The sequence below is a fragment of the Delphinapterus leucas genome, chromosome 14, assembly GCF_059928025.1.
Source record: "Delphinapterus leucas isolate spDelLeu-1000000601 "Yukka" chromosome 14, BTC_Dleu_Yukka2, whole genome shotgun sequence".
NCBI lineage: Eukaryota > Metazoa > Chordata > Mammalia > Artiodactyla > Monodontidae > Delphinapterus > Delphinapterus leucas.
The window spans coordinates 27335360-27385957 of record NC_143142.1 but is presented as its reverse complement, the minus strand read 5'-3'; the positions used below and the strand labels follow the sequence as shown (position 1 = coordinate 27385957).

Genomic DNA, 50598 nt, shown 5'->3' with positions numbered 1-50598 from the left:
CTTCCTTCCAACATCATGCTAGGTCTGCTGTCCCAGCCCCAGATTTCACCTCCTGGGAGGAACATGTCTTGACCACCCTCCCCATCACTCCCCCTCCCCACACCTGCATCTCCTCAGGATGTTCCTGCACACCGACGGGTGCTGGGTCTGACTGTGTGTGGCAGCCTCACGCCATACTTTGCCCACCTGTTTCACCTGGTTCTCTGGGTGCTCCATGCATCTTGGTGCATTGGACACCCTGACCTGTTTGGCACTTGGGACTGAATAATTGTGCATTGAAGGATGTTTATCAGCATCCCAGGCTTCTACCTGCCAGATGGCAGTAGAACCCCTCCCCCAGACCTTGCTCATGTCTCCTGGGGGATACCATCACCACGCCCTATATTGAGGGAGGCTTCTTGACATTGTCATGGGCCTCTTGCCCCCCTGCCCCCTATTGGAGTTGAAGAGGAAGAGGGAGAGACACGGGGCAGGTGAGTCAAGGCCCAGGGACAGGAACTTGGGGGTCCCTCCAGCAGCTCAGAAACTTAGCTCCCCAAGAGTAGGCCAGCCTTGACAGCTGGCCATGGCCACCAGACTCTCCCATTTTCCTGTCATGGATAAACTTCCCTCCTCCTGAAAACCCTTCAGGGACTCCCCGCTGCCATCTGGACAAGGCTGCTGGTTCAGCCTGGCTCATCGGGCCCTCAGTGGCCAGGCCCTGCCTACACCCACCTTACCTCTCACCGTGCTAGTCAATCTGCTGGCCCCTCCTCTGAGCTCCAGGTCATTTGCACACTGCTCGCTGCTCTGGGGCACCTGTCCCTCCCCTTGCACCCCAGCCCCCACCCTCCTCCTCCTCCTCAGGGTCGGCTTGGTGGGCACATTCCCAGCTGGGCACCAGCTTGACCACAGCTCCCTCTTCTTGCACTTGACTCCCAGCCACCTGCTGTGTCCCTCCCCAACTGCCTCTTGATGTGTCTTTATTGAATGAAGAAAGGAAGGAACACATTTGATGTGGGAAGTTTGATGCCAAGCTCTAGGCTGGTGACGGGGTTGGAGACGTCCTCCAGGCCCCGCCCTGAATCCTGAGTCGCCCTGGACCACACCCAGCCCTTGCCTAGCACCCTGGCTCCTGCTTTACAGGCAGACACCCCGCTGGTGCCATGTCTCTCCTCTGCTGGGCACACAAAGCTGGCCTGGGTTGTGTTCCCCCAAGAGCGCCTGTACCTGGTTACCAGGATCGGACCCAGGTCCCCAGCCCTCAGCATCATGTGTCAGGACAAAGTGCAGTTCTGTGGGCACCTGGTGACACACACACCAATCGGTGTTGGTACTTAGTCCCAGCTGACACACAGCGCTGGAGCTGACCCTAACCCCAACCCTTCCCACCAGCAGCCAGTACTGCGCTTGGCCCATCTTCAGGATAATCTTGTTGATCTCATCTGCCCCTGCCAGTGATCTCCCTCTAATGCACTCATATAAGGGGCCAGGGTGGGGGGGGTACCACAGCAGCCCCAGCTGTGCCACGGCTCACTGCACTGATAGTGAAGAATGCTGGTAATCATCCACGTCACACACACTTTTGGCAAAATGATTGTGCATGTGAAATGCCAGGTCAGCTCGTGGGCTGACCTTCCCACGCACCTGTCCTCCGACATCTCCAGCCCTGCTCTGACTCAGGGAATAGAGGGTAGAGTCTAAGCCAAAACACAGCTGACAAGGTCAAGGCAAGGTCCAGGCAAATCTCACAGACCAAGCAGCACAGTCGTGGTCAGTGCTGGGCCCAGCCTGGTACCGCACCCCAGCCAGGGACAGTCCCCAGGGGCATGTTCAGCTCTGCCTCCTGTGTGGGAGGTCACACTGGGTTCCTTGCCTCACATCAGCACTGGATTCCTGTCCTTCAGCTCAGGAGACTGAGACAGATCTGAGAAGGCCAGACCTCTGGGGTCTTTGCCATGTGGCAGTCACCTGCTGGTCACACCTGGATGAGGGCGAGTCAGCAAGGGCTCCGAGGAGGAAGCAGCTGAGCGGCAGACCCTAGTGGACGGGTCTGTCCCACTCAGTGGACTGACCCATCTCAGAACAGTCACTGACCCACTTTTGCCACAGTCGTGTGGCCCGGTTCTTCCCAGAGAGCACACCCTCTGAGTTCCCCCTGCACCTCGTCTCCTACGGATACCCAGTAAAATGTTTGTTTTCACCTCATTGGTGAGCATGACATTGGAACTCTGTCAAAGTTGTTATTTTGCCATGGGCCTCTTACCCGTATTTCCTGAAATATTTGTCTGCCCGAATCGTGGCTCCCTGTCAGAACACATTCTAATTTATTACAGTTTGCTGCTTGCTCTATACCCATTTTCACTGATATATTTGCTCTGTCTGCACACAGAGGAATTCATTCACATTTGTTTAATTTGGGGATTGTCTTCCTGTTATCAGCCTGCACCAAACACAGGCCAGTATTTGCCCCCCCGGAGCGTAAATTCCCTCATGGGCACATCATCCCCTTATCCACTCCCTGCCAGTGTTCATAGACTCTGCCCGAGCTCTGTTTAACTCTGTGATTTTAGTCATTGTTTTTCAGAGCTAGTAAAATATGATTGCATTCCCTGACATTAAGGTTGTCTGCTCGATCTCAGAACACGCTGCTGTGTTTACGTGGATGCCATCACTCTTCACCACACAGGCCGCTTTGTCTGGTGACTTTCAATACATGTGAGGAAAGGCATTCAGATTTCCCCCCCAATTCTTTCTCTGTAAAATCAAAGTGTCCTCTGTGTGCTGACAAGCATGGCTGTCACAACCTTCCCCCTCGGGAGCTATGATTGCTGACCCGGTTTATGCAGCAGAAACTGAGGCCCAGAGGGGAGGAACAACCTGCCCAGGGCCCACTACAGGATTGGAAGCCTGGGTCACTGTCCCCAGAGCTTTCTTCCACCTTTTCTGGTTGTCAGGCGTGCACTAGGTCTGCGGAGCACACGACCCCCGGTGACGCACGTGGCCGGCACCGGGCTGGGGACCTGCAGGCCAAGGAGGCAGGAATGTGGGGACCCCAGCCTGGGCTCAGGCCTTGAAAAGGGGCCAAGCCCAAGGGACCCGCAGCCCCTGGTGACAGAAGGGAGGGCATGACAGCAGAGTCGAGGCTAAATAAGCCTGTGCATCTGAGGTTAGTGGAGTGGAATCCTGCCCACGAAGAGGGCAGTTGGCTGGGGGCTCCAGACGCCTTTAACGGGACGGAGCAGGCACATGTCATGTGAAGGCCGGAATGACACAACAACAGGAACAGCAGCCCACGGCAACCCAGTTCAGGTTGTGTCCTAGGCACACCCACACCTGGAGTGCAGGGACTGCAGAGGGAGGCCACAGACTGTGGCTCTGGGCCAGAGAGAGTTTGGGACCTCTTCCATGGGGAGATGAGAGAAACAGTAATCCCCCCCAGGGGTTACTGCCAACAATCAATGGGCACCGAAGGCGTTTAGCACAAGCCCTGGCACCAACCAAACTCCTGACAAACCAGAGCTCTGCTCTCGCCAGCTGCGCGGGGCACCTGAGAGGTGCGGGGAAGCCTCAGGAGACCAGGTCTCCCACAGGCTGGAAGGGGGCCCCAGGGGACCGCAGGACTTGACAATGAGCAGGTTGCAGGCAAGGATCCCGTGTGGAAGCGGATACCCTGCTGGCATCTGTCCTGGGGACACAGACATGGCAGTCCCCTCACACAGAGCTTCCTGCATGATGGTTGTTCCCTCGGGGGGCGGCAGCAGGTCACCAGGGCCCTGGACATTGAGGATGGCCAACGGGTCCTGGGCCAAGTCTCAGAAGCAAGGCCATCCTGGGAAGCTGTGACTTTGGTCCTCCTGCCCGCAGCCCTCCCTGGGTGACCCACACACACCCTGTGAGTCTGGGTGGGATGTGAGAGACATGCCACCCATGGTCCTCTGCAGTCAACTAGAAGCCAGGACTCTTGGTGACACTGGGCCAGCCATACCCTCTCTGCTCCAGCCTGGTGATGGTGGCACCCCAGCCCAGGTGGAAACCTCCCCGGGGAGCAGGAGCCAGCTGCCCCATGTGGCTCCTTTGGGGCATCCAGCTGGCTTCTCCCTAAGGCCATGGGGCATGATGTAGGGTGATGCCTGTGGTCTCTGCACGTGCCATGGGCCCAGCAGGGCCTCCCGGGAGAGTGCAGTGGGATAGACACAGTCACTCGTTCCTTTACACACCTGTCTACTTTGAGCTTTTTAATCCCAACAAGCAGGTGTGACTTCTGTAATTAAAAAAAATATTTTTAAAGTGTGTAAATAATAGCCATAGAAAGAAAAGGCAAAGCAGGGACTCTGGCTGAAGTCCTGGATGTTCGTGAGGAGCTGGCTCAAGGCAGGGTTACACGACCGGCCTTTCATGCCTTTGGACACAGGTGGAAATGGTCCTGGCCCTGCCAGGTGCCTCACACACGTGGGACTTGCACAGCTCCCTGTCCCTGGCGGTCTCTCTCCCAAGGTGGGAGGCCCTGGTATGCAGGGGTGAGCTTGTCCAGAGTCCCCAGGGCTTGGCCTGGCTACGTGTGCCAACCCGGCCACCAGCAACGGCCTCAGCACTGGCCATGCTTCCTGGGCACCCACGCAATGACTGGTTGGCTTCCTGGAAGAGGTGACAGCTGAGTTGGAACAAGGAGGACCCTGGACTGGTAAGGGAGAGCTGGGGGCTTCAGGGGGTCACAGTGAGACTTGGCCCGAGATGCGGAGGCTTGCAGTCCTCCTCTACCAGCTGGACGCACCCTGAGCATCCTCCAGCCTGCGGGGCTCCTGGGGTCGGCTTGTAGCCTTTGCTTCTGACTTCTGACCCTTCACCACGGGTGCCCCCACGCCCCTTTGTCTGCCTTCAGCAGTACTGGGATGAGCCCTCGCCACCAGCTCCCATCAGTCCCAGCTCCCGAATTAGTGCCAAACCACAGCCTCTCCTGGGGGTCTCAGCATGGGGGGAGGTCAGGGGTTCCCTGCCCTGCCCCTCCCCCAATAGTAGCTACATCAGAACTTGCACCGGGGTCCCCAAGATGGGTTCCCTTCGGTAGGGGTCGGGGACAGATGGGGGCTTCACAAAGCATGACTGAGGGCCCCAGTTCCTCCTGCTGCCCCAGCACCTCTCGGGGACTTCAGGCCTCCTGCAGAGCCATCTCCTTGGGCTGCATGGAGGCATTTCGGCCCAAGGTCTTGCTGGGGGTTGCTTGGCGGCAGGGGCAGGGCCGGCCTGGCACGCTGGGTCCTGGATGAGGTCTTGGGCTGGGATTTCTCACAGAGCCCCCTGATAAAGAAGGTTTGGGACATCCTTAAATGTCACCACAGGGGTTGAAGGGCTGGGAGCACCTTGGGGCATCCACATGATGATAAATGAGTGTCTTCTGTGTGTTGGCCACAGTGACACATGTGCCTAGTACACGGGGGTGAGGAAGGCCTGCACAGGTGAGGCTGCGTGCCCACAAAGGCTGCAGAAGGGGGTGGGAGTGGGACAAGAACAGGTGAGTCGAGGAGGCCAGGACTCAGTGACTCTTGTCTTTTACAGTAATGTTTTTGTATCAACTGCTCTTTTATAAAGAGTTGCCATCATTCTTTTTCAAAAGTTATAACGTCGTAAAATAACCTTACAGCTTACTTTGTAACGTGTAATAATCAGGGCCGGTCAGAGATGGAGACGAAGCCCCCAGGCTGACCCCTCACCAGTGTCCTTCACCCAGTCCAGGCTTGCCGGGACTTTTTGGAGATTGGTTCAGCTGGTGTGGCTGGAGCTGGCCTAGGGCGTCTCTGGATCTCTGTTCAAGGCCCTCGGCTTCTCTCCAGATCCGCCCCAGTGCGTGGTCAGCAGTTCTGCTCCAGCTGGGCCAAGAGCCCGACCACCCCCAGGGGATATCCAGGGCCCAGGTGGACGGGCTCCCGGAGTGCTGTTCACCTGGCCGCCCCTTCCCTGGGTTCCCATGGGAAGTGGAAAGGCGCAGGGGCCTGTGGAGCCGGGGTGGAGCCGGCGCCCCCAGCCCTACCCCCAACCCTGTCCCCACTCCGCCCCCACCCCCATCCCTGCAGCTGCAAATAGTCCCTCAACCCAGCATTGATTTTCCTTCCTTGCTCCGGCCACACTTTGAAGTTGGTACGAGCTGTACCTCCAGGTGCTCAGCGATGCTGACCTTGGCCTCCCTGCCCCTCAGCAGAGCATGCTGACCTTGGCCTGCCCCTCAGCAGAGCACGCTGCTTTGTGCATCCTGCCGTCCTCCTGGAGAGGCAAGGCACGGACCACCCGGCCCCCTGGCAGTCCACGTTAGACCCCGTATTGCAGAGAGCAGCGCAGACGGGCCTCCCCCTCCTCTGATTAATGTTTAAACACACGTGTGGGGGAATGTGGTGCGGGGCAGGGGGCCAAGGGGGAGAAGAGCTGTGTCCTCTGTCCACTCAGATGCTGCTGCCTGCTGAGGCTGAAGGGGAAGCAGGAGGCCGTGGGCATTGGGGGTTACATGCCTTCTCTGGGGACTGAGCCTGGGGAACGAGGGTGTCCACCCCAGGCGAGCCCCAGCAAGTTCCCTGAGGGCCAGGGGTGGGTCTGGAAGGACTAGGTTGGGCGCCCTGGGGCAGAGCAGACTGTGGGGCACAGTGGGAAGGCCCCACCTCCAGGCCATAAAGGACATCAGCCAGGCGGGCCTGGTGAGCACAGGGCCTAGAGGTGCAGGGTGGCTGGTGAGAAATGCAGCACACAGGGCTTCCCTGGTGGCACAGTGGTTAAACTCTGCCTGCCGATGCAGGGAACACGGGTTTGAGCCCCAGTCCGGGAAGATCCCACATGCCGCGGAGCAACTAAGCCCATGTGCCACAGCTACTGAGCCTGTGCTCTAGAGCCCGCGAGCCTAGAGCCTGTGCTCCACAACAAGAGAAGCCACCGCAATGAGAAGCCCATGCACTGCAACAAAGAGTAAGTAGCCCCTGCTTGCCGCAACCAGAGAAAAGCCTGCGTGCAGCAATAAAGACCCAACGCAGCCAAAAATACATACATAAATAAATAAATAAAAAATAGAAAGAAATGCAACCCCCCCACACACAAACACACACACACATAAACGATACTAAAACAGAGCCCTGTGGGTCCCCCGAGTCCCAGTGCAGCCCCACTTCTGCCTTAGCTGCCCTGCCAGGTTCCTGGAGCCTCTCTCTGGACCACCTGACCTAACCCTTAGCCTCTCAGAGAACTTCATGTGCTTTGAACACTGCCTGATGTTTTGAAAAAGCTGGTTTCCTTTCTGATTATAGAGCTAGCCTGTGCTTTCTGTAGACATCTTGATAAACACATGGAAGGTCAACAGACAGAACAGCACTGTCTGAGACCCCAAACCCAGGGCTGGAAGCCAGGGCTGAAATTCAGGCGTGTCTCTCTCCAATCTCTTCTTTGCAGGTGTGACACGTGTGCACACGTGCACCTGTACCCAAGGCACACTGGCCCCACCCCACGCATGTGTTCATGTGTGCACACCCACCCTCCCTTCTGGAACTTCCTGTCCCACAAGGCTCACTCTGCCACGTTCAGGGTGATGTTGGGGGCAGAAGGGGTGGATCCCCTGCCCTTAGCCTCTCCTTAGATCTCCCACCAAGGGCCCAGATGGGGAGCCACAGTGCCAGGTGCTTGGGGTGGGGCTTCTGGTCCTCCTCCTGGTGGCAGGGCACCTGTCAAGCTGGCCCCTGCTGTCCTGAGACCTTGGGTGGCAGCCCAGCCTTTCTGAGCCCTTTCCTCTCGAGCCACTGTGGGACAGTGGTGGCGGACCCCAGGCTGTCCCATGGAGTCCCCCAGGACATCCTGCCCCAGATGACGCTGGGCACAGGGGTCGGCACAGGCTCCCAGCCCCCTCAGACCTCAGCAAGTCAACCCCGTGCCTGCCCCTGGCACCGCCTGGCCTGGTCTCTTGGGGTCCATGCCCTTGGGGGTGTTGGGGAGCTGAGGGGCTAGGCCCGCAGTGACAGAGCTGGCCAGCAGAGGGCAGCAGAGGGCCATGGAGCCCCCTCTATAGAGCACCCCACCCCCACAAGGGGCCTTATCCCACCTCTAGGACACCCAGACCCTGACCCTCATCTGCAGAGGGAGATCAGGCCTCACCTCTCCCCCACCCCAGGCCACCTCTCCTTCAGGCCTCTATCCTGCCGCCTGCCCCCAGCACAGAGCTCTCCCCCACTGCTCTCACCAGCCCCCACGCACGGGTCACCCCCAGAAACTGTCCTGGCCCATCTCAGAGCCCAGCACAGGGTTTGCCTCCTGTACCCCTGGGCCCCCAAGGACCGGGTGAGGCTCCAGAACATTCCAGGCGGCAGCCCAGGGGCCATAAAGCACGTTTGTGTTGCCTCTGCACCACGCATCCTGAAAAACCCACCTCTCAGCAGCTCAGAGACCCCACGTGCACCCAGCTGCTGAGGCCACAGCTAGGGAGCACCTCCAGGGAGCGAGACTGGGCCTCCAGGGTCTGGCCAAGCATCCTCAGGGGCCAACTTCTCCCAGTGGGGGTCCCGACAGGGGTGGCTGTACCCTGCGGCAATGTGAGGCTCCCTGGACCCAGCATCTTGAAGGCTGCAGAGCCTTGTTGCCTCAGTGGGTGGTCAGTCTCTTTGTGTCCTCCAGTGACAGGGAGCTCACCCCTTCATGGCTGCTGGTTCCAGAACCTCCACAGCTCCTTCCCATAAGCTCAGGTTTGGTGGTATCAACACCCTCGGCCCCATGGGTGGTGTTCTGAATTTGCCATCAAGCCCTCCTCCTCCCGCTGCTAGATCCGGCCTCTGGCCTGGGACCCTCCCTTCACTGTCCACCTTCTTTCTCAGGTGAATGCATTGGTGTCTTGGCTGTAACTACAGTCCGCAATGGTCCTCCCACCAGCCCAGCCACTCCCAGGACCCACCCATGGGCCCAGGCTCCCACTGTAGGCTCCACACAACTGACCCTCCTCAAACAAGCCCCGACCCCAACCCCCCAGCCACCACATGGCACCACTGGCCCTAGGACATCACCCCCCCCATTCTTCTTCACTCACCCCAACTTCTGTCTCCCTCTCCCTCCTTCCCCAGCCCACTTGCTTGGCCCCATCTTGGACAGAAGCTCCTAACTGCCCTCCTGCCCCCAGCCATGCCTGAGAAACCTCCCACGGCTGTTCCATGCACTCAGAACCAGTCCGGGCTACCCTCCACCCCCACCCCTCCACAGCCACACTGGCAAGAATCCCACCCCACCCCTGGCAGCTGTGACCTGGCTGGGCCTGGCCCATTCCCACTGTGAAGACTGGGGCCTGGCTGGCTCAGGTTGTCAGCACAGACTTGTACCTGCCACAGAGGCTGATCTGGACCAGGCTGTGGCCTGCCCTGGGCATGGAAATGGGGCAATGAGGGTGGAGCCGAGGGTGGCTGCTGGACAGCTGAGGTGAGAAGTGCACTGTGGGCTTCCAGGAAGGTAAGCAGGCACACAGGGCAGCATGGCCGAGGGAACCTCTAGGAGCAGAGTGAGCCTTGATCAAGCGGCACCTGAAGCTTACATTGCTGCAAATCTTCTCAGTTACACAAGCCCATGAGTTCCCTTCACAATCCAGCCCAGTTTGCAGTGTGTTTTCTGTTCTTTGAAGCCAAAGGCTCACTGTGGGTGTATCACCACTGTCTACCCCACCTCGCCCCCACTGCAGCCCAGAGTTTCTCCCCACAGTCTTCCAGGTATGTGTGGCCGGCTCGCCTGGGGATGATTGGGTCCCCACAGCAGCCCTTCTTCAGGCCCTCCACCTCCAGAGGAAGCCGGCAAGGAGCAGGCTGGGTGGTATCTACCGCAGAGTAGTCACGCTGGCCCACAGTGAGCCCCAGAGACAGAGACACCCGGTGGCCCCCAAGGGCCCAGGGCCAGCCAACCAGGATGCCCATCTGGAGGGGCAGATGGAGGTGGAGGGCATGCTCCCTGGAGGTCACTGTGCCAAGGAGGAGAGTGCCCCCAACCAGGACACTCTGGTCTGGACTCTGGGGGGCTGTCTCCCCAACCCACCCCATCACCGCTAGGCCTGCAGCCTCTCCAAACCCCACACCATCTCCTGCCCCAGCCCTGCCCACTGCCCCACACGGTTCCACACCCTCACCCTCTGGGGCCTGCAGCCCCCCAGTGCCCGCAGCCCCACGGTGCCCTTTGTCCAGCCTCCCGAGCCCACACTGAAAGTCACAGCCTCCTACCTGACACAGAGGCACCAGGAAGATGGGCTAGGTCTGACGTGCCCTATGTGCAGAGCCGGGTGTGCGGCCGTGGTCTTGGCCGGGCGAGAAGCTGGTGAGACCTACAAGCTCCCGCTGGGAACGGGCCCAGACTCCAAAGCTCGTCTCCCTCTTCAGAGTGTCGGGACAGACACCTGCCCAGGGTACCAGCTCGGGTGCTGAGCGAGTGACAGCCTGAACCAGCGAATGAGCCTTGAGCTGCCCCTCATGGGGGCTCAGCCTGGAGCCCTGGGCCTGGTGACCGCAGACCCCGTGTCAGCCAGGGGGCGGCCCAATTCTGGGCACCGTTTTCAAGGAGCAGCCCCAGGGGCTGAGGGCTGGCAGGGTGGGTGTCTTAGGCCCACTCCACCGAGAACAGACTTGAACCTGCCTCACGTTTCTCCTCCCAAAGCACATTGTCTTCGAGGATGGGGCATTTTGTAACGAAAGGGTTCGATGATCAATGGGAGCAACTTCCCCCTTACAAAATATTGAATGGATTGTCACAGCGTTGTTAATTGTCTATACTCCAATATAAAATAAAAAGTTAAAAAAAAAATTGAGGGACTTCCCTGGTGATACAGTGGTTAAGAATCTGCCTGCCAGTACAGGGGACACGGGTTCAAGCCCTGGTCCGGGAAGATCCCACATGCCACGGAGCAACAAAGCCCGCACACCACAACTACTAAGCCTGCATTCTAGAGCCCGCAAGCCACAACTACTGAGCCCACGTGCTGCAACTACTGAAGCCCACACGCCTAGAGCCCATGCTCCACAACAAGAGAAGCCACTTCAATGCACCGCAATGAAGAGTAGCCCCCACTCGACGCAACCAGAGAAAAACCCGCGCACAGCAACGAAGACCCAACGTAGCCAAAAATAAATAAATAAATAAATATTTTAAAAAAACATTGAATAGAGCCACTTCCCCAGGCCACAGCCCCTAGCTCCTTCCCATTCAGAGCAGAGGCCTCCTACCTGGCCCAGCTCTCTGGCAGGGGTAACCCTGCCATTGCCCCATCCGGCTATGTGTCCCCCTATACCACCAGTGCCAGCCTGGGATCTCCCATCCTGTGACTGGGTTTCCTCGATGTCTTCACCTCCAGTGTCCCCGGGAGTGGCTCCCGCTGTGCCCTGCTCCATGGCACCCACTGATTCAGGCTGCCAAGGGGGCACTGGGGTCTCCAGCAGCCTTGTGCCCTTTCTCATCAAGGTGTAGGACAGGGGCCACTACTCCCAGCCTCTGAGGGAGGAAAAGAAGCATGTGGGGGCCTGAGGCTGTGTCCGGGGAGAGTCTGGCCACACAAAGGCCGGCGGGGGTGTGGCAGGCCCTGAGTGGCCTGGCCTGAGCTCCGTCTCCCCCCGCCCAAACTTCACTTTGCTGCCCCTCATCTCTGCAGGGGAGCTGATGTGGATGAAATGGGAGCGTGAGACACGTCTGGGGAGAGGACGTCCCCAGTGGGGTCGGAGAGGGTCGATGGGGATGGGGGGAGCAGGTGGCAGCCCCCAGCCCTTTTTCTGAGCATCAGGAGGAGCTGGGGCTTGTCTGGGCTGGAGCCCCACAGCGGTGGGCAGTGGCCGCAGCAGAACATGCCATTTGTTGCCCCTGACAACGTGGTCTTGGAGGGGGTGGTGGTTTGAGGAACAAGCTCATCCGGGCTCCCTGAGCTGGAGGGTCATCTTTGGAATGGGGGGTCCGGGGCTGTTCCAGACATGGTTCCCCTGGGGAGAATGAGCTCTGAGCCGGCCACCTGCTCCCCCCGGGCCCCCTTCCTCCCACTGTGTGTGGCTCTGTGCTGGTCCAGCCCTTATCCCCTCCCTTCACCCTCAGTCCTACCTGGTTCCCTGGAGCCCTCACTCTCCTGTCTCTGGGCTCAGAACCCAAAGTTGAACTTGAGGGAGACAAAACTGAGCCAGACCCCACCAGGAGAGAGACAGCCTGGCTCGGGGCAGAGGTGGCTGTGGCGGGGTGTTGTCTTAAGATGCAATGGGAGGAAACAGCACCAACTACCCTAAATTGCCCTGAGGCTTGAGCACGGGGCGCCAGGAGCTGTGGGAACGTGCAGGGGACGAAAACGCAGACGCACAGTGTGGGTCTCGGGACGGGCCCCAGGCTCCTGGGGACAGAGGGCTTACAGCTTCCCAGGCAGGCCCGCCCAGGTCTCGGGTGGAGGGAACGCGGCATTTCCCACAAGCCCCCTCAGCCCGCGGTTTGACTGCTCGTTAACATCTGAGGACTGCGGTTGTGGGCACTCCAGCATCCCTCCCTTGCCTCAGAGGACATGCGGGTGACTCGTTGAACATGCTGGGTTTGAATTTCCAGTTCGGTTCTCCCAGTTTCATAAAATATTGACCCAATCTCAACATTTACAAGGAAAGGGCGTGTTGCTGGGAGGCACGACGGGCTGTTGTGGGATGGGTCTGGGGGAAGTAACCGCAGGGCTCTGACACTCACGCCCGTCTCTCTCTCTCTTCAATCTGGCTCAGATATTTTAAAAAGGGAAATAAAATCTCTGCTTCACGATGGTGGTTTCTGCACTGCTTCCAGGTCTCTGGGGTCAGAGTCCCCCTCGTGCACCCTGGGTGCAGTTCCCTGCATTTGGGGGCTCAAGGAACAGGGTGTCAGCACTGAGGGGAGGAGCTCGGGAGAGACGGGGCTGGTGGCTGGAAGCCAGGAGTGGACAGTGGCGGCACCGGAAGCAGGCAGGACGTATGCCTGGTGGCCCCAGCCAGCGTCAGAGGCCTGGCGCCCATGGCCAGGTGGGTGGGGGGAGAGGCTGCAGGGGGCCGGTCTGCCCCCTCAGGCTCCTGGCTTCCTGCCTACCCTTAGATTCCCGCAGGTCTGTCTTGCCCCAGGGCCTTCGCACTGATGGTTCTTTCTGCACATGCCTGGCTCTTTCTGGTCTCCTCTTCTGAGAGGACCTTTGGTAGCACCTGAGTTCGGCCACATTTCCTCACTGCCTGCACCTGCCCTAGCACCTGGCATGCACCTGTCCTAGCAATTGTGCCCTACAGACTGGGGTGCAGGGGAAGGAGGAGGCTCCCTCACCCCTGGGGGCCTCTGGGGTTGCTTCTCAGGCTGGATGTGTGCTGGACTCTCTCCAGCCTTGCCCTCGATTTGCCCACGCTCCATCCTCCCAGACTGACCACGTTGCTCGGGGGTGCCGGGCAGGTGCTGGCTCAGGGGCCCTGGCTATGGGGCAGAGGGCAGAGGCCTCAACACCTCGGTCTGGCCACAGGCATGGGCGCAGCCCAGCTCCCCTACGCCCTGTCCCCACAAATAAAAGATTCCCTTCCTCCTCCCAGCCTTGCACAGCCGCCTGCAGCCTGCTCAGGCCCGGCCCTTTGTGCCCACACGTTGCCATGGAGACGGCGATTCAAAGGCCTGGCACTTCAAGGCTTCCCTCCTCTCTTGGCGGGCTGGGCGGGGGTAGCTGGGACGGTTGGTGGCAGGTGCTGCCTCCTCTCTCCGTCCAACTAAACGCCAGGCTCAGCCAGGACTGGCACCCACTCCCTCTCACCCAGGGACAGGTGCACTTTTACTGGGATCTTATTTGAAGTTGTATATAATGAGGGAAACTGAGGCCTGGTGGCCCCTGGCTCCTTTGGTCTCTCTGCAGCCCAGCGTGGTGCCGGGTACATGAGGGCTGCAGCGCACTACGCGGCGGCCACAAGACTCTGCATGTGCCTTCTCCACTCCCCGGCCAAAATCACCATCTGTGCAGGGGGCTGCTCTCAGCCTGAGTGCCCGCAGGGTGTCTGAGCCTCTGGGACCCAGGCCCAGGCAGATGCTGCCCCTCCCTCCATACCCACAGCACCTGATGGCCCTTGGACTGACAGGCAGGGGGTGCTGCAGGGGGCTCCTGATCCAGTACTAGTCCATCCTCTCCTTGTCTCCACATCCGCCGTCTGGTGTCTGTCTCTGAGTCACCCCACTGGGGGTGTCGCGGGGTTTTTGAGGCTCTTGCGCTTTCTCTATGCCCTGTGCACTACTCACACTTTTTATCTCCCCATAGTCCACCCTTTAATCATCTCAGACTCATGCAACTAAAAAAGTCTACAGCAGAATTTTCTGGTTGCAGCCACTGCCCTCCCACCCCCATGGTGTGGCGGAGGAGAGATGACCATTTGGGGTGTCACCCACTCACTGTGGCACGTGGGGGCATGTGGAACAACTTTGAGCCTCAGTTTCCTCTCCTGCCTAATGGAAGCAGCCACCTGCTCTTTAACATATGTCCCCAGATGTCTGGGGGGCTGGGCTCTTTGGGGGCCTCATTTCTTTGGGGGAGACCCTTTGTTCCAATCCGGGAACTCTGGTGAGGGCAGCCCATCCAGACCTCACTCCCCTGCCCACGTTTCAGAGCAGGCCGGGCCAGTGAGGAACTTCCTGGGAGTTTCCTGATGGAAGGATGGAAGCCAGGGAGAGGCAGCAGGGCTGGCTGCACCCCAGGCTGGCTCCATGAGGCCCAGGCTTTGCGCCTGCCTTCCTTGGCCTGGACCCCTTCTCACTTGAGCACCTTGGCCAGGGCAGCCCTCACCCTCACGGGCTGTGCCCACGGAGCCATGGTCCTGGTTTCTGGAGCAGGCAAGTGTTGTGAACACAGAGAAAGAGTACACGGGCCAGGGCCCCGTGACAGGGCACAGCAGGAGCCAGACGGCTTCACTAGGTGCCGCCGCAGCACAGCATCCAGGTGACCCTCTATGTTTTACGTTAAACTCCTGGGAGCGGGTACTCCCTTCTGGAAAGATGCTGGCGATGGTCTGGTGTCCCTTTTCAGTAGAGAGGTTCCCATGACCAGTCAGCGTCCTCACACCCCATTAGAAGCTATGAGACACAAGTTTGCGGGATCTAGTGACATACCTGGACCCAATCTTAGCAGAGGAGGGGTCATGGCCACCCCTAGGTGCTGCCCCTTAGTGTCCCCAAATGGGAGGTTTTAGTGGATGTGTGTGCCTTGGGGCTGGGTCAGGGCTCCAGGCTCCCAGATGAGCCCCGGGTGAGTCCTTGGGCTGTGTAAGGAGAAGGAGGAGCAGAGGCTGGGACTGATGGAGCCTCTGGCGTGGTGGGTGCAGGGCCTGGCACACAGAGGTCAGTAACAGAGCTGGGCCCTCCACCCCATCCCCAACCCCTCGTCGCTCCTGGAGATGAGCACGTGGACATCACCTAATTTGGACTAATCTGGGCTCCCCAGCCCAGTAGAGGAAACACCTGCCACAGGCAGAGCCCTGCTTGGCCCCTCGTTGGGTGGGCACAGTTAGCTGAGGACCGCTGCCCGTGTGCCACCTCCCCGGAGCTTAGCGGGAGCTAACTGGTCCCTGTTCTATCACAGGAGCCCCAGCCTGGCAATGAGGTCACTCAGCTAGGGAGGGATAGGGCTACGGGGGTTGGGGTTGAAACCCACCCGTCTGACCCTCAGGCCTGGGCATCACCCACCACACTCTTTTCTGCAGAAGAAACTGAAGGGGGCCACAGCCTCACGGGAAAGGGCCAGCTGGGCCCCAGCGCATGGCCCCCACACCCTGTGAGCTCAGATGGGGCCACCCCCTCGTCCCACCTGGAAGGGTGGCCGGGCCAGGTCCTAAGTGCAGGGATACTCTCTGCAGAGTAAGAGCCTGCCTAACTCAGAACCCACTGCCACGTCCAACCGTGTGGGGTTCATGGATTACACCCATCAGGCTTCGCACGGCCAGGAAGAGGGGTTCAGAGGGTGTCCCAGGCGGCGGCAGGCATCAGTGAGGGGAGAGCAGGGAAGGGCAGCACAAGACTGGCCCGACGGGGTGAAATGGGCACGCACGGCCTGGGTTGTCACTGGAGGCAGGGTGTCCTCCTGCTCCATTCTGTATATCCCAGACTTCTGCTGACAAATCCATCTCATCTTCTCCTTTTTTTTTTTTTTAATAAACTTTAAATTTTTAGAACAGTTTTATATTTACAGAAAAATTGAGAGGATAACCTAGGGAGCTCCCACCCCAGTTTCCCCTATTGTTAACATTTTACTTAGTATGTGTAATTGATGAACCAATATTGATACATTATTATTATCAACTAAAGCACATACTTTACTCCTCTTTCCTTCGTTTTTACCTGATGTCCTTTTTCTGTTGTAGGATCTGCTTTTTAGTCATTGAAACTTCCCAAGAACAAAGGGACACAGAGGTGTGGTTTGGCACCTGGGACCCAGCCCACCGGGCATCCAGGGGACTACCCAGGAGTCAGGCCTGGACAAGGTGGTGACAGTGACCCACCACATATCTGGCTGTGGCCCTTGCCCACTCCTTACTTCCTGTACCACAGAGACCCACCTAGACTTCAGTCTCCTAATCTGTGACATGGGCCCAAGCTGCTGCCACGTCCACACCATGCTCCACACCCGACAAGCACATGGAAGAGCCTTTTCCCCAACTGTGGCCAGATGCTCTCGGGGCTGGACTCCCCCCTCTCAGGAGCCTGGGTCCCCCAGACGGGGTCTCCCTGTCCTAAGACCTGGGTGGGACAGGGGCAGCATAGCCTGCTCCCTGAGGGGCACACAGGAGGCGTTCCTGACCTGGCAGGCAGAGTGGCTGCTGGAGGTGCCTCCCCCCAGTTCTCACCCCCCAAGTCTCACTCCTCCGCACCCGGCCCTGCTGCCATCCTCCCACCTCCAGTCAGCCTCAGCTGAAAAGATGACCTTTTCCCCAGAAAGCTCTGCCAGGACAAGACAAGCTGGTGAGTTATGGGGCAGGAGAGACCCATGCTCTGCTTCAGTGAAAGCAGCTTCCGCCTCACTCTGGTCCTTGAAGCCCAGCCCCGGGGGCTGCCCAGGGCCCAGGCTGGTCAAGCATCCCCTCCTTGGTCCAGGTGGGGGGCAGGGAGGCAAAACTAGGCAAGTGGGTCCCTAAGGAGTGGACAGTCAGCCTTGGTTGCCCTGGCCCAGCACTCAGGGACCAGCTATCTGCCTCTTCCAGGGAACCCTCCTGGATTACCCACCTCTCCTCCAAATGACTGTTGTCTTTGCACCTCCCAGATGGACATGCCTAGGCAGGACCTGCAAACTCAGGGACCCCCAACCCACTTTGGGACCCTGGGAGGGATGCTCCTCCCATGTCCCACCACTCCTGCCTTCCCTATTCTTGTTAATTCTACCTCCTAAGAAGTAGGTCTTACCCATTTCACCAACAGGGAAACTGAGGCTGGGAGGGGAAGGGACTGCCCAGGGACATGTGGCCAGTCTGTGAGAGGCCAAGGATCTGCTAGCAACCTGTGACAAGTGGGGATAGCTGGGGTATGATAAAGCAATGTGGGTGAAGCTGACTGGACCCATGAGGAGGAGCAGTGAAGCTTCTGGTGACAGGCTGCAGTGGGAGCCGGGGAGCAGGGCCCCTGTGCACCCCTGTTAATCTGGCACTGCTGCCGAGAAGCAGGACAGCTGGACGACAGACTAATTAAAGCAGGTCTTGCTAGCACAGCGTCAGTGAAAACGAGGGTGGGGGGAGGCTCTTCCGGGTGCCTGGTGGCAGCTCCGCACAGGTGGGCACCAGGAGAGTCCCTGCCTGCCACCTTGTCAGTGGTGGCAGCCAGGAGGGGATGGGGTCATTTGTTTTCTTTGTAAATAATGCTTTATTTCCTGTTTTGAGTGGATCCCCAACCTGTAATGTAGATAAAAGGGGCACAAGAGTGTGTCTCACTCTCACCCCATCTCCAGCCATCTGACAATACAGCCCTACCTGCAGGTGCCCTCCCTCACTCCCCATCCCTTCCTACAGGTGTCCCCCCACCCCCCATCCCTGCCTGCAGGTGTCCCCCCACCCTCCATCCCTACCTGCAGGTGTCCCCCCATCCTCTATCCCTACCTTCAGGTGTTCCCCTACCCCCATCGCTACCTGTGGGCCCCCCCAGCCCCCATCACTACCTGCAGCTGTCCCCCCACCCTCCATCCCTACCTGCAGGTGTCCCCCCATCCTCTATCCCTACCTTCAGGTGTTCCCCTACCCCCATCGTTACCTGTGGGCCCCCCCCAGCCCCCATCACTACCTGCAGGTGTCCCCCCACCCTCCATCCCTACCTGCAGGTGTCCCCCCATCCTCTATCCCTACCTTCAGGTGTTCCCCTACCCCCATCGCTACCTGTGGGCCCCCCCCAGCCCCCATCACTACCTGCAGCTGTCCCCTCTCTCGCAGAGTGAGTCCCCCAACCTTAATGAAATCTGTTACCCTGTCAGGGGGTGGGGGTATTGCATCTTACAGCAATTTAAATTTGCATCTTTCTTATTTTGAGTGAAGTTGAGCCTGTTTTGATGGGTTCATTTCATATCTTGGTCATTTTTCTCTTGGTTTGTTGGTCTTTTTCTCACTGATTCGTAAGAATTTGTTATATGTAACAAGAAGTGGCCTTTTGTGAAATGTCTCCGATACTCCCACAGTATGTTGTTTATCTTTTTATTTTGTGCCCCCCTCTCACTGCCATGCATCTGCCTTTTATTTTTATGAGGTTGAATATATCCATCTTGTACTTTATGGCTTCTGGTTTTTGTATAATTCTTAGAATGATTCAAGTTTACAGTTTTTTTCTTCTTCTTCTAGTAGTTTTATGGTATTTTACTTTTTAAAGCTTTAGTCCATTTGGAACTTATTTTAGTATCAGGAGTGAGGTAGGGAATCCAAAAATTTCCCCCAAACGTCTGTTTAGCTGTCCTAAGATGATGTATTTGCTATATATTTTGAATTATTTGTTGAATAATCCATTTTTCCTCCTGGATTTCACCTGCTCCCTTCTCATATTCCCATTGGAGTCTCTTTCTGGGTTTTCCTTCCCATCATCTGACTGCCCATGGGCTGTGTTAATTATTGTGGTTCTAGAATATATTTTAGGATCCCACATGGCCTGTCTCCCTCGGTATGCTTATTTTAAAATTTTGCCTGGGTTTCTTTGCTTGCTCAGAATTACTTTGGCAAGGCCTCTTGATTTAGTCAGAGAACCACCACTCAGAACTCCAGCGAGGCCCAGGACGCGCCCCAGGGCCCAGCGCCCGGACCACCTCCTCTGACCTGCGCCCGCGGCCCCGCCCCATCCCGGCCCCGCCCTTGCTGCAGAGTGCGCAGGCGCGGCGCTGTCCAGCGTGCTGAACAGTGGTTCTGCCCCCTGGCCTTGGAAAGGGAGTGTGCCAAGGGAGTGGCCCAAGCGGAGGACATTCTTTCTGGGTGTCCTCACTTGTCTATGGGAAAGGAAGTGGTCCTGGCCGAGCCGGGATGCTCTGCAGGCCCAGCTGTGGGCCCTTCTGCTCATATGCAGAGCCAGCCCACCCTGTAGGACAGGCTGGAGACACCCAGTGGCCAGAGCAGGTGGAGAGCACTGGGCAGGGATGGCCGGGAGAGGAGCTAGGCCAGGGGCAGGTGGCTATGGCCACTCTGCTGACCAGTCATTCCAGAGGAGGCCTGCAGGCAGGTGGGAAGCAGCAGCCAGTGGGGCCCTCAGGCCGAACTTACACATGCTTAGCCCAGACCCTGGAGCCCAGACCCTGGGCATTGATTGGAGACTCCCAGAAACCCAGCTCTCAGGCCGGTCAAGAGTGGTGGCCGGGAGCCCAAGATTCAGCACATAGGCAGCCGATGGCTCTGCTCGCAGTCTCCCTTCACCAGTTCTCAGCTGCACCCTCAGGGCCCAGGCTCAGTTCCCAGAATGCCTGACCTGGGAGAGCCTCCCCTGGGAGAAACTAGCCACCTGACTGGGAAGGGCTGCAGCTGGATGGGCTGGTGGGGCGGGGGCCCTGAGCCGGGCTGGACTTGGGTGGCAGACCCTGAATGTCCTGACGCAGGCTGGGAGAATTGCCTCTGTGGCTGGCAGCAAACCTCGGCCAGCCTGGCCTGTCAGCAGGAATCCTGGCTAAAAATACCCCAGTCTCAGAGGCCTGCCTGCTGCTGCAGCCGCCTCAGAGCCCCCTCCTCACGCCAGGCATTGCAAACGTGCCCTTCAACCCCTGTGAAAGAGGCTGGTGATAGGCCCATTGAACAGATGAGAAAACTCAGAACCTGCACCTGGTGAGTCCCAGCCCAGGACACTAGTCCCCAGGACTGGCCACAGAGACCTCTGTCTCACTCGAAGGGCAGGTTTGGCACCTGTCCTGCACCCTGCTTGGGACCCTGGACAGGGGTCAGGGTGAGGCTCAGTCCAGGATAAGCTGGGGAATGGGGCATGGCTCTCTGTCCCATGGCTCTTGGGGTGCAGAGCCACTTGCTGGGGGGTGGGGGAAGAACCTCAAGACCTTGGACTGAGCCACCCCAGAAGAATGTGGGGCACCAGGTGAGTGCCAAGCCATCTCTGTCCCAATTGCCTGCCCCACTGTATCAGTCCTTGTGGGCTTCTGGGGGACCACTTGGCATGGGCACACCCTTTGTTTTGGGTTCATTAGCTGACTGACCCCAGGACAAGGCTGTCTTCCCTGGGGCTAAATTTCCCCATTTGTACCCTGTGAGGGTGAGAGGAGTCGAGTCCATATAAGCGTATCTGGAAGCAGTCTTCCAATGTGTTTGTTGAATGATTAAGTGACTGAGCAAGAGAGCAGATGAAGGCATTGAGGGGAGGATGGCCAGGGGGTTCTCCACAGTACACTTTGGGTGGGATTTCTGAGCTCCAAGTTGGACTGGCCCTTCTCTGCCCTCAGCCTCTCCATCTGAAAAATGGAGCAAATCTTCATGCCCCGTGGATCATGGCAGGCCAGAGAGGGTCTCAGGGGCCCAGGGAGCCCTGGGAAAAGCAAGACTGGGCATTAAGCCTGAGTTGGCCCAGCAGGAGCCTCTCACTGTGACTTCGGAATGGGTTTGCAATGCCCACCCTGCCCTCCACTCCAATCTACTCCAGCTGGCAGCCATGGCCACGCCTAGGCCTGCCTTCCCCACCCCGCTGGGTGCTTGTGGGTCCTCTAACCAGGTGGCCCCCTCTCCCGACCCGGTTTTGACCGCTCGCTGGGCTCCTGCTGTGAACAGTGGCTCCCAATTTAGCTGTCACTGGCGGGTGGGTGGCTCTGGAAGGATCCGCATTCCCTGCAGGGGTGGGGGAGGGGCATGAATCAAGTGCTGATGCCTTGGGCACAGCCTAGGGACCCTGCCTTCCAGACTTTTGGCCCTCAAGGACCAGGAACGTCCTACTCAGCCCTAGGCCCTCAGGGACCAGGAACGTCCTACTCAGCCCTAGCCCCGGTCTCAGCCAGTGCCCAGAGAGAGGCCACCAACCTACACTCACTGAGACAGGACCCTGAGCCCACCCCCCAGTGACAACTAGGGAGCCCTGGGGACTCACCGCATCTTCTGGGAGTCAGCAGAAGGGGCAGATCCAGCTTTGGGTGCCATGTGCCAGTGCTGTGGGTCCCACTCAGCCTGAGTCCCCTACCCTCTCCAGGCTTAGGTTCCCATCCTGGAGACCGGCCACTAGAAGCGGGGATGGGATGTGCAGTGAGGGCCACCACTGTGTAATGCACACACTTCCTCGACCATGCCCGGCAGCCTCCCAGAGGTGGGAGGTGCTGGCAAAAAGAGCATCCAGCATAGCAGAATCCAGGATGCCATCCTGTGGGAGGAAGCCTCTAGTTGGTGTGGGGATCGGAGGCATTTGGAGATGGGCAGGCCCAGTGGGATTCTTGGGGATGCTGCCAGGGATTGGGCTGTCAGCCCCTTCCCTGCATTGGCCCCCATTGCTGCTGTGTGTGGCTTTGATGAATAAGAGAGGAAGAAGCAGATTAATTATGGCCTAATATGCACCAAAGGTGGGCAGAGGGACTCCTCAGAGGCACTCCTCAGGCAGGCCTAGGCGTGGCCATGGCTGCCAGCTGGAGTAGATTGGAGTGGAGGGCAGGGTGGGCATTGCAGACCCATTCTGAAGTCACAGTGAGAGGCTCCTGCTGGGCCAACTCAGGCTTAGTAGTGTATGTGGCTTTACTGGATGGGTGTAGTGGGTGTCCTCAGGGGCACAGGGCTGATGACAGAAGGCCAAGACACCCTCTGCAGCCCTGAGGTTGGGGTGATGGGGGTTTCTGGGTGAAGTAGTGGCTGTGGGCAAAGGTCATCCTGGGAGGGGCTGCCAGGATGTGGGTCTACCTAAGTTCCCCTGACCTCCATTTTCTTGTCTGTAAAATGGGTAGTGGTGGTACTGTCTACACCATAGGACAGAATGGGGTGATGCACTTAGCAGGCCTGGCACAGAGTTCTTTTGGGCCTTGGGCAGATAGCTGCCCTGTGCAGAGAGAGCAGATGGCAGGCCAGCGCCCCCCAGCTCCCTGGAACTGCGACCACATTCCCAGCCACCCGCTCAGAGTGCTGGGAAAGGTCACATTGGAGCAGCACCTGGGTGGAAGCAGGTTTGCTGCATGCCCTTGGAGCTAACAGGTCCTTTCTTGCACTGCCTTGGGGTGACCCAAAATGTGTGCAGCAGAGGCCATGCCCCTTATTCCCCCATCCCTCCCTGGGAGGGTGTCAATGGACCACATGCACATGGGTACCACATCAGCTGCCCAAGCAAAGCCAGCACAGGCCTTTCTGTCCAAGACGGAAACAAGCCTCTGGGAGCATCTGAGCAGGTTGACTCCTGTCCCTGTCACCCAGCACCAGCCACAGTGGAAGGGTCCCCTTGTCCAAGCTGGATTCTACCTCCAGTGGACCTGGAGGTTTGAGTGAGAATCCACGTGCCCCCTCAGGGCCTTGTACAGGCCTCTCAGGGAATAGGATAGGTTGGGCAAAGGAGGGACAGCGGCCAGTTGATCCATCCCAGGAGGTGTTAGTGTCGGCCTCATCCACATGCTGCCCCGAGCTCAGAGAGGGCAAGGGGCTGGACTGAGGTCACACAGCTGGGAGGGCCCGCTCATGCCTGACAGGCTGAACTTGGAGGCTGGTCCTCAGGGAGGAGGAGGGGGGTGAGGCAGCCCTGTATGTGGCTTTACTGGATGGGTGTAGTGGGTGAGCTGACAGAAGGCCATTGTGGTGGGTCTGAGGGGGACAATTCAGGCAGAAGCCCAGGCCAGGCAGGGGTGACAGGATTGTTCAGCCCCAAGAGCAGAGCTGTCTGCAGTCTCCAGGCCAAACCCACTCCTGATCCCCAGAGCTATGTGTCCAGAAAGCCTGGAGAACTCAGATCAGTGTGGCCCGAATGGCCTGTCATCTCTCCACCCTTGCTGGGCGACCCAGGGACTGGTCAGCAGTGTGCAACCAGGCTCTCCCCACGGTGTCTCTGGCTCCAGCCCTGAGCACTGACCCCTAGGGCTGGCTGTGCTCCTGGACCAGAGGCTGCAGCCCCATCCCTCATGCTTTCCTGGACCTGCCCACACCCTGATAAACGTGGCTTACCATACCCCTACCCCACCCCCGCCACTGTCTCCAGCCTGAGGAGACAGCTGCATCCTGCTGGAGGCCAACTGACCTGCCACCCAGCCCTGCTCAGCTCCTCCTCTGCCTGCCATGGGCCCCCTCAGTGCTGGCCCACACCTACCTCTCCCTCCCCCCAGCCAACACCCACAGCAGACATTCAGGAGTCATCCTACAGGCTGGGCTTCCAGCGAGGAGGGTGCTGGCCAAGGTGCTGACTGGGGCGGGGGGGCAGACGAAATCTTTCCCACAGCCTGCAGTGGCTGGCTTGCAGGTCTCAGCCCCACTCCCACCACACAGAACTGTGGGTGGGTGGTAGGCCCAGCCCCAGGCCAGAACAGCCAGGACATCCGGGCTTGATGGATGAAACATGTGGGCCTGTGCCCCAGAACGGCTGCCCCCGGCTGCTGCAGGAGGGGGCTTTGAACCTACAGGCAGGCGGGGCACAGTCTTTAGCAGTGGTGGGCCAGCCTGGGGTCCTAGATCATTATAGCCACCCAGGAGCATGGGATCGTGGTCCACACTAGCCCTGAGCCGAGAATGATGGCCAGTGCCACATGGCTTGTCATCTGGTCTGAGGTGGCCCTGTGGGAGAACTCTTCCTGATCTGGGAGCTCCTGCATGCAGGGACCTTGGGGGAAGAGCTGACATGGGGGACAAGCCTCAGCCTCCTGCTGGCTCTGTGAGCTTGACCTCATGTTCCCCATTTACACAATGGGGGACACACCTCCATGTGGCTGTGGGGGGATTCACTCGTGGCACCCAGCAACTACTGGGTGAGGTGGTTCTGGGTGCATGGCCGGGTGCAGGCGCAAGTGCACAGGAGCTGGGGGTCTTGGTTCCCCCTCAGCTCCCATGTGTCCGGGAATTGAATGTACTCCACAATGACCTGGTAAGCCAATCCTGGGACAAGGGTGACAGGGACGCAACAGGCAAAGGTGTGGTCAGGGCCACAGTGCAGCAGCCAGAGGGGTCTGGGCAGTGTGGCCTGTACCCTAGGCCAGAGAGTTGGCCTGGCACGGGCACCATTATTGGTCTCCAGCCCACGAGGCTGCCTGTGATTTTGTGCTCAGATGGGAGCACTGGGCTCAGAGAGGTCCTACTTGCCCTTGGTGAGGCCAGCAGGCCTTGATCCCTTTGCTCTGCTGACGTCTCCCAGCCACATCTGAGGTCAGGAGGCCTGATGGGGAGGCAGAATGTGCCAGGCCTCCCAGTCACCAGGTCCCTCAGCTTCACATCACTGGAACACTGGCTGGGCTCCCAGGGAGACCACCAAACCCTCAGCCAGGATGCTCCAGTCACAGGGAGCCTGCCAGTTCAGGTCCTGCCCTGGGCACAGGGTCCTACAGACTGGAACCAACTCTCTCAGCCAGTCCCCATCCACGTGGCCCTCTTACCTGCCGGGCAGGCTCGGAGAGGCCCAGATCTGGCTGATCAGCTCCCAGCCCTCCTCCATGTGCAGGGCAGCCTGCAGGGACGCTGGCCTGGCAGCTGGCTGAAGACTCAAGAACTTATCTGTGAGGCCAGGTAGATCCCCGAGCAGCAGAGGGGGGTGGGATGCCTATGCAGATGTGCCTGGGGTGTGAGTGTGTGTCACTGGGTTCTCTGGCACTAGAGCCTGGCCTGGCTTTGAGGAGGGTGGGGTACTAAACAAGTGGGCTCAGAGGGGAACTCCTGGGCTGGAGACCCCATCCCACGGGAGGGAACAGGTGGGGGGCACCTGTGGAGGTAGGGGCGGGCCCGTGCCTGAGTCCCCTCCCTGGGTGGTGCAGAGAAGGCCACAAAGACAGGTGGGGACCTGGGAAGTCTCCTAAGCTTTAAGTCTGTTTTCTAACTGAAAAATGGAGCAATGCTACCCCAGCAAAGGGTTGCTGGGCAGGGGGGTTGGCCTCCAGGGTTTACTGAGGAGAGGAAGGGCGTGGGCCAGGCAGAGGCGCACCCCGCATTCCCAGGCCTGCGGACCAAGCCCTGCCCGGAAGCTGGCCGCTGGGGGACCCCCAAAAGCCTCCAGTCCGGGCCGCCACGCCCTCAGCCCGCGCTCTTAGACGACTCGGGCCGGGCCGCCATTCCCGTCGCCGCCTGCAGGGGCCGCCGCCTCTTTAGAAACGCGCCGCCTTTGTCCTGGTCGCGCGGCGCCGCTGCACCGGGCGGGCTGAGCGCCTCCCGCGGCCCGGCCCGCGCCCCCGGCCCGCGCCCCTCCCGCAGTCCCGGCCCGGCCCGGCTCAGCGAGCTCAGGTGGGCGCCCCGCCCGCCGCCAGGCCCCGCCCAGGCCCGCCCCCGCCCCGCCTGGCCCGGCCGGCGGGGACCCGGCGGAGCGCTCGCGCGTCAAACCACATGATCCCATAAAACATTCATCCGCTCCCGGCCGGCTGCCCTCGCCTCCGCGCCGCCGCCCGACAGCCCAGCCGACCGGGCGGAGCGTGCAGCCTCGTCCCGCGGCCGGGCCGGGGCCGGGCCGGAGCTGCGGCGCCTGGATGCGGACCCGGCCGCGGGGAGACGGGCGCCGGCCCCGGAGCGACTTTCGGTCCCCGACGCGCCCTGCCCGACCCCTAAGATGAAGAGGGCGTCCGCCGGAGGTGAGTGCCACGCCCGGGCCGGCCGGCGGGGACCCGGGCGCCCCTCCCTGAGCCGCGGGGCGCGCTCGGGCTGCCGAGGCTGCGGAGGGTTACCGCGCGGCCGCGAGGCCACCGCAATGCTGCCCGGCCCCGGGAGGGCGGAGCCCGCGGCAGCAGGAAAAGTTGCCGCTTCCCTGGAAAGTTGGCGGCGGCGGCGGGGCTAGTGTGGGGGCTGCTGGCTGGAAGGGTGGGGTCCTGCCTCTGATCGCCCGGCCGCGAAGGGGTTAATGAGCAGGTCTGAAGAAACCCGGGTACCGAGCAGAGGTGGGGGGTGTCCAGCCGCCTCCATCCTCGACCCGCGGACTCAGCTCAGGACATGTGGTTTTTCTGGGGTTAGACCGCAGCAGGATGAATGGGGGCGTTGGCGACAGTAGAGGGCGTGGGGGGCGGGGCTGGCCCAGAGCTGTCCCCCCCAGGGGGCGGGCGAGGAGAGGCGCAGCCAAGCACCCCCTATCCGCAGCCTGAGGGTGCCTGAGAGCCCCTGCGGGCTCCGCTGAGGGGCACCAGAGGTGGTGGGGCTCCAAGCACCCCCTCCCTGGCAGCTCTCATGGGACCCTTCCCCCCTACCTGGTGTGAGGTGCTGGGGGTGACCTCCTGTAGGGGGAGTTGGACATGCCTTCCCTGGAGGGTGCTCCCCTCGTCCCCCCCCACCCCCCCTTGCCCCAGGGTGCCCTGCTTATTTCCAAGGTGCCGCAGGCTGCACACGTTTCTTTGCACGTGCACATGTCTACAAGGGCTGCACAGTTGCACACCGCATGTGCACATGCATGCCAGGCTGCCCCGTGTGCACGCGTACACACACACACACACACTGTGGGTGCACATCCATGTCCTCGCCCCCGCCTGCTCGCCCACGGCCATGCATGCACATAGCGTGCCTGCTGTGGTCTCCACACTTGGCGCACGCTGGGTCCCCTCTGAGGAACCCATTCTTGTGCCTACATGCACGTGTGTTAAGGGGGAGGCCCTGGGCAGCCGGAGCTCAGACGGGTGAGAAACCGGCCACAGGATCCAAACCCCGTGTCCGGGATTCTCCCCTCCCAGCCCCCTGGGGCTGTGTGTGTGTGAACTCGGTATGCGTCTGCACATGTGTCTCTGTTCGCATGACCATGTGTGCCTGTGAGCATATCGGCATGTGTCTCTTTGCCTCTGGACGTGGGTGCCTCTGTGTGCCCAGGCAGCCCGTGGCCAGGTTCCACCCAAATCTGTAGCAGGGAATGTGTGTTGGGGGCCCAGTGCCCCAGCCCAGGGTGTGAGGCCAAAGGAGTGTCTGATTCCTCCCCGTCCCCCCAGGCTGGGGCAGTGGTGGCTGATGGGGGCTGGGACCCACCTAAGCAGGGGAGGCCCATTTCACACCTCCAGGTCAGCACCGTGACACACAGGCCAGACCCCCGGCATGCTCTGCAGTCTGCCACTAGGTCCAGCTCAGGGTAGGTATATGCCCAGCCCACGGCTGACCCAGGGTGACCTCAGGAAAGCTCTGCCCCCGGTGCCTAGGGGTCTCCACGGCGAGAGCCTTCTTGATGAGAGGTTCTGTGGTGTGTCAGCTGCCTCAGGTGCTGTGTGCAGGTCTGAGGTAAGGGTATTGGTGACTCGCTCTCACTGTGGTGAGGAGGACCCCAGGCCAGGGCTCAGAGAGGCAGGGCCACACCACCTGCTCTCCCCCGCACCCATCAGTGTCCTTGTCTGTAGAATGACGACAAGTAGGTCATCCTTATAGGCTTGAAACAGAGGGGTGGGTCCCACGATGGGGTGGGCAGTGGGGCTGGCCACTCCCCTTTTCTAAGCCTCAGTCTTTCTATCTCTAAAGTGGGTATCATCACTGCTCCCACTTCTACTCCAGTTGAGGTGAGGAAGGAACCAGGTCCCTGCAAGGCAGAAGGCTGTTCACAGACCCTGATTCCTGGGTGTGGGGTGGCAGAAGAAGAAGGGCCTGGATGTGGGTCCTGGCTCAGCCACCGATAGTGGTATGACCTTGGGTGTGCAGTTCACCCATGCCTTAGTCTCCTTACCTGTGACATGGTCAGTAATTGGGCCTCCCTCAGGGGTTGTTGGGGACACTTAAAGGGTGAGGCCCCCACAGGGCTCTGACCCCAGTGCTTCTGCGTTCAGAATACTGAAAACACCACCACCCTGCCCCACTCAATGGTTCCCACACAGGGGAGTCCCCCTGGAACCCTTGCACTGCCAGCTGGACCCTCCCTCCTAACCATTTGCAGATGGGAAATAAAGGCCCATCGAGGTCACTGGGGAGTTGGAGAAGGGGGTGGGCAGGTGGGGAGGCAGGGAGGGAGAGAGGGCCCTGTGGGAGGTGTGAAGTGGCCACCGATGTGTCCCCCACACTGGGGCAGCATCTTTACTCTGCCCCTTACCAGCTGGAAGCCTGCAGAACCCCTGACCCTTGGTTTCCCTATGTGAGGACTAACGGTCAGCTGGGGGCCCTTAGGTCAGAGCTGGCTTTCTCCCTGTGGTCATGGAGGAGAGCCTGGCCCAGGGGGTCTCAACAGCCAAGAGGGCTTGTAGGGGGTCCGTAGGAGATGTGCTCGGGCTCTGGAAGGCAGGGGAGGCTGAGGGCTGCCCCAGGTCCTTGGTGGGACCCAGGGTTTGTTTGCTCTTGCTCATTGTGAGTGACGGGCGGTGAGGGGCCCGATGTGTGCAGCTGTCCCCACCCCCACTCTCTAGACTCCGACCTCACCCTCCCTCCGCTGCCCTCAGGACAGCCGGCACGCTGGGCTGGCCCCTCAGTGCTCCCTGCCCCGGCCTTGAATTCATGGCTTTGTGGCATGGAGGCCTGTGGCAGCTGGGGCAGCACCAGGAGGGGCCCAGCTGGTGGAGGCAGGAGGAACTCACCCCCACCACCCCAGGGCTGTGTTTCCTGCTCTCCTGGGCCTGTAGCCAGAAAGTCTCCGTGGAGACTCAGTCTGTGCATCCAGAGAGGGGTCAGGAGCATGGAGAAACAGTGAACTGAGCCAAAGGAATGGGAGAATGGGGGTCTCAGTGAGCATGGGGAATAGGTGTGAGTGGCACTCTGGCCCCCAGGCCCCATCCTGGGGTTCCTGACGGCTCTTGGCCCCGCACAGTCAATGAGGTTCAGGCTGCCCTGTGCCCAGGGCTCTGACCTCTGACCCCTAGGCCGGGCTGCCTGACCTTCTGTGGCCCATCTGCTCCTGCCCCTTCCAGCAGTCCATTCCCAGATAACACGTTTGCTTTCAGGAAACTGTTCATTCACTCACTCACTCGCTTATTCCTGGCCTGTCAGACTCCCTCTGAGCCAGGCAGGTGAAGGGATGTGGTCCTTGCCCACCTGACTTTATAGGACTAAATGCTTTAAAGGACAGGTGGCCATGGAGCTGAACATGGCAGCCCAGCCAGAGCAGCATCCGCACCCCTGCATCTCCTGGTGCCGTTGCTGGATCGTGTGGGCCCAGCCGGGTGTCTTGTGCTGCAGTTTCTTCTTTGGTCGCTGTATTTTAAACATTTTGCACGTCGGAAACTGTTCTTGTGTATCATGGGTTTGCGGGTGTGTGTGGAATCCCTTCCCGAGGATGCGCCATCATTTATTTATCCAAACCTGCCTCGGCCTCTCACACTGCCCGTGCTTGTGCAGCTGGACAACCAGAGAAGTGTCCCTGGTGCAACCCTGCTATGTCCCCCGGGGGCGTGGTCAGGTGCCCCTCCCCCAGTAGGAGGCAGGGCCTGATCCCAACCCTTCCCAACCTTTTAAGTGGAGCGGGGCAGAGCCCTCGGGCCTCTCCCATCCCTGGGGTTGCATTTCTGCTACTCACAAGTGAAATCTGTTTCCTGGCCTTCATCAGGAATCTGGCTCTGCTGCTGGTCCAGCCCTAGTGCAGCCGGCGGCGGCGCTTTGGGGCTGTCTCTCTCCTGCCCCCTTCACTTAGCCTCCGCCCCAGCCCCGCAGTGTCCTGACAGTCCTGTCTCCTAGTGGGCCCGCTGCCTCTCCCTGCCTGGGGATAGAGAATGGGCCATGGCGGCCCAGTCCTACAGCCTTGTTAGTGCCCCCCTGCCGCCAACCCAGGGCAGGAGGTGGAGCTGAAGGGCAGGGCTGTTGGAAGCCCTCCCAGAGGGGGAGGGGCCCTGGGGAGGAGCTGTGCTTGTCTAAGGCTGGCCCAGGTGGGCCTGGCAGGTGGTGAGCCCCGGCCAGGCCCTGGCACGTGGAGCTGGGCTGATGGTGGCACGGGGAGCCCAGTAGAGGAACCGGGGTGTCAAGAGCTGACTCAACTTTGTTCAGGCAGCCTCCTGGTGCCCCAGGGGGATGCTCTTTGGCCTAACGCCATCACAGATCATGCTCCATGGAACTGAGGTTCCACGGAATGTTGGTGGGGCTTGGACAAGTGTTTCGTGGTCAAGCGAATTTGGGAATGGCTGGGTAAGAGGTGTTGACAGAGCTCCTTTACCACCCCTGTGTAACACACTCAGGGTCTAGTGTATCCAGTAACCTATTTTGGGAAACAGTGGCTGAGGTCCTTTGGAGGGCCTGGGTCCATCAAGGGCTCCAGGGTGGGTGGGCCATCCCACACAAATCCTGCAGCCAAGCACCTGGTGGGTGGAGGGACCATGCTCTCCTGGCAGCAAGGCAATGTGCAAATTTAACCTTTGGGTTTATGGCTCTATTTCTTTGCAGCAAATGTCACGGGAAATGTCAGGCTAAGGCTGAAGCTGATGGGTGAGGGGCCCATCGAGGAAGGGGGTGGAGTGCTGAGGGGCTCAGGCCAAGGCAAGGCTCTAAGTCCCTCACCTCCTCCCGGGAGCCCTCTCAGATTGCCCCTCAACTGCTTGGGCCCAGCACCATGTGCCCGGTCTGTCCCAGCCCTTGTGACCTTGTTGAGATGTTGCCTTTATTTACCTCCTGCCAGAGCCCAGATGGGGTGGGCTCAGGGACCTGCCAGAATTCTCCCTGCCCTGAAGTCTGGGCAGCCGTTGGATCAGCCTCTGCAGTACTGGCTTGCTATGTGACCTTGGGCAGCACTGCCCTTTCCTGGTCACCAGAGACCTTGTCCGTAATCCACGGCTGTCGACCAGAGGTGGGATTCCCACTCGATGCCTTCATGGGTGGGAAAACCCTCTGAGTCTGAGGTGTGTGGGGTGCTGGGCTCTGGGGGTGGTGGGGGTGGGTGGCTGGCTCATGGCATCCTGTGGCAGCTCCAGGCACATAGTAGGTGCTCAGTATATAGGGAGGGGCAAAGAGTGGACATGGTAGGTAGGGGAGGGCTCGAGGCCGGCAGGGAATCCACAGCCCCCAGACTTACTGGCCTCCTGGCCTGCCTGGCAGGGCCAGCTCTGAGGCCTTAGCCTGGCCTGTCATGGAGTTGTGTCTGGCCCTTGCATCCCAGTGGTTGGTTAGCAAACGTTTGTTGCCTCCTGGCTGTGTGCCAGGCCTGTGCAGCTGAGTGGGGGTCTCAGGCTCCTAGGTTGCCCCCGCCCAGCAGCTCCACACCACTTTCCCTACACGTGCTGCTCTGCTCCACTGGGTGTCCTGGGTCCCTCAGATTCAGCCTGTCTGGTGGTGATCGCCCTTATACCACCTGCCCCTCCACCCCCTACAACTGGGCCCAAGGTCCATAGTCCTGGCCACCTCCCTCTACCCTTCCCCAAAGTCCAGTATCAAGTCTGACCCCTCCCTGCCCGTCCCCTTTTATCCCTCATCAAAGGTCTGCTGTGGACTAGCCCCCTTCCTGGGCCTGTGGCCTCAGACACCCATGTCTCCTTGCCCACCATCTCATCCTCCTTTCAGGCTCTGAGATGCTTTCCTAAAACATGTTGCCAGCCAGGCCCCTCCTGACTGAACTCTCCTGTGTCTGCTGCCCGATGAGGCTTGGACCAGGGGGTCTGGTTTGGGAATGTCTCTTCCACTCTGGCTCCCTGGCTCCAGTGCCTGGCACGCACACCTGTGTCTGCCTCCCCACGTCCATGTCCCTGAGTGTAGCTCGGGCCTGGCACTGGTGTGCAGGGAGCCATGAATGGTAGGGTGGCCTCAGGCAGTGCCCTGAGTCAGCTCCCAGGGTCGCAGGAGCTGGTGGTCCTAGCCCTCAGGGTTGGCCACTGGCCATCAGGCGCAGGCCTGTTGCCCAAGGTGGCTCAAGAGGGCGGTCCCCTCCAGGGCACAGGTCTGGAGAGAGAGCAGAGGTGCCAACCTGTGGGGGAGTTGCTCTAGCCGAGGGCCGATGGGGCTTGCATTGGGAGCCCAGGACTTCAGCCCAGAGCCAGCTGTGCATCTGGCAGGCCACTCACCCTCTGAGCCTCCATGTCACACAGGAGATTGCGAAGGGGGGTCAGTGGTGAATGATGCCCACGGGACAGCCCCTGGTGAGGGCTTGACTGTCCCAGCTTCTGGGGCTCCTTCCCATTCAGGTGGGACCTCCTGCCCTGAGCTGGAACTTGCCGTGGAAATAGAGGCTGTGATGGGGCCTTGTGGGGCCCCCATGTCCCAGGGGCCTCCTCAGATTTCCAAGTCCTTCCCTGCCCTGGGGACATCATGGTGGCACTCAGGCAGGTGTGTGACGGGTGTGGGCCCCACTGTCCTCTCTGGAGGAGGAGCCTCTGCTGAGCGCATAGGAGGAGCCCCTGTTGGGGCCTCCCTCCCCCCACCAGCCCTTCTGCATGAGGTCCTTGCCACCCGTCCCAAGGGGGGGTCTGTGACCTATTAGTTAATGCCATGGGGACCCAAGTGAGAAATGGGGCTGGGGGGACATGGTGGGATGGGGGTGGGAGGTGCAGGCCCCAGGCAGGGCCAGCGACTGGGGGAGGGGAAGTTGGGGCCCTCATGGGGTGTCTGCCTTTCTCAGTGAGAGGCGGAGGCCCAGTGGGGGCCTGGGACAGGTGGGTGCTGAGCTGGCTGCGGTGCTGACTTGGAAGGAGGTTCAGGGTCTCCCTGCTTCACCACGTGGGTGTGAAGCCTTGCCCCACAGCTCACTTTGCACCAGCCTTCTGGTGTGGCGAGAAGGAGGCCAGTATTCCTGCCCGGTCCTTGGGCAAGATGGGAACTGGGCAGAGGGAGGGTGGGCCATCTGCCCCCTGAGTGGCCTCTGGCCCAGAAGCATCTCCTGTTCCCAAAGATATGGTTGGAAGCAGAATTCCAGAGAAAGACCAGTCCTGGCTGGCCACAAGGACGCACTGGGCATCAGAGTGGTCTCGGGAGGGCTGTGGGTCCCAAGGTCACACAGGACACCCCGTACCCAGCTCTCTCACCTGCCTCCACAGCACACCCCAGCCAGGAACCTGCGAGTGGGCTCTGGTGTCCTGGGCCACCCTCACCCTTCCCAGAGCCCTGCTGTGATCCCTCCCATGCTTTCCACTGCCTCGTCCCTCCCTCTGCCCTGGCTGAGGCCTCCCTGCTCTCTCGGGACATGTCCAGCCCCCACTTGTCCTCAGAGAACACAGAGCTAGCCAGTCACACCCGTCCAGCCCCAGTTTCCAGGCTCCCCAGGGCCTCCCAGAGGATGAGGCCATGTAAGGCAGTGGCTGGTGAACCTGGTGGGGACCATGCTCTTAGATCTCCTTGGGGGCTGAGGCTGTGACCCTCAGGGCCATCTGAGGAAGCAGCAGGACTGTCATGTAGCCCTGGCAGTGAGCAACCCCCATCCCACTGCGTGGGGACTAATGGAGGGCGGAGGGGGGGCCTGGGGCTGGGGTTCCTGAGTATGGCCTAGCAGGTGACCTCCCTCCCTTGGGGAGGGCCCTCCTCACCCCTGGTGGGGTTAGCCGTGCACCACAGTGCACAATCCAGGTGTGGGTGTGGGGATCCCTGGACAGGTCCCTGAGGGCCACTGGCTTCCACCTCTGTTCCCCTGCAAGTGCTTTCTAGCATTACTTTCAGGCCAGCCCCATGCCGGGCAGCAGGGACCTCGAGATTCTTGTGACATATTCAGCCCTCCAGGTCCCTGGGAGACACCCCAAAGCCCACTAGGTACCCAGGGGAGAGAAGTGAGGGCGTGGGTGCTGGCAGGCTGGTGAGGAGCCTGAGGCCTGGGTCCCCCACTGGGCCCTCACCGAGGCCACCCTGGGCCTACGTCTTAAAGAGGCCCTGGAGCTGCTGGCTGAGGGGGAGGGGGCTCCTGGTGTGAGCAGAAGCCCAGAGACTCCGGGACAGCCCAGTGCGTGCGCCGGGGCCCCTGGGGTGGGCTCAGGAGGCCCTGGGCAGCAGGGTGGAGGGAGATGGGGTTCAGATGAGGAGACTATGGGACCAAGAGGGGTGCAGAGGGAGGGGTTCGGGGAGCTCGGGCTGGAAGGATGGGGTGGGGGCCGCAGAGGTGGATGGTGGCGTGCCCCAGCAGGAGGCCAGCCCACTGCTCTGTGCTCCAGCCATGTGACACGTGGCCCCTGCATTCCGGCCATGTCCAGGCTGTCTTTCATCTCCCTGCCTCAGCCCCAATTTCTGTCAGGCAGAGGCTGACACGGGGACAGGTGTGACAAGTGTCTGGCTTCCTTTTCGAAAATTGGCAAAAGAAAAACTCTCCCCATAAAGATATTCCATCTACACACCTCCTGGATGTCACCGAGAGGGCCCATCATGGCTGAGACAGATGGTGGCCCTAATGGACTCTATTCTTCACCTGCTGCTGGAGTTGTGGCCCAGCCCCCAGGCTGGCCTGAGGCGGGTGGTGGTGGGATGGGGGGGTGTCAGTGCCTCTACGGAGCCCTCCCGACGCCGTGGCTGCCTCCCCTGACCCCCAGATCACAGGAAGCCTGATACAGCAGGACCATCCTTGTCAGTACAAGGGGCTCTGGTGGGGCAGTATGTCCGTGGGGTGGGTGGTGGGAAATAGGGAAGTAGGGCTGTAGGCCTTCACGCTTTGACCCCCACAGCTCACTTCCTGCCGGGTGGCCAATGTGGACTCTGGTGGGTTCACTGTCCCCACGTTGCCCCGAGGCCCAGGTGGGGTCAGGCCCTGCCTGGCATGTCATGCGCACAGGGCCCCTCAGGCCTAGCTGAGGCCCCTTCCCTGCCGAGAACCCTTGGTGGGAGCCCAGGGACCGAGACCCCGGCCAAGCTCCATGCACTCTGCTTGTTCGCCTGCTCCCTCAGTGGCACCCTAGGGGCTAAGTCCAGATTTCGGGGCAGGGCTGTGGTTGGGGAGGGGAGTAGGATGTGCGTGGTGGGACTCTGGGAAGAAGAGCCTTCCGAGGGGGGTGTCTGGGAACAAGGAGGGGGTGCTGCCTGAGCTCAGGTCAGGCCAGGTCAGGTCAGGTCAGGTGCCATCATGCCCTTGGTAGCTGTAGCTTAACTTCCCCTCCATCGGGGGGACGTGGCCCTTGCCAGGGGCAACATGAGGTGCTCCTGTGGGGTGGGCGGGCCGGGCATTTCCTGTGCATCCACTGTGCACACCAGGCCTGCGTGAGCTATGTGGCTTCAACACCCTGTGAGGTGGGGCCTGTCGTCTGCACTTTTCAGCCAAGGGAATGGGTTTGTAGAGGTTGGGAGACTGGGCGGGGACCCCACAGCACGGGGCTCTTGAAAGGGACTCCCACTGCCTGGGGTTGGCCTCACCCACCCTACCCTGGGCCAGCTGCCCCATCCAGTGTCAGCACATGTGACCAAACGGAACAAACTAAAAACTCTTCTGATTTTACCAGTTCATGTGCATTGTAGAAAAATCTGGAAAAATATACCGGAGTTTTAAGAAATTTGTTGTACTAATCAGCTGAAGCTGTCATAGCAAAATGCTACAGACGGACACTCAAACCACAGAAATGTATTTCGCACAGTTCTGGAGGCTGGAAGTCTGAGATCAGGGTGCTGGCAAGGTCGGTTCTGGTGAGGGCTCTCTTCCTGGTTTGTAGACGGCCGCCTTCCTCACGTTGCTCACAGGAAAACAGGCTCTCAGGTATCTCTTCTTATGAGGGCACTAATCCCATCATGGGGCCCCACCCTCACAACCTCATCTAAACCTAATCACCTCCCGAGACCCCACCTCCAAATACCATCACATTGCGGGTGAAGGCTTCAGCATATGAATTTGCGGGGTGGGGCACAGACATTCAGCCTGGAACAGACGTGAAACTGCCCTTGGCATCAGGCACTGCTGCCTCGCCCTGTGGGGACGTCAGTGCCCCATGGACTCTCCTGGGCCTGGACACCTTTGGGACAGCCATCTCCACAGCCTCACACTTCTTACATTCACGTGACGGACGTTTATGGAGCATCTCCTGTGCCGTCACCAGCCCTAGTCCTGCCCCAAGGAGCCCACGGCCCGGGGGTGCAGAAACAAGCAAGGCAAACCTGCCAAGTTGACCATTGAGGTGTGGGGCAAAGGGGGCACCTGGCAGTGGACAGAGGTGGGGGTTTCACGGACCCTGGGAGTGATTTGTCAAGTTCTCAGACATAGCCTCCCCCTTTTACAGATGACAGACCCGGCTCTGAGAGGCGGAGGTTGCTCACCATGCCTGAGCTGAGCAGGGCGACGTGTCTGGGCTGGGGTGACCTGGCTCATGACGGGGGCAAGCCTGTGACCAGGGAACAGTAGGAGGGTGGGCGAGAGGCAGCTGGCTGCCTGCCCAGTGGGTTGCTGGATTTTTCTGATGCATCAACAGAAGAGGTGCAGGGGCCTGGGACACGGGGTGCTGCTCTGAGCAGGCGGGGCCTGTGAGGGCCGTGGGCACCAGCCAAGGGCACCCCATTCCCTGCGCGTCTGCTTCCTCCTCCACACCGGGCTCCCCTGACCCCGTGGGGCCACGCAGTGAGGGGTCAACTTGAGGGAGGCCTTCGGGGTGCAACCCTTCTTTCCTTGGCTCAGTGGTTATTGAGCACCTGCTGTGTGCAGCCCCTCACAGGCCATCTGCAGGTGAGCAGGCCGAGGGCCTTCCAAGGGCACTGGGTGGGGAGCAAGTCTGTCTGACCCAGGCCTGGGCTCGCACTGGGGACACTTGTGTGTTGGGCTGAGTGAGAAGGGAATGAGGATGTGAATTCGTTAGGGAAAAGGCAAATGCCTTCATCAGGCTTGGTGAAGTCAAGCCATGCCGGCCTGGGTGGGGAGGCAGGGGAGGCCAGTTGGGCGCTGGGTATGTCCTCTGTTGGGTGAAAGGCTGGGCTGCCTGGGTCCTCAGGTTTACACAGGGGGGATGAGTGGAGTGTGGCCTGCAGATGGCCCCCTGCCTCCTGATGCCTGGCCACGGCAGTCCCCAGCAATGCCTTGGGCCTTCAGGGACTCCTCCCCAGCCTGCCCGTTCCTCTGCCAGGGGGCATCGGTGCCGTGGGTCCAGTGAGGCGGGGGGTGGGGTGGGAGAGGCCATGCTGGGAACCTGTCCCGGGGGCTGGTGCTGAGGAAATGAGGCCACCCTCCCAGCCCCGCCCCCAGGGCAGCCGACCCCCTTCTGCTGCCAGGAGCGCCTGGTGCATCAGCCTCAGGAAGTAGCCGAAATACACTGACCTGCTTTTCCAGGAGGCAGCGGCGCGCCTGGTCCTCCCACCCTCACTGGTGAGAAGCCGCCAACAATTTCCATCCCAAATTGATTTCAAATAAGGAAGAGTTATCACACACAATCATATAGGAATAATTTATCACTCGTTAATAAAAGAGCAATTACTTATTCACGTCACCCCTGCCTGCGTGTCATGCATTTGGATGCAGAAACGCGATTGGGGCTCTCATAGAGGCCAAGGTCAGGGGAGCCCTCCCAGGGGCTGCAGACCCCTACCCGAGGGCCCGGGTTTATCCGCTGGATCCCCTGCTCCTGGGGGTCCCCAGTCTGGGGTCAGGGTGTCGGATCTGTGACCCTGGAGCAGGCAGGGCTGAGGAGGGACAGTGGGAGGGGCTGCCTGGAGGTAGTAGGACTGTGAAAGGCCCAGGGCACACATGGATCTTCAGGTTGGAAGCTGTCCCTTCAAGAGCCTGGATTTCAGAGGCCCCTGGAGCCAGGAGCTTGGAGCGTCCCTGAAGGCTGGGGGCGTCCTTGGCCACCCTTGGCTGAGCAGCCGCTGAAGAGCAGCCAGACGCTGGGCTGAGCACCAGGAGGCTTCGAGAGCTCTCAGTCCCGCTTTCTCTTCCTGTACCTTGGAGACGCCTGCTGCTAACCCACGTTCGTCTTCACCTTCTGGCAGATATGCTTTATTTTCTTCTTTTTATTTATCTCTGTTTCTGAGATTTCATTGCCAAGTATGCAGTCTTTTTAAAAAGATAACACTGTGGTCGGCCATATCTTGCTCAAAGTGAAAGCTTGCACCCAGCCCTCAGAGGCTGGTCTGGGGCATTGGTTTGTAGCCCTCCTCCAACCCACCTGCTGTTGCCATGTTCCCTGTTTTTCCAGGTGGTTACCTTCACATTTCCACGTCTCCTACCCCAGCCCCCTCTTCTCCAGCACACTCCCCAGTGTGGCTGTCTCACTACCGACAGTTAAATTCATAACCAGTGTTTCCTAATCCAGGTCACATGAATGCTTGTCACTGCCTGACTACAGGGGTGACCCTCTTGCTCTCGTCTGGCTTTTTGTTTCTCCTGGAGTTTACAGTTGACTTTGTCTTTTTTCTCTTGTCCCATATGCCACCCTCATGTGCTTACTCTTCTCTGTGTCAGGCATTCTACTGGGTGTCTCGTTTTCCCCAGGGGAAGTCTCCCTCTAGGCCTTTGTCCTGCTGTCCCCTCCTGGGCTGGGCATGCTGTGGCCCCCTCACAGCTGCCCCTGACTGCCTTTCATCACCCAGTGTTTCTTGGGGTTCATGTTTATGTCCTGTTTTAGGTGAAGCGCATTCCCAGCTAAACATCTAAGGAAGGCACAGTGAAGAATCATTCTGTGAGCCCTTGAATGTTAGCAAATCTATTCAAGCTGGATTGGCCCAGTCCAGAATTCCAGGTTGAAAATAGTTTCCCCTCAGAGTTTTGAAGCCGTTGCAGTTTTGTGGTCTTCTGGCGTCCAGTGTGCTGTGGAGAAGTCTGCTGCCATGTTGCTGTTCCTCTCTTGACCCCCAGAGACCTGAAATCGCACTGTGAATGTCACGTGTTATGCCAGGCACTCACCCAGGAGAGCCTTCAGCTCTGGGAGATTTTCGGGTATTATTTCTCTGATAACTTTTTCCCTCTATTTTCTGTTTTCTTTCTGGAATTACCTAAGACAGGTGTTGGATCTGTATTTGTCTTCTGAATCTCATCATTTTTTCCCTGTGTCTCTTTTTGTTTTTCTTTCTGGAAGACTTCCTTAACCTTGTTTTCCAACCTCTCTATTGATTTTGGGGATAATTTTAGCAATTCTATCTTTAACTTCCAGGGACTCTTCTAGTTTTCTGATTGCTCCTTGTTCATAGCACCCAGTTCTTGTTTTAAATCCTCTTCTATCCCTACGAGGACACTGATTAGATTTTCCCTAATTTTTATCTATTCGCTGCACTGTCTCTGCTTCCTCTGGAGGCATTGCCACGATTGTCAGCATTGGCACCTTTTCCAGACACCTGGTTTTCTGGTAGCGTTTACTAGGGAAGCATGGAAGGTGGCGGGATGCTCTGCTGAAAGCGGGGCTTGTCGACTGGCAGGTGTGGGTGGTCAGGCAGGAGCTGCTCTGGCACGCCGGAGGCCATGGTGGAGATCCTTCCTCTGGACGTTTCTCCGGGGGAACAGCCTCATCACCCTGCTCCCTAACCCCTCAGCAAGTACTGCATCACTGTCCTGGGTCTGGGGTGGGATGAACACAGGTCTCTGCCACGGGTGGAGGGTGGGCACAGAGGGGCCCGCCGAGTGTGCCAGTGCTGCGGGAGGAGCAGCAGCAACTTGTGAGGCCATTCCATCTGTGCTGGGCTCCACGCCTGTCTCCGAGCCTCCTCCCTCCACTGAGGCTGAGCTCGGTGGAGGCAGGGAGGTTGCCCTAGGTGTGTTCGCAGCATGGCCTGGCTGCCGTGCCCTCCTCCCACCCAGACGCAGCCTCTCATGGACAAAGCAGGGCTACCATGCCAGGCAGGAGGGGCCTCAAGACAAGTAGAGTGATCAGCATGGCTGCGGGTGCCACCTGTGAGCTGTGGGCCTCTCCTGCCTGGGCTCCTCACCTCAGACAGGGCTGCCCAAGGTCAGAGCGGCAGAGGCCCCACACCAGTCCCTGGGGAGGCAGGGTGTTGGCCACAAAGCCAGAGCCTGGGTGGAGGTGCTCAGGGTGGGTTCCAGGCTGGAAGCATCTTGGGGCCCCGGGGAGGTGGGTCCTGGCCTGTTGTCATCCTCATGTCACTGCTGTAGAGACAGCTTCCCCAGCCTCTTGGTGAGGGTGTACAGAGCTGGCATCTGAGCCCAGGGCTCCTGAACCCTGGGGTCCACCTCGGGCAGCCCATGGAGCAGAAAGCTTGGGCCAAGGATAAGCCTCTCTGGGGGTCAGAGAGCCCAGAGCATGTGTTGGGGAGAGGGGCTCAGCAGCTCACCTGCTGCAGGGGGGCTGCTTCCCCTTTTTGTTATCTGGGTCACTTGGGGCTCAGGGCCTGCCCTGGTCACTTGATGTGGCAGGAGGGGGCTCTTGGACCCCGTTCCCTGGTCTTGCTGGTTCCCTGTGGTCACCACACCTTGATAAGGCTTAGTGCCCTTGTCTGAGGAGTGGGGTTGATGGTCATCTCCTCATTGTGCTGTGGGATGTAGCGAAACCACCAGGAGTGAGGGACATCTGTGACTTGGGCGTTCCAGGGAGGTGAGGGCCCCATCTCCCCCAGCTCTCCCCTCCACTGGTGCTTGGTGCTGTGTGAGGCTGAGATGTCAAGGTGGATGGACAGGGCCTCCCTGGGAGACAAGCTCGACCAAGAAGGCCCTCATGGCCTCAAGGCACTGCTGCTGGAATGCTCAGGGCTGTCTCGTGTCTGCCCAGCGCTGTCCACCCACTCACTCACCTCTGGGCTGGTGGGGGTCTCTCCTCCTCAGGACCCTACACCCTCCTCTTTGGCTCTGTGGCCAGGTCACACAGGGGTTGGCTCGCTGGCCCACTAGCATCACACTGTCCACTTGGCTGGGAGAAGGGGACACAGCAAGTCAGTTTTGACGCACTTCCCAAGATGTTAGGATTCAGGCCTTGGCTGACAACTCTTCCCATTTAGGAACAAACAACAAAGGTGGGACAACTCTGTCCAGGAAAGGAGAGAGGCACTGGCGTGCAGGCCGCCTTGCCAACAGGCTTCCCCGGACCATCCTGTGGACCCACGGCCCCTGGATGCAGTGACCTCAGCCGGTGGTGACTCAAATGGGAGCATCTCAGGCTGAGGGTCCTGGGCCCTGCACTTGCCTCTGGCCAGGGGTGCTCAGCAGACCATGCTGGTCCTCCCCACGGTCTCTCTTGGCGAGTGCTGCCCCCCACCCTCACTCTCCCAGCTCAGTTTCAAAGCCCCCAAGCACCCTGCCCATGTTAACCCCTTCTCGGGGCCCAAGCCACCCTGGTCAGGAGCGTTTGCGAGAACTCGGCTCTCCTGGGACAGCGAAGGTGGGCTTCAGTCCAGCTGCTCCCTCCAGACAGGGCTAATGCGCAGCGGCCCAGAGGCTGGATGGGCTGATCCCCAAGGGTGAGCCGTCGAGGGGCTCCGGAGACCTGCATTTGTCTTTCCATAGCCAAATAGATGCTGCTCAGGCAGAGGCCACCGCCTGCCTTTTCGGTGATGCTGACAAGTGCCAAGGGCTCGGGAACACCTGGGAATGTGCCCACCCGTCAACTCCCGCCACAGAGGAGAGCAGAACCCCTCGGCCTGGCTCCTGGCTCCTGGCTCCTGGGTGGGGCTCCCATGTCTGCCAGCCTCTGCACAGCAGCCCCTCTGCTGTTTGGCTGGCTCGCCTCTGTGCCCTGATCACGCAGGCCCCAGCAGCACAAGTTCCAAGAGTGCGTTCCTATTGTGTGTGCCCATGGCGTGCACACCCCCACCCCGAGTGTGCACCCCAAGCGTGGGCTCCTGCACTGCATTTGCCCTGTTGGAGGCTGCCGTCAGGGCCTCACAGGAATGGTCAGCTTCATGTTGGCGGTAGATGCAGGGTCCCGGGAGGAGTGTGGGATGGATTGCGGGGAGGGCAGGACCCATGTTGGCCCTGCCAGGCTAGGCGTCCAGTCCTGGACAGGAGCTGGCAGTGGACGGGGATCTGGGCAGGCGGGTGGGCATGGTGGTAGGTGTGTGGTGGTAGGTCCCAGGCCCTGGCACAGGGAATGCCCCTTCTCTGAGCCTCCCCGGGGCAGGGGCATGTCGGCCACTGGCCAGTTTCTCATTAGCATCCTCTGGGGACTCGAGCCTATACTGGCTGCCGGATTGAATTAGCCTCAGGACCCTGATGAGCTGGTCGTGGAGACAGAATTCTCCAGGTAATTAGGCAGTGGGCGTTTGTTGGTGGCCTGATGGAGTGGGGGGTTTGCTGGGTGTCAGGGGGACAGGGGTGTCCAGCCTCTGAGGGGAGGAAATGCTGGCTGAGTCTCTGCTGCAAGTGTGGGTGTGGCCTGCATGGGCAGGGTCCTGGGGCTGGACGAGGCTTCAGATGCTGGTGTCATGAGCCCTCCATGTGGGGCTCCTGGGTGGGAGCCGAGGGAGGTGGGCTCTGGGTGAAGAGCATGTGGACTGGACAGGGCGAGGCTCCAGAGCCTCCAGGCTGGCAGCCTGGCCTTGGCCAAGGATGGATTCCTGAGGCCTGCTGGCTGGGCCCAGTGTCCTGCCCATCAGAGGCTGTTCTTGGACCCGCACCCTGGCAGTGAGCTCCAGGGCTCCTCCCTTGACGCCTGCCTGCTGTCCGGGGCCAGCTCAGGGCTCTTTGGCCCCTTCAATTCCCCACGTGACACCTGTGGTCAGCCCGCTCCTGGACCACATGTGTCACAACCAGGACCACATCCCGACCACAGGGCGCCCCCTGGGGAACACGCTAGTGGGTGGGCTCTGCATCCAGGGCCTCCAGCTCCCAGGCAGGCCAGACCCTCCCCCGCCACTCTCTGTTTCCTTGCTTTGTAAGGGCCCAGAGCTGCCTCCCAGGTGCTGTGTCGGCTGGAAATTTTGGGTTCCAGGTGGGGCTGATGGGTGAGGTAGGGGTGGGGGAGCTTTAACTTTTTACTGCCCAGCAAGGCTTTTCAGCAACTGGACACCACAGGGCTGGGAATCCGACCGGCTCCTGGGCTGTGAGCAAGAGACGCCCCCCATCCCCCACCAAGCCTCATTCCCTCACCTGTAAAACGGCTAAATACACTAGCCCCCGGGAGAGCTCACCAGAGAGAGGGACCTGGCCTGCTCACCCTGGGTCCACCCGTGCACAGCACAGTCAGGAGGCCAGCTCTGCCCACAGTGGGCCTCAGTTTCCCCCACTGCACGCAGCTTGGCCTGGTGTTTGGAACTGCTCAGCCCTGTGTCCAGTACCCTCCTGCCACGGTAGGTCACCTTGCCCATTATCCACCTGGCCAGCCCGCCCTGCCCTGCCCCGCAGCTGCGCCCTGAAAAGATCAATAAGGAGGGGGCCTTGAGGGGCACAGCCGGGCAGGGAGCTGGTAGCCACACCCCTGGAGATGCAGGGCTCTATTGAGGGTGGGCTGCCTCACGGGGGCGGCTGCCACCCTCCTCCCTGGCACCTGAGCCAGAGAAGGGGACCAGGAAACGCCCTGGCCACGTGTGCTGCCGCCGCGCATGTCTATGCCTGGAGGACGGACGGAAGGTGGGTGGTGAGTATGAGAAACAACGATGACCAAGGGGGGACAGATGGACGACGGGGGTGGGTGGTGAGCCCATCGCGAGTGGGGGGCTGGCAGGGACGGGAGGGGTATGGGTGCAGCCGTGACGGGTGCCTTGACCCTCTGTGGTGTGTGGACGCCACTGGCTCCCACCCCCGCTCGGAGCTATTTCTGGCCTGGCTGTGCTGACTATGGCCTCCTGTTCTGCCTTGTAACTGTGATCTGTGACATGACCCTTCATGGGACGTTCTTGGTGTTCGAGAGGGTCCTGAGCAGACTGATGTCCTAGCTATGCTACGGCGGTCTGGCCCCTCCACAGACGGCTGACCCCAGCCTCCAGGGGGGTGTGCAGCAGCTCAGAACCTCCTGGGAAACGTCCCCTCCCAGCCACCAAGAGCACAGGAGGGAGCTGCCCACACTCTCCTGCCGTGGCCACATAGTGGCCGCTCTTCAGGCTTGGGCTGGATGTCCCTCCTGCCCCTTCTGGCAGCTCTGTGGCTCCTTCTCTTGCCCACCTTTCCTCCTGGACCGGCTCTGAGTGGGAGCAGGCCATGGTTTAACTGCTCACTGCCTCGGTTTCCTAATCTGTAAAATGGGCTCACGACACCAAAAATAAAATTGATTCTTACGCAGCTCCAACTCACGCCTCATTATATCGGCTGGTGGACCCTTGTAATGACCCCCAAAGGGGATGTTACAGCCACCCCATAGCCGCAGGGAGGCATAGAGGCCCGAGGGCACTGAGCCCGTGCTCTGGGCTTCCAAGGCTGCCAGCCCTGTGCCATCTCTTCGGCCTCGCTTGTCGGGGCAGAGGCATCCCCTTGAGACCTCAGGGGAGCTGTACTCCTGCAACCTCAGCCCAGGCTGGGGGGCCCCAGGAGAGGCAGGGGCCAGGGAACACACTGAAGACCTCCCCGTGCCTGCAGCCTCCAGCACGCCCTGTTTCTGAGCTGCTGACCTCAGCAGCCGCCTGCCCGCTGCCCACTGGCTCCTGTGGCTGCTGGTGACTCCCCAGAAGCCTCCGCCCCTCCTGGCTCCCCTCCCTTCTGCTCCCCTCTCCTGCTCCCTCTACCTTCCTCCCCACCCCCTGCAGTGGCCAGGAGCTGGATCAGGGTGAGCAATGCAGATGGCCTTCGAGGCCACACGCAGGCCTGATGCCCCCCAGCCTCCTGGGCCTTGTCAACTGGCCCAGAGGAGAGACCCTGAGCAGAGTCTGGTAGCTGTGCCCCCACCCCCAAGGCTGGAGTGGCTGGTCCTCCACCAACCATAGCCCTAGTGCCCCTGCCCCAGCTCCAGAGCAGACCTGGGCTAAGGTGGGGGCTCCTAGCCGTGACCCAGGGGTCCCCTCCATGGGGAGGGCACTAGAGAAAACCCCTGACCCGTCCATTCTGTGCTGAGGCCCGAGGAAAGAGGAGGGATGGTGGGGGAGGGGCCGGCTTGGGTTTGCAGGAAGCTAGCTGAGGGGCCCGGTGGCTTGGTGTGGGATCAGGACCCTGGTGTGGCGTGGTGTGCCTTGAGATGATTTCTGTGTATGAGAGCCGGGCGGGGCAGGGCTGTTTTCTCACCCTGTGTGTAGGAGGCAAGCTCCCACTGGACCCGGTGAGGCTGGGAGTGACTGGGAGGTGGGGCCAGGGGAATGGGCCGCTGTCTGGGGCCAGTGAGAGGGTTGGGGGGAGAGAAAGGAGAGACAGGTGAGGCAGGGTGCAACCTGGGGGCCTCTGATGAGTGGGCAGGACCAGCGAGTGCAGATCTGCAGGCCAGAGAGGCCTCAGGCTCCGGACTGCAAAGCCAAGGAGGATGGGTTGGGGGGTGGGGGAGGTGGGATGAGAGGATGGGCTGGGAGGACAGGCTGGGGACGGGGCGGGGGGACGGATGGGGAGGACTTTTAGGGTTGGGAGGGATTAGGTGAGCAATAGGGTCCAGGGGGTGGGGCCAGGGTACACCCTCCCACTACCTGGTGAGGTCTCCAGGCGTCTGCTGTGAGAATGAAAACATGACACAAAGTTGGGTTTGATTATCTCATAGAAAGATACCCCCTCTGCTTGCTCAGCAGAGGGGTTGCCATGGAGACCAGCAGGCAGGCCCCAAGGGGGCCAGGCTGGAGCCAATTACTGTGGCTGAGGCGAGGAGTAAGCCCACCGCCGGCCGCTATGCTGACAGCAGGGCCTGTGCTGAGGGACCGACCATCAGAAGTTGGTTTCCAAAAAGCAGTTGCCTCGGTGAGAGGGGAGCCATGTCTTCGTGCCTGTTGCCCACTTCCTGGCAGGGCCGAGCCACATGGCTGCTCTGCCACTTTCCCCCATGCGTGGCTCAACACTGGTACCTATCTCAGGGCATACATAGAGTGGGCACGGCCCCAAGCCCATGGCTTATAGCCTTCTGGGGGCCCTGCTTAGCGACAGCTGGAAGCTGGAGGAGCCGGCCAGTTCCAGTGGTCAACTGACCCCAACCCAGCCAAGCTCACAGACCATGGCTGCAGGCCTGGGAGCCAATGGTCAGGGTGCAGTGGTAACAGTGCAGTCGGTGATGTGGTGGGTATGGTCATGATGGACGGCCGCTGGCAGCCAAGTTGGTGGTGTGGCCCAGCCCGTGGTGGTGAGGTCCAGAGTCTGGCCTGATGAGTAACTGGAGCCCCACCTCACCCTGCCCCAGATTGTCCTCTGCCACAAGGTCTCGGGAGCAGGAAGTACTGTTTTCATAGCACAGTCACATCCCGTGGCAACAGTGAGATGCCTTGGGAGCTGGCTTAATCAGGCCCAACTTTCCAAAGGAGGCCCATAAGGAGAGAGCCAGTAGAGGATGCCAGCAGTTTAAATAGAACAGCTGAGATGCCCCCTCATGGCCTCCTGTGGGCAGCCAGCCCAGGGAGGGGCACCCAGGGCTTGGGCAGGGGGTGGTCCTGGGGCTGCCATGTCCCCAGTAGCCAACAAATGGCCCAGCCTCGGTGGCCACCAGAGCACAGGGGACAGAGGAGGCGCCTAGGCTGTGGGGACGGTGCTCCCAGTACCTGAGGACCAGAGTCTGGGAGGGCGTATTCCTTGTGACCGCTGGACATGCCCGGCTTGCTGGGCCTCTGGGCTTGGGGCAAGCGTCTGCACTGGCCCTGGCAGAGAGGACCTAGTGGGGGTTCGGGGCCCAAGGTCATGGTTCTGGGTTGGGGAAGCTGGCCTGTGGGCCCCTCCTTTCTCCCTCCTGGCTCCAGCCCCAGCACTTAGCCGGTCTTATGTCTGCAGAATCCTGCTCTCAGCTGACTGCCAAGGAAGGTGTTAGCTGTCAACGCAGGTGTTAGCTGTCAACGAAGGTGTTAGCTGATAACTCAAGTGTTAGCTGATAAGCCATAACCCTCCCAGGGGGATTCACATTTTACTAGACTTACTCCTGAAGGCGGAAAGAACTTCAGCATTCAAAGCGGTGGCTCTAATGGTGGGATGATAGGCAGGGAGATTATTATTGGGCATGTGGCCCTGCTGGTGAGCCCAGCCTGGATACAGCACCCCAGGAGGGGTCTCCTACCTGGTCTAGGTCTTTGGTGAGGCCCTGAGATGGGGGAGGGAAGAGGGGAGCTGCAGCCCCCTGGGCTGGGGCGGAACCTGCTGGGAGCGTGTCTTGGCAGGAGGGTTGGGGGCAGCTGGACTGTGCAGAGATTGGCCGGGAAGGAGTAAGCTCCTCGCCCAGGGAGGAGACCAAGCAGAGAATGAGGCCGAGGGGAGGAGGCTGCAGGAGGTGTTCTGAGCCAGGCCAGGAAGCAGTAAGCGGCAGTGAGGAGGGCATGTGCAGGAGGGAGCAGCCTGCCTGAGGGGCTCACGGGGCAGGACTGCAGTGCCCCCAAGCCCTGGACCTGCCTGCCCTGCTACGCCTGCCCTCAGGGCCTAGGCTCCTGATCTGTGATGGCAGAGTTGCTCTGGAGCCTGGGGCTGCTGTGGCAGTTTTCTGTGTCCTGTTGGTGGGACCAAGACTCCTGCAGGAGGGCCACTGGGGCTGTGGCTCCCAGCTTCACCAAGGCCCCTGCAATTTCTTGGTTAAAGGACAGCTCCCCGAGGTGGGGAGGCTCCCTCAGAATCCAGGCAGGCCTTGGCCCCAGGAGCTCTGGGGGCCTGGGCAGGGCACCAGGTCTGAGTCACAGCCCCACCCTTCCTGCAGCCCGAGAGGACCCTCTGGGAGGGCTGCTGCGGAAGCTGCCAGGAGGCAGGCCCGGCCATGATCCTTGGCCCAGAGCTCCTCTGCATGAGCGGAGCTGGCCTGGTGCTCCAGTGTTTGCCGGGGCCTCTCTCTCTGCCTGGCCTGTGGGCTGATGGGACAGGGACAGGCTGGGTCAGTGCTGGGACGGACAGGGACAGCGGGCAGGCCCACGGGGGCTCTGTGTTCACTGGAGTCCGAGAAGGTATCTGCAGGTGTGCATGTCCATCCCAGGAGGCCTTCACTTGGGCCTTGGGGGTGACCTGCTAACCCCGAGTGGCGGCGGGTGCGGGCGTGTTAGCTCGTGTGTTTGAGTGCCAGGCAGGGTGACGTGGGCGTCTGCAGGTGACGCTTCCTGGTGTGGAGCTTTCGATCCCTTGGAGAGCTGTTGTGCAGCAGCTTCCACCTGGCGGGTGGGGCAGGGATCACAGCATCTGAGTTCCCAGGGGCGGCAGCATATCCTGGGCCCAGCCCCAGCCCCTCCTGCACAACCCCAGCCTTGCAGGAGCCCCTGCCCACGAACTGCCCTCTGCTCTGCCCACAGGGAGCCAGCTGCTGGCCTGGGTGCTGTGGCTGCAGGCGTGGAGTGTGGCGGCGCCGTGCCCGGGTGCCTGTGTGTGCTACAACGAGCCCAAGGTAACCACAAGCTGCCCGCAGCAGGGTCTCCAGGCCGTGCCTGCCGACATCCCGGCTGCCAGCCAGCGCGTCTTCCTGCACGGCAACCGCATCACATACGTGCCAGCCGCCAGCTTCCATGCCTGCCGCAACCTCACCATCCTGTGGCTGCACTCGAACGCGCTGGCCCACATCGACGCTGCCGCCTTCGCTGGCCTGGTGCTCCTGGAGCAGCTGGACCTCAGCGACAACGCGCAGCTGCATGCCGTGGACCCTGCCACGTTCCAGGGCCTGAGCCGCCTGCACACACTGCACCTGGACCGCTGCGGCCTGCAGGAGCTGGGTCCCGGCCTGTTCCGCGGCCTGGCTGCCCTGCAGTACCTCTACCTGCAGGACAACGGGCTACAGGCGCTGCCCGACGACGCCTTCCGCGACCTGGGCAACCTCACGCACCTCTTCCTGCACGGCAACCGCATTCCCAGCGTGCCCGAGCGCGCCTTCCGCGGCCTGCACAGCCTCGACCGCCTTCTGCTGCACCAGAACCGTGTGGCCCGCGTGCACCCGCACGCCTTCCGGGACCTCGGCCGTCTCATGACACTCTACCTGTTTGCCAACAACCTCTCTGCACTGCCCGCGGAGGCCCTGGCACCACTGCGGGCCCTGCAGTACCTGCGGCTCAATGACAACCCCTGGGTGTGCGACTGCCGGGCGCGCCCGCTCTGGGCCTGGCTGCAGCAATTCCGCGGCTCCTCATCCGAGCTGCCCTGCAGCCTGCCCCCACGCCTGGCTGGCCGCGACCTCAAGCGCTTGGCCACCGCTGACCTGGAGGGCTGCGCTGTGGCCGCCAGACCGTCCCGTCCCTTCTGGACCGGCGGGCCTGCCGATGAGGAGCTGCTGGGGCTGCCCAAGTGCTGCCAGCCGGACGCTGAGGACAAGGCCTCGGTGCTGGAGGCCGGGAGTCCGGCCTCGGCTGGCAACGCACTAAAGGGACGTGTGCCGTCTGGTGACAGCCCGCCAGGCAACGGCTCTGGCCCACGACACATCAACGACTCCCCATTCGGGACCCTGCCTGGCTCGGCCGAACCCCCGCTGACCGCGGTGCAGCCTGAGGGCTCCCAGCCACCGGAGCCCCCCACCACGGGCCCTCGCCGGCGGCCAGGTTGTTCCCGCAAGAACCGCACACGCAGCCAGTGCCGTCTGGGCCAGGCGGGTGGCGGGGGTGCCGGGGCTGGCGGGGCTGGCGGGGTGGAGGGCTCAGGTGCCCTGCCTGGCCTCGCCTGCAGCCTCGCCCCCCTGGGCCTCGTCCCCCTGGGCCTTGCGCTGGTGCTGTGGACAGTGCTCGGGCCCTGTTGACCAGCCACTGAGCGCAAAGCCTCTCTCAGCAGCCAGGTGTGTGTACATACGGGGTTCCTTCCCACTGCCAGCCAGCCCCGGGTGGCAGGCCCTCCCAGACGGCGCCTCCCGCCTGCCCACCCGCCCGTCCCATCTCCACCCCGTCATGTTTACAGGGCGTGGTCGGGGCGTTTGTTCCAGAACGCCACCTCCCGCCCAGATCGCGATATATAGAGATATGCGTTTTATTTTACTTGTGTAAAAATATTGGACGATGTGGAATAAAGAGCTCTTTTCCTAAGCTGTGGCCTCTCAGGCTAGGGGTTGCTGTGAGCCGTGAGAGGCAGGTGGGCCTGGAGGTGCAGCCCTGCCCCCATCATGGCACAGAGTCCCAGGAAGGGAAGGCAGCTGCCTGGTGGTATGGCCTGAGCTGCAGGCAGCTCGACCCTTTTCAGCCCAGCACTTGTGGTGGCCATGAAGACTGACCTCAGTGTGCCTTGGCTCCCTCCCTCCCGGCTGGGCTGACAGCGGTGTCTGAGAGAGGTATGTGTCCAGCACAGACCATGCCCAGCCAGACAAGGCTGCCTCTGTGGGGACATCTGCTCTGCGGTCACACAGAGTCCCTAGAGGTCCCAGCCTTCCAGCCCAGCTTCGGCTGCCCCCCTCTCCCATGTGGGTTGAGGTGGTCCCAGGAGGAGCCTGAGGTCCAGGAGGACGCTGTGCGGGTGGGCTAGGGT

General features: G+C 60.6%; 1 protein-coding gene across 2 annotated transcripts; it reads left to right on the top strand.

The window, feature by feature from the left end:
* The first annotated feature begins 25823 nt into the window (after positions 1-25823).
* RTN4R (reticulon 4 receptor) lies at positions 25824-50142 on the top strand. 2 transcript variants are annotated; one of them, XM_022551353.2, is made up of 2 exons: positions 25824-26110; positions 48459-50142. In XM_022551353.2, exons 1-2 carry the CDS (start codon positions 26089-26091, stop codon positions 49880-49882), a joined length of 1446 nt encoding a protein of 481 aa, XP_022407061.1. In that variant the 5' UTR covers positions 25824-26088; the 3' UTR covers positions 49883-50142. The 2 variants fall into 2 exon arrangements, with proteins under 2 accessions (XP_022407061.1, XP_089750993.1); XM_089894867.1 differs by lacking the exon at positions 25824-26110 and adding an exon at positions 45003-46232.
* The last annotated feature ends 456 nt before the right edge of the window (positions 50143-50598 follow it).

What these genes read in the sequence shown, in the direction of transcription:
- RTN4R (XM_089894867.1), top strand. Translation starts at nt 46,103, where the DNA reads ATGGCTTATAGCCTTCTGGGGGCCCTGCTTAGCGACAGCTGGAAGCTG. An exon ending in TGCAGGCCTGGGAGCCAATG is followed by an intron (nt 46,233 to 48,458) that starts GTCAGGGTGCAG and finishes CTCTGCCCACAG; the next exon opens with GGAGCCAGCTGCTGGCCTGG.